The 72089-nt window shown below is 34.9% G+C and overlaps 4 protein-coding genes and 1 non-coding gene across 6 annotated transcripts; 3 read left to right on the forward strand and 2 right to left on the reverse strand.

Annotated features, from left to right (window-relative positions):
* Positions 1-9679: 9679 nt before the first annotated feature.
* LOC145135209 (small nucleolar RNA R71) lies at positions 9680-9786 on the reverse strand. The gene has a single exon (XR_013719671.1). It is a non-coding gene; the product is annotated as a small nucleolar RNA R71 (small nucleolar RNA).
* Positions 9787-22381: 12595 nt separating this feature from the next.
* Positions 22382-24624, forward strand: LOC145133650 (uncharacterized). The gene is made up of 2 exons (XM_079068586.1): positions 22382-22493; positions 23102-24624. The coding sequence occupies exon 2, from the start codon at positions 23128-23130 to the stop codon at positions 24490-24492; it is 1365 nt and encodes a 454-aa protein (XP_078924712.1). The 5' UTR covers positions 22382-22493; positions 23102-23127; the 3' UTR covers positions 24493-24624.
* A 4514-nt stretch (positions 24625-29138) lies between these two features.
* LOC145132114 (peptide methionine sulfoxide reductase) lies at positions 29139-30531 on the reverse strand. Its single transcript, XM_079066767.1, has 2 exons — positions 29919-30531; positions 29139-29585 (listed from the first exon to the last, which is right to left on the reverse strand). Exons 1-2 carry the CDS (start codon positions 30444-30446, stop codon positions 29334-29336), a joined length of 780 nt encoding a protein of 259 aa, XP_078922893.1. The 5' UTR covers positions 30447-30531; the 3' UTR covers positions 29139-29333.
* A 4258-nt stretch (positions 30532-34789) lies between these two features.
* On the forward strand, positions 34790-39252 carry LOC145129839 (RNA polymerase sigma factor sigA-like). Of its 2 annotated transcripts, XM_079064652.1 has the most exons (11): positions 34790-34946; positions 35333-35370; positions 35899-36668; positions 36761-36959; positions 37608-37700; positions 37781-37909; positions 37982-38035; positions 38119-38196; positions 38418-38480; positions 38568-38680; positions 38974-39252. In XM_079064652.1, the coding sequence occupies exons 3-11, from the start codon at positions 36010-36012 to the stop codon at positions 39080-39082; spliced, it is 1497 nt and encodes a 498-aa protein (XP_078920778.1). In that variant the 5' UTR covers positions 34790-34946; positions 35333-35370; positions 35899-36009; the 3' UTR covers positions 39083-39252. The 2 variants fall into 2 exon arrangements, with proteins under 2 accessions (XP_078920778.1, XP_078920777.1); XM_079064651.1 differs by lacking the exon at positions 35333-35370.
* A 3556-nt stretch (positions 39253-42808) lies between these two features.
* Positions 42809-45065, forward strand: LOC145132506 (ras-related protein RABD2a-like). The gene is made up of 8 exons (XM_079067305.1): positions 42809-43040; positions 43581-43653; positions 43740-43787; positions 43887-43934; positions 44018-44089; positions 44172-44327; positions 44411-44514; positions 44752-45065. Exons 1-8 carry the CDS (start codon positions 43027-43029, stop codon positions 44843-44845), a joined length of 609 nt encoding a protein of 202 aa, XP_078923431.1. The 5' UTR covers positions 42809-43026; the 3' UTR covers positions 44846-45065.
* Positions 45066-72089: the final 27024 nt, after the last annotated feature.

Consider the following 72089-nt stretch of genomic DNA (forward strand, 5'->3'; position numbering starts at 1 on the left):
GAACCGAAAAAAATCTTTGCGCTTTGAAAAACATCACATCTTTTGTGACATCCCCAATTTCATGGCCAATTTAAAACTTTTTCTTATACTTATTTAAATTCAGAGTATTCATTAATTTACGGAATTTGTTCCCAAAACATGATAAAATCGTTATCAAGGCATTTCTGAAGAAATGTATTTCATTTATATTTAAAACTGTGGGATGTCATTGTTGAATCTAGATGCCCAAGAATCATTATTGAGTGATATTGCTAATAATATATGATCCTACAGGGTCACACCTTTATCAAGTTCGCACATTTTGTATATTTATTATTAATATGATTATTAATAAATAATATCAATTCTTGTATTTATTTAGGAAATAATTATTGTTTTGTGAAAATAATAATTAAAAAGAGTATAACTAGTTATTATATCATATGGTATGATTTAATAAGTCATGTACAAAGTTTTGGACACTTTGGTTAACCATGATCAAGTTAATGAGTTAACATACCATGGTTAATAAACTAGCTAGATGAAACATCCCAAAAATACTATCCAAAAATTTCATTTTAAATCATTAAGAAAACCATAAGTCATCAATCATCATATAAAAATCATAAGTGAAAATATCTCAAAATCTCATGTCAAAACACTGTATCAAAATCACATGTCCAAATATCAAAGTAAATCATCCTAGGCTAAATGTTGTGGTGTGTGCGATGCAGTCATCCCGAGATCTTTCCCTTACTAGCGGAAGTACCTGAAACCAAAACTGAAAACTGTAAGCATGAAGCTTAGTGAGTCTCCCCAAACTACCACATACCATACACATAATCACATAATAACATACATTGGGCCTTGCCTGCTACATCGGGCCCCGCCCGGCATTGGACCGAAGTCCGGTATACATATAACATATCAACAATCATATAACATAAACACATAACATAACATATAAACATTCCTCGGGCTTGCCCCTGCATCGGACCGAAGCCCGAAACACATAAACATAACATATAAGCTAAACATTCCTCGGGCTTACCCCAGTATCAGATCGAACTCCGGAACACATAAACAAACACATGCAAGAATCACGAAGACATCAAGCATACAAACATTTCTCGAGCTTGCCCCGTCATCGGACCAAAGTCTGGAAACATATAAACTACATCGGGCTAACCCCGACATCTCTAATATACATAAATGGGCCGGTATTGGTGCCTTAGACCCACTCCTAGGAGGAAACTCACCTCGCAAAGCTGACAGCTGAATCTCACAGTGAGGAATCTCTAGTGACTGCTCCAACGACTCCCCGACTATCATAATCATAACAACACTTAGTTAAAATCCATAATCCTTCTTAGGGTAAAATGACCATTTTACCCCTTGATCTAATTTGGGCCATAACCAAGGTCCAATCCCATCTAGTCTCTCCAAACCCTCTAATGGCCCACTAAAAGCCCATTAATGGCCCAATTTTCTAAATTGTGCCCAACTCCTCAAATGGGCCTTCCCTTAAGCCCAAACATATTCTTGGTCCATTATCTGACTTCTGATGGCCCATTAAGTCCCAATAACTGCAAAGTCCAAAGATTGGCCCAAACCTAGGCCCAAATGTCACAAAGCCCAAATCCTGAGAGTACGCTGAGCGTAATCCTCTATACGTTATGTGTACCGCTTGCATTGCTTGTATGCTGCGTGTACTGGTGTGTACGCCCAACGTACTACCCTGTTAAGCCATATTCTTCAAAACTACTTAATCCCTTAAGACATTAGGTCCAAATTATAGATCTGAGTCCCTTAGCATGTCTTAACTTATAAAGTCGACTACTTGGTGGCTTGCAACCTACCAAATGAACCCAAACTTGAAATATAGCAACTAACTTCCATGGAAATGGCTAGATCTCATGCATGGTTACGAATGGACCTTAAAGATTGAAACTTTACTGCTTAAGGGACTCATATGTCACAAAGGGTGGCAACCCTAGACCTAGAAATGAGTTTGAGTCATAAAAATCCATTCTTGGGACTAAAAGATCCTAAAACATCTCCACATTAGATCTAAGCATACATGAGGAAAGTTGAAAGCTTTATACCTCCATTGAGTGCCAAATTGTGAGGTAATATCAGATCATTGAGCTCAAGATACTCAAGTTCTTCTTCAGTAGCTCCTCCTTTCTTCTTCCAAGCTCTAAATCTTCAAAAAAAGCTCCAAAAGGCCACCAAACACACACAAGAATGGAGTATGAGTATCTAGGGTTTCTGAGGTTGAGAGGCTGGTAAGGAGGCTAGGGTTTGAGTCATAATGTTCTATTTATATGGCTTAAACCCTAAAAATTAGGGTTTGGAATCTGCTCACGTACGCTGCGCGTACGTGCATGCGCCTCCCGAATCCAAAGCTCCTCTACACCCCGCGTACGCCAAGCTTACGCCCAACGTACGTCTTCTGGGCAGCCCAACTACACGGCCCACTTGCTAAAGTCCAACTCAATAATCCACTTATCAAATTCATAGCCCAACAACAGATAATAAATATTTAAGGTAAATAATACCTCAAGTGACGGATGTTACACTAGACAATTTTATCTTCTTTTTAAGCATGGCCAAAATTATTATTATAAGAAGAGAGGTTGCTTGTCAACTTTCTTTTTATGTCCAACATGCTTCTAAAAGACTACCAATACTTTATATTATTATAATCTAAATGTATGTCTTGCATGATAGTATATAAGGAAGGCCTTTGCATGAGTTTGTGGCTAGTTATTCAATCTATTTTCTTCTTTTGCATATGATGGTCGAAATTTCTTCTACTCTCATCATCTCTCCTTTTGAACCTGGTTTTTGGTGATTAGAAGCCCTCTTGAGTTATCTCCTTTAGTGCTTATATGAGTTACATATTTAAAGGCTTAAGATACCCAAGAATTCAAGAAGGAACTAACATTCCAAATGCCTTAATCTTGATGGTGGATACTTGTAGAGAAAATCATACTCTTTGATTTTTCTATCTTCATCAACACCCCAAAACCAAGTGAGTTCGAAGGCTCCAAAGGTTGCCATTCTAAAAACTTTATGGGTGTTTTTAATATCATTCTAACCTCTATAAATGGATCCTAGATGGTTTGGTTTTGTTATTAACTAAAAAATAAACTTGTTATTTTTAATGCTTCCGTTGTCCGTTTTTATGAAAAACACACTTATATTTTGTATCAAAACTCATATGTCATCGTCAATATAGATACATAACACTACTAGAAAACAGACCTTTAATGACACGCAAATTACGACACACACCAATGTAGGATACGCAAATGTGGGTGTCGTTTAAAAAATGTCATCCTTTATAAAATTCGAAGGATTCAGGACACACATTTTTGCGTGCCCTAAAATTAAATGTCGTTTTATAACTTTTTAGGTAAGGCGCGTCTTTTTTCGTTAATAGGTAGCAGCGGGAAAAAATCCCAAAAAATTAAAAAACTTGCCTCATGTTCTTCTCTAGCCTAAACTTGCTTTCCATCTTTCATCGGTCTTCACAAAATTGACAAGGGGTATCCACCCCTCATCCACCTCCATCGCCTCCAACCGTCACCGCCTCTTCTAGTCCCTCTCCCCCGCCATGGCATGGATTGTAATTTCATTTCTTTTGGTGGTGCAGGAAACGATCATTAAGTTTCTATTGCAAATGATTATAAACTTTAGGGAGCAAAGTGCCATTAATACTTTTAGAGCCAATATTTACCCCATTTTGAACAGCGGTCGTCACAAAAATTCCGCTACATAATTTTGCAAGAGCAACTACAAGATTTCCCTCGTCACCGACTTCGTTTCTGCAGCGCTGCTGAGAACCCTAATTCACTTGTTGTAAGTTCTCTTCACTAGAAGTTTTCCGAATCTTATCAAGAAACAGTTTGTTGAACGGTTTTATTTGTTAATGTTAGGTCAACTGATGGTCGGCATTTAGCCTTCAGCATTCGGCAAGATCAGGTAATGGCCAACATACAACTGGTGTTTCAAAATGAACCACCATGTTTATAGCTCCTTTGGAAAATAGAAAATAGTTATATCCAGTCTATTATTTGATGAGCCTGATGAGTGAAACAGGAGGAAGAGGATGATGTTGGCAGCAAGCTGAGAGTCTGGGTTGCAATTGTGGAGACATGGAAAGCTAAACCCTTGTTTCAGTCACCGGATGTAACGCCCGTGTTTCAGGGCTAAGCATTTTAGATGATGTAATAGTCTAGGTCAACTTTTGTAACTCTTTTTGATGGAATAAAGATGAAATATTTGAGTATTATGTGAATTATGTGAATTTATATGCTTATTATTTATTTATAAATGTATAATAAATAAATGATAAAATAAGCGTCAAAATTAAAGTGTGAGATAAACCCGATATCTCTACATAAAGTTGTAGTATTCGAAACAAGAATTTCAGAGATATAAAGAACGCCTAAATCCGAGTTATAACGAAGAAGTTATGACCCGTCGAAGTTTCGCGACGGAACCGGCACGGCACCGGGAAGCGTAAATAGTGAATTTACGATAGAACGACTTTTAGCCTTAGCGATCTAAACGAAAGTCGTAGAAAACGTTAAACTGAGAACGTCCATAAAAAGAACGCCCAAATCTGGCTTCGTATGAGGAAGTTATGATTTTTCGAAGTTTTGGCTTAGCAGTGTACAGCCCGAAGTTTGAATATTAGATCGAGCGGTTTTTAGCCGATACAACCTAAACGAGAATCGAAGATGTCGTTAATAGTAGCATAACGATAAAAAGACAGACGAAAACGGACCTCGGATGAAGAAGTTATGAATTTTTAACGGATAAATCTTGTCCCGGTCTGTTAAAAATATAAATTTAAAATAAAGTCAAAATTAGCCGACGGAGTCTAAACGAAAGTTGTATAGTACGTTCCCGCCTACACGTGGATATAAAGAATGTCGAAAACGGAGCTCGTATGCGAAAGTTATTAATTTTTGAAGTCGGGAAGCAAAATTGCGAATATGCGAGAAAGGTGATGACGTGGCCGCATCTGAGCCGTTGCTTGTTGCCCAAGGCCTCGCTTCGGATTTCGACACGTCGCCTCGACACTACGCCCCGCGTCCGAGGCCGAGTACGCCCAGCGTACTTCGGTTCTTATCCTGTTCCGATGTGCGAGACAGCTGGTGCGAGCTGGCACCCTTATCCGAACTACGCCCAGCGTAGTGCTGCTGAACGTGCAGCGTAGTCCGAGGTGTTGAGCGCCTATAAATGGGCTGCGAGATTGCTCGGATTTTCACACCAAAATTCATTCTCTCTCTAACTTCTTTCTCTCTCTAACCCATTCCAACCCCCATAAACCCTAGGGAACCCCCTAGCACCCGAAGGAAGCCCCGAGGCTCCCGGAGTCCCGAGAAAAAGGGTCTTTCGGTTCGGAAACGCTGCTCCAAGCGAAGCCCGGTTTTCTATAAAACCCGCTGTAAGTGAGCTACGCCTACACTATTTTTAATATAGCTTTTATTTAATTATAATAACATTATTAGGACCTTAAAATAATTATTTGAGCTATTATTATGAGTTATATAGAGTGTTGTTTAACACTTATATAATAATAATAATAATAGCTAAACTATTAATTAGTCGCGGTTAACGTTAGACTAAACCCTAGTGGTATTGATACTAGGTTTTGCCAAGGAAAAAAAATTGTTTTGAGATAACGAAGCGTTGTCCGAGTACCGAGTCACCACCCTAACAGGTGAGTGCATAGTCACTTTCATCTTACACATAGATATGAAGTATTTAATATAAATTACGTGCTATGTGTGCATATTGTCTGAATACTTGCTGTCTATGTTGATGAAAGATTTTTATACATGTTTTAAATGATTTAAACTGTATATGTATTTTATATCTACAAAATGTTGGGGGTAAAACATGGGTAGATGTAATAGACGATGTGTGATAAAATGATGAGAGGCCTCGATGTTGTTGTTGTTGATTCTGTCATCTAGCGGAGTATGGATGACAACCACGGACTCTTCTAGACAGTCCAGTGGAACGCTAGCAGGCTCGCAACCTGTAGGTGTTTGTGAACGATGTGTTCACCAGTGTACTCCATCCCCCTCATGGTTGCCTTTAGGACATTTATTGCTGAGGAACCCCCTTAGCAGTAGTGTCCATCCCGATGATGATCCTTAGACTAGGTCCCTTATGATAGGTGTTTAGGGACGTAAAGTGAGGATAACGGGAACGGGTAATCGGGTTATTGTTGGTTGATGAAATTAATAAACTTATTTATTGTGGGTTGAAAGCCCTATGTGCTCACCAGGCTCCTAAGCCTGACCCGCTCAGTTTCTTGTATTACAGGTAGTAATGCACGAGCATAGATATGATGTTTGGGATGAGAGATTACGGATATAGGCCTGTAGATATGAATAAATGTAGTAAGGCTTATATTGTACTGTTTATGCTTTTGATCTGTATCGAACATGAAATCCCGAGGTTTTTAATGAAATACATTTCTACGGAAATGCTTTGATAAATCTTTATCATATTTTATTTTGGGAACAAATTCCGCAACACTTTTATTTAAAATGTTACTCTGATTTTTAAACAAAGCATAAACAAAATCGGTCTTTTCTGGCCGTGAAAATGGGGATGTCACACCGGATGTGTTCCTGAATGCAATCTTTGACAAGTATGGACCATATTTAGATGTATTTTATATATTGTTTGGTAATAGTAAAATGTTTGTTTTGAATTTTGATTGGCAGTTATGTGTGGGTGAATGATTCGACTTTGTTCGTGTGTACGATCCCATCATCTAGAGGAAAGCCACCACATAAACCGTTAGTCCCCTCTGGAGGGCAGATAAGCCTTCCACTCTCTACTAGTATGAATACTTACTTGAAAACCTTGATCAATTGGTACAGTAGTGAGTAGAGAATGAATGATGTTGTAAGTTGTTATATAATAAGTAATTATATTATCTTTTGTTAAAGGGTGGAGACACAAGATGGTGGTGATGCCAAAGTAGAAGTTTCACCTCGTGACATGTAAGTAAAGTCTTGTTAGTCCATTATGCATCATATTCCTCAACATCTGAATCTGATATGATATGTGACACAGAGATACAGGTGAAATGAGAGAATATGGCACAACGACAAAGAGAAGTATTATGAGAGTTTGGTGGCTCTGATGTCCGACCAGAAGGAAGGGGATTTGTAGGTGAATGAGCTGAAGGTCCTGACTTCCAAAGAGTCTAAGACTGAAAAAACACAGTATTACATATAGAGATGGTCGGAGAGGAAAGCATTCCAAATCAAAAGGTTCCCTCAGTTGGCTTCGTTACAAAAGGAGATGGTGAGGTACGAGATAAATGATGGAGTCTAGCTGACTGCAACTTTATACTTGCCACCCGGGTATGACCCCACACGAGACGGGCCTCTGCCTTGTTTGGTGTGATCATATCCGGGAGAGTTTAAAAACAAAGAAGCGGTTGGACAGGTTCGTGGCTCTCCTAATGAGTTTGCAGGCATAGACCTAACATCTAATTTATGTGTTTACCTTTGATTTTTAACTATTTTGAATAACAACTAATCTGTCAAGTTAGAGACGTGGCTGAACAGTGATGAAGATGAAGCTGAGTAGGAAAGGGCAAATCTGTCTACTCGACGAGTAGCCCCTGTTTTGAGTTATCTATAAATAGAAGCAATAAATCCGACTGGAGGAACTTTCTGGCTTTTCTGGAAGATACTTTGCGACTAAGGAAACCCTTGGAGACCTGAAGAACGTGAGAAGAACCCTAATCTCTCATTCTTAGAAGATTCAAGGCAACTTAGGTTTAATTTTCCACTTTATCTTTGAATTGAACAATGTTTGAGTTGATTACTTTCGTTTTTAGTTTTTTGACTACTGTACTCATGAGCTAAATTTACTAGCTTCTGTTTGGGTAAGACAAATTTGAGAATATGGTTTGATTAATGGTAGGATTAACTCTAAATTGGTGATTTTGTTAAATTAAGCTTGTTAAAGATCCTTATGCATTAACCATAACTATTTTCTGTTAATAGGAAGGCAATTAGGCTGCATGAACATCTCTTAATTGTTTACCTCATGTGATTTATGTGAACACTTTATTATGTGCCTAGGATTAGCGAATGTGAAACTAGGATTAACTAGAAAGTGGGTAAATTAATGTGTGAGCTTGTGTGACAAACCAACAACAAGAGGCTAATTGAATTATTAATTTGATTAACCATTACAAGTCTTATTTAACCCGAATAAATAACCTAGAGAATTAATTAATTTAGACAACTGGCCACTGCTTGAATTAGTTTATTTTCTAAGGATTAGCGATAGCGAATGTGAACCTAATCACCTGAATCGGTAGCCAATAAAAGGTTAATCCATTGCACTATTACCATTAAACCAACCATAGGATCAATTGAGTCGAACCTGAACAGAAGTCCCTTTTAGATATTGAATTTAGTTGGTCTTTGCTTGCTTAGTTGTTAGTTAGTTATTTAGTTTAACTGTTAGTAAGTTTCTAGTCTTGTAAAACTAGAGAAAACCCCTCTTTTATCATTTGATATTTTTAGATAATTTTAGTAATTAGTTTAATTGCCGTTTCCTGAGTTCAATACCCTGCTTACTAGATCTATACCACCAATTGACAGGTCCACTGCCTTTTGTGTGATTAATTGACAAATTAGAAGTAGGAATAAAACTAGTTGGTTTAACACACATCAAGTTTTTGGCGCCGTTACCGGGGAACGGTTCTAAATTTAAATTGATTACTATTGTTATCGATCCTTTGTGTGAGATTTCTCTCGCACAAAGTTACTGCTTTTAGTAGATTTAAGATTAGAATTAAATTTCAGTTTTTAGCTTTTAGGAAGTTTGTTTACAATTTTTGCTGTTTTTGCATCGAACTCGCCGAGTCCCTACGACCAGACTCGACGAGTCCATCGCTGAACAGCTATTTTCGTTTTTAGTTCTTTTTTTTATTCCTTTTACGCGTGTATTTCTGTTTATTTGCAGTACGTATATGACCAGAGGGGGAAATAAACCCTTGATTCCACCACTTGAAGACCCAGAAGCTACTTTAAAGAAGAACAAAGGAAAAACCGTTGGAGAATCCGCATCTTCAAAGAACTCACCTTTGAAGAATATCAGATCTGTTTTCAGCAAGAAGAAGAGCAGTAAATCAGGAGGATCCAACATTTCCTTGGCGAACGAAGACCCAATCAAGGAGGACATCGAGTATGAATCCGAACGAGAAGAAATCAAATTTGAAGGAAGCGATTTAGAAGGCGGATTCAACACCACCATGGCTAACATCGATGAAGTTCCCATGGGCGAATGGAAGAAGAAGATGCGTGAAGACACCGGTCCGGGGCTCGTGCAACCCGCAATTCCCGCAAACGCCAATTTTGAACTCAAAGGCCACATACTCGCCCAACTTAAGGAGATTCCATTCTATGGAAAAGATCACGAAGACGCGTACAAGCACCTAGAAGAGGTCAGCGACATAGCCGACTACTTTAATTTTCCTAATGTGGCACGCGATACCGTTTTGCTTCGTATGCTTCCCGTCACGTTCAAAGGTGCTGCAAAGGATTGGCTCAAGTCACCCCCTCCCGGATCCATCACTACATGGGCTAAGATGAAAGAAGAATTTATTGATCAATTTTGCCCTCCCTCAAAGATAGACAAATTAAAGAAAGCTATTGCCAACTTTGAACAACAAGTTGGAGAATCCTTATATGAGGCATGGGAGAGATACAAAGGCTTGCTAAGAAATTGCCCGCATCATGATCTAAATAGTCAACAAGAAGTCTCCATTTTCTATGATGGAGTGAATGTAACCACAAGGCAGCTTCTTGATTCGCAAGGACCTCTCACAAAGAAGCCACCCCCGGAAATCAAGGAGTTAATTGAAGAATTCTCTAAGCATTCTAGAGAATATCATAATCCTAGGAATAAACCAATTAGAGGGGAGGTGAATTTTTCTTCTGAGGACATGGCGGCAATGATGGCAATGTTGAAAAGCATGGATAGGAGGATGGATAAGATGGATCAAATAATCCATGCTATTCGGGTTGGATGTGAGAATTGTAACAGACCTCATCTTACTAGAGATTGTGATTTGGATGAGAATGGAAACAAGAAAGCTCAAGTATTCTATTCAAGCGGAGATAGATTCGATAATGATTGGAGAAAACCGAAGAAAGAATGGTTGCCATATGATGAGTATAAAAAGGCGAAGGAGGAAAAGTTTAGACAACAAGCAAGGGGTTTTTACCAAAAGGAGGAGTCGGTGCAAGAAAGGAGACCAAACTTGGAAGAAATGCTCACTAAATTTGTAGCTGCATCTGAGAAAAGACATAATGACCATGATGCTGCAATACAAGATACAAGAACAATACTAAGGAATCAGCAAGCATCTATTCATAACATTGAGAAACAGCTAGGGCAGCTGGCCCAACAAATCAATCAAAGACAACCGGGTGATCTTCCAAGCAATACCGAAAAGAATCCACGAATGGAGAATTTGAATGCTGTAATAACTAGTTCTGAAAAAAAATTCACTCCTCTGAACCCTACCCAAAAGGCCTCAATAAAGGTGCAAGCAGAAGAAACAGGAAACTCGAATTCAGCAAAACCCGACTCGACTCGCCGAGTTCCAGTCATGGACTCGACGAGTCCAAGGCCTGATGACAAAACTGTTTATTCTTTAAAGCCTTCCAGGGCACCTTTGCCATTTCCGATTCGAGCCATACCTGATGATCAAGTTAAAGAGTATAGGAAGTTTCTGGAGCATGTAAAGGCCCTTCAAGTCAAAATTCCATTTGTTGAAACGATACTTCAAACGCTTAAATATGCAAGCTTGTTGAAGAGTCTCTTTGCCTCTAGAAAAGATATGGCAGAAGTAGCTGAACTAGTGTTGAATGAGCTTCCTGAAAAGAGGGGTGATCCGGGAAGCATCTCCATACCTTGTCAATTTGGGAACATAATTGCTACTCATGCGTTAACCGATTCGGGTGCAAGTATTAATCTAATGCCATATTCTTTCTTAAAGAAGCTAAATTTACTGGAGCCAAAGCCGATTCATATGAAGATCCATCTAGCCGATAAGACAATAATACATCCAAGAGGAGTGTGCGAAGATCTTCTCATCAAAGTCGATAAATTTGTTTTCCCCGTGGACTTTGTAGTGCTTGACATGGAAGAAGACCCTAAAGTTCCAATCATTCTTGGGAGACCATTTTTGAATACCGCTTGTGCATTAGTCGATGTGTGTGAATCCACTCTAACACTAAGGGTGGGGAACGATTCAGTGGTGTTTAAAGCAGAACAAGAGAAAAAGTATGAAAGGACAAAAGACGAAAAAGTTTCCTCAATAGATTTGGATGATGAAGTTTTAGAAAGAGAGCTTGCACTTTTACAAGAAGAAAATCCAAGTCAATTTCTATTACCTTCTGGAGGGAATTTCGATGCTGGAAAATATTTAAAGGAGATAGAAAGGTTGCTAGAGGAAGCTGATTCAAAAGAAACAATAAAAATTATGGAAACCTCACCGACTCGCCGAGTAGCATCGACTGACTCGACGAGTCCAAACGAGAACTTCAAAAATGCTGACGATTTTGTCCTGCTACTTACAAATCCCCTTTCTGGCCTTGACGGACACACTTTTCCTGATCCTTTGGAAAGTCCAATAGAAGAGAGTGAAATTGTTGAAAATTTTTGTGACTTCCAACACGCACAATTGGCTTACCTTGACACGATGATGCAAAAAGAGGAAGCAATTCAGCTTGACAAGAAGGTAAGCTTGGGAGAAAAGGAGAATGCAAAGGCTTGGAATGATGACATGAATAACTCATCCATTGAGTCACACATGGCTAATCAAGAGATCGAGTCAACTACAATCAAAAGAACCAAACCTCGAGCCCAAGTTTCTACTAATTATGAAGTTTTTACATTTGAACTACCGGATTCTTTAGTATGTGACGGAAGTGAGGAAGAATCCTTAAGATCAAGTGATGATGAAGTGGCAACTGTACGGGAAATCGAGATTGACAAAGAAGAAGTACAAAAGATGGGTCCAAAGAACGGGGTGAAGAAGAAGAAGATTGGGAAACATATCAAGTATGCAATTGAAGAAGATGTCACAAGGAAAAGGAAGGAAGAATTGCGAGGGGCATATAAGAGAAAAATATACGCTTACAAGACAAAGTATAAACAACAAAAGATTAAGCGTGAATTCCCGATGAAGGAAAACGAAGAAACGTAGAGCGGGAAGGAGTCCAGCTAACGACTCCTCAAAAAGAAGCACTTCCGGGAGGCAACCTGAGTTTAGAGTTTGCTTTCTTTTTCCTTTATTTTTCATTTTAAGTTTTCTTAGGATCTGCTTTTATCATTCTTCTTCTGAGTTTCTGATGATTTCTTGAGGGCAAGCAATGCTCAAGTGTGGGGTGTGGCATACAATTTAAAAAATTTGATGTTTTTCGCTTTCTGAATAAAAGACTCGTCGAGTCCCGAAACCTGCTCGGCGAGTCCATTTGAGAAATCCCGATTAAACGCGGAATCACGAAACTACTCGGCGAGTAGGTACACCTACTCGGCGAGTCCACATATTTACCAGAAAAAAAATTATTTTTTTCACATTCAGTAAAAGGGGTTTTTAACCCTAATTGAGAAACATTTCAACATTTCACAGCCGCCGCCCATACACGACGAGCGAGTTCCCTCAAGGTTTTCATCTTGATTTCTTCCATTTTCTTCCAAATCCAACCACAAGGTAACCATTTTTCACCTTTAATCTGTTAAAAGTTTCAATATTTGGTGAAGTTAGACCCTTAATTTATGCAAAATCCCAATTTTGACTAAACTTGGATTTTAGGGTTTTGAGTTCTTGTTAAATTAGGACGTTTTAGACAAAATTTCTTACATAGTTATGCTCCTGGAACATACCGAAGCAAACCCCTGAAGAAATTTTCAGATTTGGCCGGTTAATTTCATGTAACAGAGCTGGACTCGCAAAGTTCATCCTGCTCGCCGAGTCGGTTCGTGGACTCGGCGAGTCCATGTTGCAGAAGCCAGGAATTTTTATGTTTTTAATCTTTCTGTGTTTTGTTTTTGGTATGTTTGGTTGTGTTTTGCAGGCAGAATGTCTAGAAGAGGGCAGAGTTCCAGGGGAGGTGACTATGGGGATCTTTCATGGTTAAACTTTCCAAGCATTACCTCAAAATCTTCATTGGCTCATGCGAAAAACAAACTGGAAGCATTGAAACACAAGGAAATATATGTTCCAAATGCAATTGACTGGCGGTGGATTGGTCAAACTGGTTTGGAGGAGGAGTTGACCCCTTATTTGGTCAAGTCTTTCAACAATGAGGGGATGAATATAGTGTGCGATGGCTGGAGCCGACTCTTCAGAATTCAAGAGCCCGTTTATCAAGAGTTGTGCTGGGAATTCTTTGCCACTATTTCCTTCCGAGATGGTAGTGACTATTACAATCCAAACACTATTACTTTCTGTCTTGGAGGGGAGTTGCATCAATGTATCATTGCAGAGCTTGCTTGGAGGATGGGGATATATGATCAAGCTGTGATTATGTCCGAAGATTTTGAAACCTTCCTAGAACAATGTCACAAAGATTTGCCCGAGGGGGTGGTGGCATCGACTTGGTGGAATACTATCGCCAACCGGGTCTATATTCCATCTTCCGCCCAAGAAGGCTTTATCCGTTCACCCATCCATCATCTTATCCACCGTCTCGTTGCTAGCACCATCAACATGAGGAAGGATGATGACAAAGTTCCCACCCTTGACATTTTTTATATGTGGAGTATTATAACTCCCGATGTTTTCTGCAACTTGCCATATTGCTTGGCGAAATATTTAGCAGAAGGGGCAGTCAAAGAACGGATCACCTCAAAGATCAACGGGTGCACGTTTGTCACAAAGCTTGCGAGAACATATGGGATTTTTGAAAAAAGGGAAGCTCGGATGTTGACAATGGTTCCGTCCCCTCCTTTTAGCACCACCTTATATAGGAGGGCGAGGATCATTGATGACTATGGTGGGGGCACATTGGCATCCCCAATGCGGACGAGGTATTGGTACTGGAGGAGCCGGGAAGAAGGGTGAGGCAAAGGAGGGAGCAAGTCCGAGAAGACCCACCGGTCATTCCGGCGGATGATAAGTTGCCTATGGATTGGTACCATGTTGAGGAAAGAAGGTACCAAGATGACCTTGGTAGAAGTATGAATTATCACAATGAGTCATTTGTTTATCTCTTTGAGCAAATGAATATTGCGCCGAGGCCCGGACCCAGATACCCGTATGTGATGAGTTGGGAGGACCGTGTGCAGAGGAGGAACAATCAAGCAAGTGGGAGTGGAGCTGGAGGAGATGATATTGAAGAAGATTGAAAGTTTATGCTTTTAATTTGGATGTTATTTTATTTTGTTGGTTTTGTGTTTTGAACTTTTATGTATTGAGACTTAATTAGGAGTGTGCTTGTTTTCTTTTACTGTGGTTGCCTTGTTTCTTTTCAGGATTGAAGATTAGGATGCAATATAAGAGTCTCATTGGTCAAGGCTAGAGTGAGGGTCGGGTCTAGATGAGAGTATGCACTTTCAAGTTTAGGATCGAGTCAGTTAGGAATAAGGGTGACAAAATGTATCATTTACTGAAGAAATCAAAGAAGAGTCGCTGAATTGTTGTATTCCAGCAGCTTAGCAAAGGAAGAAGGCAGAACATTATTTTTTTCACTCAGCGCTCTACTCGCCGAGTGCACATATTGGACTCGACGAGTCCATCTACAATATCATGATTTTCTGCTTGGAGTCCATTTACTCGCCGAGTTTCCGTTCTACTCGACGAGTCACTCAAGATTCTACTCTCATGATTCGGATTTTGGGCACATTCGCTACAGTTTTTACTCATATTATCATGAAGATTAATTCCTGGAGATTTCTGAGAGCTTTTTCCTTAATAATTGGAACTATTAAGATGAATTGCCACACGATACATGACACCCAAGGCATGGATGAGCTGTTCCCATGTCTAAATTCAATTGAAGATGGAGCTTAAAGAAGATCAACCTCGCCACTACTATCCCAGGGGAGTTTGTTCCAATTCCCTCTTTACTTTATCGTTCTTTTTCATGCATAACATGCAATGGGGACATTGCATAAATTAAGTGTGGGGTAGGGGGTTGGTTACATTAGTTATAATTTTAGTTAAAATTGAAATTTTTGAAAATTGAAAATTTTGAAATTTTTGCATAAAAATTGCTAGGATCTAATTTAGAAAATTTTGGTAAAAAGCAATTAGGAATCATGCTAAGTGTTATGTTTGATGATTGCATGAAGACCCAAATGTTTAGTTGAGCCTATACACGTTATAGTGCATTTGTGGCCCCCTTTGTTTTAGTGAAATCATGGGACAAAAACATAACCTCGCTTAGTTTGAGGGATGCAATAAGTTTAGCATCGTGTACCAGAAATGTATCTAGGAAAAATTTTATCTTTAATCAATAAAGGTTGAAGTTGAGCGCTCTTGCTTAAGCATGTAGGTTTTGAGTGATAAAAAAGTGAGTTCCATGTAAAAAAAAAGAGAGAGAATTACAAGAAAATTTTGAAGAATTTTTGGAGTACAAAGTATGAAGATCAAAGATCAAAAATTATGAAGAAATTCTAAAAAGTTGAAGATACCCAAAAATCAAAGAAAATCAAAAAGGTGGCAAATTTGAAGAATTCAAAGAAATCAAAGTTCAAGTCATCAAAGAGTGAAGAATTCCAAACATAGCTCCATAGTGGTATCGAAAAAATTGTAATTTTTAGATTATGTATGCTTGGGTTGCTCAACCAAAAACACCTTGAGACTAGGAGGCTTTCTGCGGATGGATTCGGAAGGATGTATAAAATGAGCATTGTTCAAAAGAAGTGGGCGAGTGTTTATGATGATTGTGAGTATTTAGGATGAGGGGGGTCGTTTAGGAAAAATTTAGACACAAATGCATGCGTTGCGGTCTTGGCATAATGGCTGGGTTTGATTGGGATTGTCTCATGTGATTCTAGTGTGCAAAATTCAGTTTTGCTTGGGGGCAAGCAAAAGTCAAGTGTGGGGTATTTTGATATTTGCATATTTAGCCATATATTTAGTATAGATTTTTATCAATTATTAGCTAATTATTTGCATATTATGGACAAAAGGTACTTAATAATGTTTAAATTGTATTTTCAGTCCAGAAGTCATGCTCGGGAGCAAAAAGGAGGAAGGAGATGCAATTAGAAGCTGCAGAATGAAGAAAGGAGTACAAACCTGAAGCTACTCGGCGAGTCCAATCGACTACTCGACGAGTTTCCACGAAGATTCGCAAAGCAACACGTAAAGTCCTTACCGTACATGGATTCTTCAAAGGTACTCGGCGAGCCGGTTGTCTACTCGACGAGTAGCCCCTGTTTTGAGTTATTTATAAATAGAAGCAATAAATCCGATTGGAGGAACTTTCTGGCTTTTCTGGAAGATACTTTGCGACTAAGGAAACCCTTGGAGACCTGAAGAACGTGAGAAGAACCCTAATCTATCATTCTTAGAAGATTCAAGGCAACTTAGGTTTAATTTTCCACTTTATCTTTGAATTGAACAATGTTTGAGTTGATTACTTTCGTTTTTAGCTTTTTGACTACTGTACTCATGAGCTAAATTTACTAGCTTCTGTTTGGGTAAGACAAATTTGAGACTATGGTTTGATTAATGGTAGGATTAACTCTAAATTGGTGATTTTGTTAAATTAAGCTTGTTAAAGATCCTTATGCATTAACCATAACTATTTTCTGTTAATAGGAAGGCAATTAGGCTGCATGAACATCTCTTAATTGTTTACCTCATGTGATTTATGTGAACACTTTATTATGTGCCTAGGATTAGCGAATGTGAAACTAGGATTAACTAGAAAGTGGGTAAATTAATGTGTGAGCTTATGTGACAAACCAACAACAAGAGGCTAATTGAATTATTAATTTGATTAACCATTACAAGTCTTATTTAACCCGAATAAATAACCTAGAGAATTCATTAATTTAGACAACTGGCCACTGCTTGAATTAGTTTATTTTCTAAGGATTAGCGATAGCGAATGTGAACCTAATCACCTGAATCGGTAGCCAATAAAAGGTTAATCCATTGCACTATTACCATTAAATCAACCATAGGATCAATTGAGTCGAACCTGAACAGAAGTCCCTTTTAGATATTGAATTTAGTTGGTCTTTGCTTGCTTAGTTGTTAGTTAGTTATTTAGTTTAACTGTTAGTAAGTTTCTAGTCTTGTAAAACTAGAGAAAACCCCTATTTTATCATTTGATATTTTTAGATAATTTTAGTAATTAGTTTAATTGTCGTTTCCTGAGTTCGATACCCTGCTTACTAGATCTATACCACCAATTGACAAGTCCACTGCCTTTTGTGTGATTAATTTACAAATTAGAAGTAGGAATAAAACTAGTTGGTTTAACACACATCATTATTTTTGTTTTTTTTGGCTTAGTTTTTTTAGTTATCTATCTTAACCATGTCTTTAGGGTTTGTTTGTTAAGATTTTTGAATGAAAGAAAAAAAAAGGTAGAATGACCATTTTACCTTTTAGTCAAGGTTAAATAGAAATTTATATAAAGACGAATCTGCCCCTGCTTTAGGCTCATCACATGGACTAAAAATTGCACCTGTATACATAATTTATTTTCTGTTTTATGCCCTTCTAATTGCAGGTCTTGTTGATGTGCATAGTGTCAAGCAAAGTAGCCAGGATGTTGTGAAGGTGGTCAACAAGTTATTGTAGTTTAACTATTATTTGTTGATGAATTTCATCTCTTTCACATTTGATGTCTTACATTTGCCAACTATTGGAACGATTATTTGTATTACATTAATTTTTATGCAATGGATTGTATTTTTTGTATATGATATTTTATTTTCTATTATGGGACATTAAATGCAAATTTAATTTAAAAATTAGTAAATCTATAAATAATATTTTTTTTAAACATTTAAAATTACGATACGTAAAAATGTGTGTCATCTTCATTTATGACATGGCCTTCCTTGACAGGGGATTTAATGATACACATTGTGTGTCGTAAATGCACATTGTAAGGTTACGACACGCAAATGCGTGTCGTCTTCCTTTATGACATGGCCTTCCTTGGCATGCATTTGCGTGTCATCTGTACCCTTTTATGACACGCAATGTGTGTCATTAAAAAGTATATTTCTAGTAGTGTAAGCATAAACAAGTCTTAATAGGCATTACAACATCTTATTATACTATGGCCTAACAACTCCTCAAATCACTCATCAACCTTGTTCCTTCGTACCACTACCTGTGATACAAAGAAACTGAGTGGGTTAGGCTTGGGTCCTGGTGGTCACATAGGGTTTTCAACCCACGATAATTAAGTTCTTTAATTATATATTTCACATCAAATAATTTATCCAATTACTCATTCTCGTTATTCTCACATACTGACCCAAAAATATTGGTCTCAAGGGACCTATCCTAAGGATCATCATCAACAACGGTAAACAATACTGTTTGGGGGATTCCTATAGCAACATACGTCAATAAGGAAACCATGAGGGAGATAAAGTATATCAAATGAACAAATAGTTCATTAACACCTACAAGTTGTGAGTCTGCCAGCCTTTCCACTGGACTGTCTAGAATAGTCTGTGGTCGTCATCTATACTCTGTTATATGACTGGTTCATCAATAGTCAAGTCCTCTCGTCATCATCTCAACCTTTTCATTACCCATCACTACCCAATATATTTTATATATGAAAATACTTATATGATTACATCAAGTAAAAATCATATAATTCAATTAACACAAATATCAAGTAATACATATAATAGTCACACATAGCATTTAATCATCCATATATTTTATATCTATGTGTAAGCTGAAAGTAACTATGCATTCACTTGTAAAAGTGAATGACTGGAAAGTAGGGCAACACTTTGCTTCAACACTTAGCCTTTCCTTTGATGTGACCTAGGTTTAATTATCACTAAGTATTTGTTTATTATTTCTTATGACTAATTATTGTCTAGATTCATCAACAATCCCAAAATATACATCAAGATCTATCAAGTAAGGAACAACCAGGTAAGATTATATCGAAGGTAGGGTCCATTTGGTATACATAGTATACTGTTTGGAAATACCACTTTAAACACCTTACTAAATCTATCCTAGACATCATCCCCATAAGTAGATCAATTGGAATAACAACTTGGAATCACTGATAAATCTTATTAAATTCATAACAACGACTATAAATATAAATATAAGTTACACTGAAAGCAATATCAGTGCAACATAACTTACAAATATTTTCCTGACAAAAGTCCGAAAATTGTACTTGCAGAACTCCGACCTGATAACTACTGATTTCGGACACTCAGGGACCTCAGAGCTAGCCAAAATATCCTAAATACTAAAGAGATTTCTGACCAAAATGGAGAGAAATCGAGAGAGAAAGCAATGGGAGGTATGGGGTATCAAATGGGAAAATGAGGGTATTTATAGGCTGAAAATCACCAAAGCGTGATGTGCCTAGACCATGTGCTCGCCGCGCCCTGGCTCTGGCATCCGCTGAGGTGCTGACACGTGTTCAACTCTACGTGGTGCGACATGGCTGCTTCTAGAAGGTGCGCATCGCGCGTTTTTGCGCGTGACACACTCGGGAAACTTCAAAAATCCGTAACTTCTTCATACGAACTCTGTTTTTTACGTTCTTTATATCCACACGTAGCTATCGACGATATCTACAACTTTCATTTAGACTCCGTCGGCTAATTCTGAATTTGTTTTTATTTATTGTTTTAGAAATCTTGGAGTACTAAACTCCGTTTAAAATTCATATTTTTTTCATACGACATCCATTATCGACTCTCTTTATATTGACGAACTCCAATTAACAAGATATTAGACTCTCTTTTAGATTGTTTTGGCTAAAAATCAACTGATCTAAAATTCGATTTCTGTGTCCACACTGTTGCGCTGAAACTTTAAAAAATCATAACTTCCTCATATGAAGTCAAATTTGGACGTTCTTTATATGCACACTCTCATTTTTACGATCACTATAACTTTCATTTAGATCACTTAGGATAATGAGCAACCTATCTCCGATTCACTATTTACGACACACTCAGCCGTATCGGTTTAAACACGAAACTTCAAATGATCATAACTTCTCCATACGAAGTCAGATTTAAGTGTTCCTTATATCCCCGAAATCCTCATCACAACTACTTCAACTTTCATCAAGTCTATCTATCCTAATTATTATTTTATTTTAATATTTGTTTTAGCCCTATTTATTAAGTTTCCATCAATTATTATATACACATAAATCACATAGATTCAAACAATTTCATTTTATTTATTCATCAAATTATTACAATCCTATCGACAAGTACTACAACTTTCATTTAGACTTCGTTAGTTAATTCTCATTCTATCTCAATTTACAAATTTGTATCGAATTCGTCGCATCTAAAGAGTAGGGACCAAGTTCTGTCTATATCTTTCGCATACGAGCACCGTTTTCAACGTTCTTTATCTGGCTTCGTATCGAAGAGTACTACAATTTTCATTTAGACTCCATCGACTAATTCTCAGTCTATCTTAAATTTACAAATATGTATCGAATTCACCGCGTCTGAAGAGTAGGGACCAAGTTTCGTCCATATCTTTCGCATACGAGCTTCATTCTCGATGTTCTCTATATGGACGGATTCGTATTTTTAGAGACATCAACTTTCGTTTAGATAGTTTTGTCTAACGAGCGACCGATTTATATTTCGTACTCTGTGACACATATTATTGTACCGTGTCATTACGAAAAATTATAACTTCCTCATACGAAGTCAGATTTAGGTGTTCTTGTTATGAATGATCTCGTATTCGCAAGGACTTCGACTTTCCGTTACATTACTTTGGCTAAAAAGCAACCTATCTCCGGTTTAATTTTTATGGCACACATTTTCGTATTGGGTTGAACGTGAAACTTAGATAAATCATAACTTCCTCATACGAAGTCAGATTTGAGCGTTCTTTATACCCACATAATCGTCATCACTACTGCTACGACTTTCGTTAAGACTATAATAATGTTTTGTACATATACTATAAGGTCATAATATTTGTCCATAAAACATGTACGTAATATATAAATATCATTTATATAACTCGTATCACGTACGAAGAATTTTTATTTATTTACGATTATCATATTCGAGGATTTAATTGTTCGTTAAACACAATTTTTTTATAATTTAAAATCTTTAAAATATCTAATTCGAATTCGTGAGCGTTACATTCGATCACTTGCATAGGACTAAACATGCATAGGGTTCAGATAGTCTTAGTACTTGTCAAAAAGACGCACCATGTGTAAATGTGAGTACGACTATAAAGATGTCATGACATGAAAAGTAGCACTATTTTTGAAATATGTTGGTTGTCACCATATGTTAGTGATATAATAGTTGCATGAGTTTGTATAAGTTACAAATTTGACTTAAAAATTGTGTATGAGTTACACAATTGGCTTAAGATTGTGTAGTAAGAATTTAAACGAAATGAATTAATTTATTGTTTATTGAAGTATCAATAAATAATTAGAAATTATCAAATGGTTTCTAGTCCAACAGTAGCTCGGTGTTGATTTTCCTTTTTAAGGTTAAGGGTTCAAGTCCCATTGTGGACATAAGTGAAATTAATGAGAAGTTTAGAAGTAGATTAGATTTGTTATTTAAAAAAAATTAGAGATTAATAAATTGATTTATTATTTAAAATGTTAATAAATATTTTATTATTCAATAAGTGAGATTAATTAATTATACTAGAAAATTATATTAATTATTTATAATTAATGGATAATTTTATAAAATAATTATATAAATTATATAATTAATAGATAATTCTTAAATTCAAATAAGGTATGTTTTAAATTCAAATAAGGAATCTTTTGAATTTCATCTCCTATATAAAGAGGTAGAGGTAGGGTTAAAGAAAATCATAAACCTTTCGAGCCCTAAAAATGGTTAGGGTTTCAAATAGAAGGATTCTTGTTTGCTAAGAGGTAAAATGTTCATGTTCTACTTTGAACCCTAGTCAGTATTTATCAAAATCGAAAGGTAATTTTTTTTCTTGTAAGTTAAGTTTTGTTGTTAAAAATACAAAAACAATGATAATCGGCTTATCATAGTGTTTTGTTAACTTGCTTAAGCCGTTTGTTTTGGTTTTTGATAAATAAAAAATCACACTATATTTAATATATACTATATATATATATTTTTAATTTGGTAGAATAAATACAAAAAGCCGCCGACTTTCAAAACTTGCAACACACACACTCTCCCTCTCCCTCTCCCTCTCCCTTTTCACCCGTATCTCCTCCTCGAAATATAAGCTTTTGCTCTTCTGCTTCCCCCAAACCCTAGTAAGAATTTTGGCTGATTTCCTTAGTTTTTAAGTGATTTGTGTATGTTCGTTTCAAGTATCTTTGTAGTCTTGCCGAATTTTCATGGATTTCTTGTTTAATATTTTGCATTGTTCATGTACCCATTTGATGAATAGTAGAATACACCTTTTAAAAACTTGGGTTTTCATGTTCAGATAGATACTCAACAATGGCTTGTGGTCACAGTTTTGCTCCATTGTTGCGTGCATCGGAATCCGTACTCTGATGGACGCCAGAAAAAACTTAAAGTCCCTTTAATTTTGTGTATAATTCCACTCGTTCTTGCTTAATTAGAGATTTTACTAGCATTTATGATGAGTGTAATTGCGTAAAGCGTATTTAAGATTTAAAATAATTAGTCTATCTATGAGAGCCAGCGGTTACATCTTCGTATAATGATTACCAAACGGCTGTTTTGATTAATTCTGCCCTCTTAATCGTGTTTTAGGTTGTTAGTATATGGACAGTTGCAGACATAGGATTTCTTCTTCTTTGTTTGAAGTTTAAACGCAATCTTTTTCTAAAAATATCAATTACTTATTACAGAATCTTCTTTCCGTTCAATTTTTTTTTTTTTATGAACTTAGCCTCAAACTGAAGCTTCAACCTAAAAATGGCGTTCCCGGAGAAGATACCTCAGCCTGTCATATCCACAAAACGGTCGTTGGGTGATTCTGATGACTGTAAACTTGACGAATTCAGAAAACCTAAAATGGTGATGCGGAAGTATCCCCCTCATAAGATCAGAGGAGCAGAAGCAGTCCGTGATTTCCCTCCTGGTTGTGGAATCTTACAGGATTCTCTTGCGAGTAATGTAGAGAAGAAGCCATTGAAGAAATTAGACAATGTTGAGTCAGATATCGAGAACGTGACCTCCCATGGCAAGGATAAGATGGTGAACTCTAAGCCTTTTGAAGATAATAAACTCAATAGATGCATTAAACCTTTAGGATTAGGGTTCAAGAAACCTTCTTTTGGCACAAGGCCATTTGATAAAGTGAAATTTTTGAATCCCATGGAACAACATCCTGTTTGTGGAATCATACAAGAAAGGAAGCCTTTCAAGAAATTAGACAATGTTGACTCAAAGTCAATGGAATGTTGTCATCCTTTGGAGAGTACCAAACCCAAAGAATCAGGGATCAACAACAAACTTTTTGGCTCAAGGCCAACTGGTAAAGTCAAATATTGGGATCCTAGGATCCCATCTACAAATGACAATAATGCCCCAAAATCAAACACCATCGGATCACAAAATGAACAAATTAGACGTGAGAAGCTCCGTGAGACGATGATCTTGTTTGAAACAATTTACACTCAGTTATTTCAAGATAACGAATCAAAACAAAAGGGAGAAAAGAGAGCTAATTGGATACTACCCATGGAGGCTGCAAAGATACTCAAACAAAAGCTAAAATGGATGAATGCTGACAAGACATTAGGTCAAATCTGTGGTGTCCAACCTGGCGACATGTTCAGATTTAGGCGGCAGCTTCATATAGTAGGTCTTCATTGTCAACCACATTGTGGTATAGATTACACCAACATTAATGGGAAGAATCTTGCTATAAGTATAGTTGATTCTCATCGTTACTCAAACGAAAGTCAATCTTGTGATGTGCTTACTTATTGTGGTGAAGGTGGTGGCGGGGTCGGGTGCTTTGGGTCTAGTCGCCAGGTGGTGCCTGATGATCAAAAACTTGAAAGGGGTAATCTTGCTTTGAAGAATAGTATGATTGAGAAAAATCCTGTTAGGGTGATTAGGAAAGTTTTTGGAGTTGGAAAGAACAATAATTTGTTTGTGTATGATGGATTTTACACGGTGGAGCATTGTACGCAAAAAAGAAGTTCAGAAGGGACGATGGTGTTCAGGTTTCAACTACATAAAATTCCCGGTCAACCTCATTTTCACCAATGGGTCAATGCTATACCAGGTAATTTCGTTTTATACCGTTATACCACCTTTCAAATGCTTTAGTGATTAACTATATATAGTTAGTTATATGTCGTTTTTTGAACTATTGTTAGTATTTTATATTTGTTGTTGAGAGACTCTTAGACGCAATTTTAACCTAATTTCGGCTTAGTGTTTTTCTTCGCTTTCTTTGAATCTATGTACAACTTGGTTGAATTATATTTCCTTTTTAAGCAAGGCTTTTAGGATCTTATTTAAATTATTAAGTTGTAGATACTTATTCACCAGCCGCTAGACAGATCAAGCATGGGTAAATTCACCTTAAATTTTCATCGTGGGCCAAGTTTTCGTCAGAGTTCTTGGGTTTGGTCTTATTGGCATTTTAGGTCAACTAACTAGTATTTATATCTATTTGAATTTGTGTAACCTAAGGGTGAGCATCCGATCCGGTAGACTGGACCCGGACTGGTATCGGTTTTAGGTTGCTAGGTCGGTTATCGGTTCTTGGTCTTACACCATATCGAATCCATTATTTTTACTTATTTCGGTTTTTGGACCGAATTTTAAGAGGCATAATCTTTTTCAAATCTTTTATCCTAATCTATGTGATATTGTTTTCATCGGTTCTCCCCTCCAATTTTGTCTCTAAGACAAGGTATCAAAGCTGAAAGGTTTTCAACTTTTCTGCATATTGTGTAATCTGTTAAGTTTTTTAAAATGTCATAACTCATTCGTTTTAAGTTGGATTGTCATGATATTTTTCTCACATGTAGTTTAGTGTTTGTATTAGAGGTGATCATTTGGACCGAACCGGACCGATTTGATAGAAATTTGTGGACCTTGGACGGGACTAGTTGTGGCTTTATCGGGTCCAAGTCCGAATTTTCTGGTTCTTGTACCCGTTGGATTGGTTCAACTTTAGGTGCATACAATACAACTTGTTGAAGTCCTATCGAAAGTTAGTTTATCTATTACGAGGCTTAAAACAAATACAAAACCAAAAACAACAAAATTATAGTCCAAAAAAATAGTTGAAAAGTTACAGCTTTGATATCCAGGGACTGTAAGTCATTAAATATAAAACAAAAAATGATAAAATTATAGTTTAAAATCATGTGCAAACTCTAAACTACACGCTAGAAAAAAAAAACGGTATGCTAATCCAACTTCAAACGAATAGATATGCATGTTTTAAAATTTTTATAGAATACAAAAGTCTAAAAAAAAGTTCCAGCTTTGATATCCGGGGACTGTAAGTCATTAAATATAAAACAAAAAATGATAAAATTATAGTTTAAAATCATGTGCAAACTTTAAACTACACGTTAGAAAAAAAAATTTGTATGCTAATCCAACTTCAAACGAATAGATATGCATGTTTTACAATTTTTACAGAATACAAAAGTCTAAAAAAATAACCGATAAGCTGAAAATTTCCAGCTTTGATATTCCAACTTCACGGGACTGTAAGTCATTGAATATATATACAAAAACGACAAAATTATAATCTAAAATCATGTACAAACTCTAAACTATATGTTGGAAAAAAACTCGTATGTTAATCTGACTTCAAACGAATGAGATATGTAGAAAAGGTTTGCTAAAGATTTGTTTTTTTTTATAAAATCCGGTCAAAATTGGTTTTTTACCCGGAACCGGTTTTGTATCGGATTCGATTTTGCATGATTACCAAGAACCAACCTTATTCTAAAAAATCAGTCCAGGTCTAGAAGTTCAAATGTTCACCCCTAGTTTGTACATCCTTTGAAGCTGCAATTTCACTTTTTTTGGTTGTATATTCATTGAGTTGAAGTTCCCCGCTTTTCTACATATTGTGCAATATGTGAAGATCTTTAAAATGTCTTTAACTCATTACTTTTAAGTCAGATCGACATGATATCGTTTCCAACATGTAGTTAAACATTTGTACTTCGTTTTAGGTTTTAATTTCACATTTTTTGGTTGCATATTCATTGGGTTACAATCCTCTGAACACGGGATATCAAAGCTGAACACGGGATATCAAAGCTGAAAGGTTTTCAACTTTTCAGCATATTGTGTAATCTGTGAAATTCTTTAAAATGTCATAACTCATACGTTTTAAGTCAGATTGATATGATATCTTTTCCAACATGTAGTGTTAGTGCTTTTACTTCATTTTATGATGTAATTTCACCTTTTTGGTTACATATTCAATGGGTTTTTTTAGTTTTTTTTTTTTGAACGGAAAATCTAACATTTGTCCTAATTTCCTTCTAATTCCACATATGTCCGAGACGTGATTTGAACTCTCGACCTTAAGGAGGGATGAAAACATCTAACACGGTTGGTCTATAAGTCGTTTGGTTACATATTCATTGAGTTATAGTCCCATAAAGACGGGGTATCAATAACTCATCTAAACCATTAAATAGTATTTGTTTCATCGACTTGTACCATACGCATCGCATGTGGTATCGGTCCAAAAACCTAAAAACTAGCATCGACAACGTTATACACCTAATCGGTCTATTGAATTCTCCCAAACCGGTTTCGGTCCGGGCCAATACTGTCTAAATGCTCACCCCTATTGTAACCTAATGTATGAAAAAGTTCATTCGACAAAAGCAATAAAAATTTGTCGCTCGTGTTCTCTTGTGGACGTAGTTGATATGTGGACGTAGTTGATCGTATGAACCACATAAATCGACTCTCTTTGCTTTTATTTTGCATTGTTACTTTGTGTGAAATCATCTATCATTTGATGAAGTCGTTAACTAACATAAATGTATTCCTTACCTTTCAATTCGGGTTTTTGATTCATACACAACTTTTCTCCATACACAACAATTTATGTTTTATATAGTTATACAATACAACATTTTAAAGCACAGATTGTTGTGTATGGAAAAAACTGTTGTGTACGAATCAACTCCAATTTTTTAATAGTTTGAACAATTAGTCTTGGCAACTATATATTGTTGTTTTGTTTACTTAATTTGGAGTTTATGATTTATTAGGTTAAAGAATGTGGAGTAGATTTTTTTTTAATATAAAAACAAAATGGCCATTTAGTCTCTTTCACACTAGTTTAAAAAATAAATGTAAAAGAAAGAAATATCATATATACAACACTTTACTCATACCATCATCATTACCCATGTTACCCATATTATAGAGGGAAAAAACTAACTACTTAAAGTCTTGAACCTTAAAGCAAGCATAAATATCATACATACCAATCTTTTATATTATTTTATTCGGTTAAAATATAAAATTAATGTACCTGTCACAACACACGCACCATCACTACTAGTTAAAACTTAAAGCAAGCATAAAGATGGTTAACTCGTTAGCCTGTCTTACCTTTTGACTTCAACTCTGCTAGTTTTTGTTTTTGAAAAAGAAAAAAAGAAAAACAAAACTATCAGAGGAAATGTTTCAAATCATTGCTCTTTAAAGGAGTTTGTAAAATTTTCAATGATCATGGTATGTTTTTAACCAATTGTACAAGACCAATTTATACAAACAAAAATAAAATGATAAAAAAAAATATTAATAAGTTACATAAATAAGCAAACTGAAAAAACCATAATATAATAAATATAATAGAGATAGAATAAGTTTTTTAATGATTTTTTTTTTCTTCACAAAATGCCCTCTCTAATGTGAACGTGTGTAAAATGCCTCTTTCACGACCCTAGCTTCATGTCAACTCTAAGTGAAGCTTATGGCTTCATCTAGTTCGAGTTTTGGCTTCATCTAGTTCAAAGTTTGGTCTTAACAACCTTGAACATATATGAAATTTCTAATCAGACATGCACATCATCGGTCTTGGAAAAATCACCTCTTTTCAAAGTAGTCTCAGACCGTCTTTCTTTTAGTAACAACCTTTGTCTTTTTCGGCTTGGCCTTGTAATCTTTGCGTATGCCTTTTCGGTTTGGTTTAGATTTTTTTTTTCTTTTTCGTTTTTTCCATTAATAAATGTATGATTTACCAAAAATGATACATGAAATTTTAATAAAAGAAAAAAGAGAAATTGGATAATATGTGATCAACACAAAAATAATAAGTATATAACCTTTAGCTTCCGATCTTTGGTGAACCTAGTTTTGGGTTGGATTCGAAAGAGTTCGGTCTTCTAACTCATTCCAGTCTCGATCTTTTATCGGGAGCAGTCTTTTTGTTCATTTCTATTTTCAATACCCATCCCATCGTTTGGATCAATCCTTTGGTGGGTACAATACCGATAATTACCCAGGCCCCAAAACTTTAAGGGGCAGTATTATTTTTTCATACCTCATATATATACAAATTTTCTTGTTATAAATTGAGAACCCCATAAAAATAAACAAAGTATGTGTTTATTTAGTACCATAACTTAGTCTATCACTTGAAATATCGAGGCATATTTCATGTTATTGTTACATCTATGAATGGAACTTGGTCAAAGTTGAAGGTGACAAGAAAAACTTGAGATTATAACTATCACAATAAACTTTAGAGTGAAAGAATTACTTGAGGTTACTAATCTCACTGCCCACTCGGAACTTGGTCAAAGTTGAAGGTGACGCATCATAACCTTCACTGCCCACTCTGGTATCCTCTACATACGTCCCAAACTACCAAAGTTACATTGGATATGTAACTTGCTACAACCAAAAATTTCGCTCTTTATCTAATTTACATCTCAGAATTTTGTTAATTCAACATCCATAGACCATAATAGTAAACAAAAGTGTAGAATAGTATTGTTTATGTTTATTTTCATCCATGATCCATCACTACACATAAATAACTTGTTCTAGGACACCCAAAATCATTCAAACTTCAAGACACGTATCAACAATCATTGTACATTCATTATAAGCAAGAGGGAGGACTGTGATAATAAAATTTACCATGTTCCAAAAAGACACAGAGATTAGCCATAGCAACGGATAGGGTCATTGCAACCTTTCTCAGTAGATTGCTTAAACCCAAATCGACCTCCCTTTGCAAGATACTGCTGATGATACTCTTCTGCCCTGTAGAACTTCTTTGCAGGCAAGATCTCTGTCACAACTGTTCTGTTCAGTTTCTTCTGGTGTCGTTCCTTTGATTCTATTGCTGCTTTCTCTTGCTCAGGTGTGTAAAAGTATATCCCAGATCTATATTGGGTTCCAACATCATTCCCCTACACAAATCAAATACAAAGATGTTACTGAGATATAAAAAGAATTTCGCCATAGATGCAGAGAAACTGTTGAAGCACTTGAATGTTGTGTTAGTGTGTGCTTATCAATCTTAAAATGAATTCGAAAGGTTCAGATAGGTCAAGAGCATTAGATAGATTTTTCAACAATGTAAATTGGAAAAAGAAAACCGTTTTTGTTCAATTTCATTCAAATCTAGCAATCCAAACCCTAAAATTAAGAAAGTTTAATTAGTCAAAAGATTAAGAAAGTGTAATTCTCAATCTAACTGTATGATTGTTTTAATTTTAAGAACTCGGAAGATAACTACTAACCTGACGATTAAGTGTGGTAGGATCATGCCTCTCCCAGAAACAATCAAGCAAACTGTCGAAACTACAGGATTTGGGGTCATACTGAACGCGAACAACCTCCGAATGATTAGTAGTACCGGAGCAAATATCATTATAAGTCGGATTATGGAGAAACCCCTGTGTATAACCGACTTCCGTCTTCGAAACACCTGGAACCCTCTGGAACGCTAACTCGACGCCCCAAAAACAACCCGCACCGAATTGAGCGAACTGTTGACCGGGTGCCGGAAGGTCATCGTCGGGTCCCTGAGCAATCGAGGACTGATCCATGGACGCATCGGCGGGCGTGCGTGTACCGAACCCTAGCCTGCCTAGCCAGCTCATGATTTTGGGGGTAGAGGAGGAGTGGCGAAGGGGGAAGAGAGGTTTTGTGGAGGTTACCGGGAACGAAGAGGGCTTAGAGAGAGAAAGGTGGGAGGAAATGGAGAGGAGAGGTAGAGGGAGAGAGGCCGGCGTGGTGGTGACGGTGGTTGCTCTGAGGAGGAGCATTTCTAGTGATGTGGTGACGTGTTTCTTTAAAAGCTTATCTTTCTCTATACACGACTTTCACAAAGGCAAAACTACAACGACTACCATTTCTATTTCTACTTTATTTATTTATTTATTTTACGATTTTATTTTATTTAATAAAATCAAATAAAAATTACTCAAACGTGGAAGGAATTTCTCATTTCTCCTTAATTCAAATCCATAAATTATGTATCATGTTTTAACTTTTAATCATTTAAACGAATACAGTTAAGATTTTTGCTATGCCATGTTTGTCACATGTATAATTACTATCAATGATGAGTGTATAAGAAAAAAACATTTAAAAGTCTATAATATATCAACAATCATTTAAATTATATTTTGAAACATACATTTCTAGCTTTAAACCATTTGTCAACGATCAACAAGTTTAGTATGTAAAAGCTCGGTGGAATAAAGAATAATATTATATGGATAAATGTGAGGATAGAGGAACGAGTGAACAAAAAAGCTAATACGTGTACGTTTTATCTTGCATGTAATTTCCGGGTATTTTGGACCCGAATACGCGGCAACAGTTGCCTCACCAACCCCTTGCAGTTACTTCCAATTGACATACGTTGGAAATTGTAAAGGAAAATCGCAACGTGGTTTGGTTATTTTGTCCTCTAGTTGATTTTGAAGACATTTTGTAAAGAATAAAATGGATTAAGCATATTTTTTTTATATATATAAATAAAATTTATTAATATTACGATAAGATTCTACACATATAGACCACCGTCCTAACCAAATGATTTCTAGCGTAACGGTATTAGGTGATACACTCCTTCCTTGAAGTCGAAGGTTCAAGTCCCGTCGTGAACATAGATGAAATTAAATGTTAATTTAAGAGTATGTTATATATTTATATTTGCTGGTTAAGAATGCAAATATAATTAGCAACGGAACACTGACAAAGCCACTTGATTACAATGGATTAGTGATGGATTTCCGTAGAATTTTCTTGATACATAAAAAAAAGTCCAGACCCCTTGACGACACGAGTCATGTACGGTTACACACCTCGTACCTCTTATAGACCGAACTCGCAAATGGGCCAATCCCATCTCTTCTGATTTTAACTTCTAACCACTAAACAACTCATCAAATGAACTAATGAAGCCTCATAGCTTTATTCAAAGCTTATCCGGTTTGTAAGCTCAATATGATGACTCTCTACAAAGCTATATTAATTTCTGCCTACATGGAGGTTGGGACAGAGACCAGGCCTCTTTGTCTTCCAACACTACCATTTATAAGTTTATACCATCATTCTTTTTTATGTTTTTTTTTCAAAAGAGTCATTCTTTTGTATGTTCTGAGTTAAAAAAATGAATTTGACAAAATATGTTTGCTTCTCATGTTTGTATATCATTCTTTGAGTTAGATTGCTATGATTTTTGCATGTCACGTAGAAGTCGCAAAAGATTAAACAACATATCAGATGTTACGCTTTGGTGACTTCACGTCCTGTGCTATGTGACAAAATATATTTAGTTTGATTTGATTTGGTCTATCTTATTTATTTTTTTAAGGGTTGATTAGTGGTTAGAAGTTAAAATCAAAAAGTTAGTTAATTCGTCTACGTCCGTGTGTGCACCCGGAACCTCCAATCTAAGAGGCTTCCACCTCTACCAAGTGGACTAATCCTACATTGGCCGGTCTATCTTAATTGCACGTTTGATTCTAAGTTATAAGCTATAGGGTTTATTGAACATAAAGATTTACGGGATGATATATGAAGAATATGATGGCAAGTTGGGCTGAATCCAAAAAAATGTCTAACCACATGGACAGAGATTGTAATTTATCATTAATAATATGAGTGAAATTAAAAATAATATATATAAGGTCCATGTCAGCTACATTTTGGGTGTATCTGGCAGAACTAGCTGATAGCCGGAAGCTGAAAGCTAGAAAATATAGCTTTTATTTATGTAGAAGTGTTTAACAAAAGTAATTGTTAGCTTTTAAATGGACAAAATTGCAAAAATGATCCTTTTGGTTGTAAAAAATATGTGATTTAGTCCAAAAATGTTTGTTGGTATATCAGTGGTCCAATTTGAGATGCTGGTTTTGATCCCTATCAACTTAAAAGGACTATTATAGCAGCTCCTTTTCTTGCCCATATCTAAACCCAGTGATGCAAGGGGTGCTCAAACCCACAAATTAAACCCAAACATTATGCCCAAAACAAACCCAAAAAAGTAAACTCAGAAATCATTGATGAAATCAAATCAAACCCCAACTCCATCTCCAACTATAAGCAATCGACTCAAGACTTGATCTCCATTATTTTCTTCTTTAATTTATGTTACAAGTAAACCATAAGAACCCGATCTATTTTCTCTCGCTCTCTACTCCACTATCGACTTTTATTTTGGCTCCTAAAACCAGATAGGAAACGATTTTCGGTTTCGATTTTAATGGAAATTTTGATATGTGGACTTCAATTTTCGGATTTAAGTTCGTCAGAAAGCACTTTTGCAGTGAAACGACTCAACCATCAACAACTCCATCGATCTAAGGTGGAGGTCAATGCATGCAGAGAAGGAAACATGCGAAGATGGAGATTTGGGACGTCTTCCATCTTGAAAGCGTAGGAGATGGAGATGTAGGCACCATAAAAATGTCCATCGAAAAAGGATGCTTCGATGAAGTTGGCGCCGGTGAAGCCAGGGTTCTAGCTGAAGATATGGTGGTAGTGGGTGTGGATTTGATTTTGTTTTTGGTGGTGGTGGTTTCAATTGGGAAGATGACGTCCAGAATGTGTGTGAGAGAGGGTTGGGTTTAATTTATTTTTATTTTTTTAATTGTAAGAATAATAAAATATATAAAAGAAATTAAAAAATAATTAGTGAAGGGGCATATTAGTTATTTTAGCTTGGTTGGGTGTGGACCAAAAACACAAAAAAATACCAATTATAGGGGCCATTTTTGCAAAATCAGTTAAAAACTAGACAAAATTGCAAAAATGGTCCCCGTTTTTAGGAAACACGTCCAAATCTCTCAAAATTTGTAGAAATAGTCATTTTCAGCTAGTTTGTTACTTAATTGGTCATTTCGAAAAATGAAATGACCGTAATACCCTTGATATATTTATTTTTCATTTTTCTTTCATTTTTATAAGTTATTATTATTATTAAATATAGAAAAAGGTTCACATCTCTATCTCTCTCTCCCTCCCTCTCTCTCTCTCAAGAAAACACAATTAATAACACATACACGCTCCATATTTTTTTAGGTTTTTTTTACAAAATAAACACCCACACTCATGGATCCGAAATCGTTTTCGGGCCAAAAAACTCAGAAATCAAATATGAAATCATTAGTTCTTCAAATCATTTCTAAAAGAAAAACACCCTAGAAATCGAGAGTGGGAGGTAGCTGACGAATGATAGGGTTTGATTGCAGTGGAAGTAGTGATGATGAGGATGAGGTTACAATCAGATCTAAGCAGACCTATGAGAGAGAGAGAGAGATGGAGAAGTGGCGACAGGGTCGGTAGTGACAGAGTGCAGATCGGCAACGATGGAGGTCCTACACCGGTGAGTGGCAACGATCCGACTATGGTGGTTGTAGAACAATGCCATGTCTGTCTTTGTTCTTGTTGCTTCATGATTTCATCTTCTCTCATCACATTATCAATATAAATTGTTGTTCTAAGTTTCATTTTGGATATCGATTTGAGAATGATAAAATTCACAATGAAAGATGCTCAAAAGGGCCATTTATCCAAATTTGTCAAGGTTTAGACCAAAACCCGAAAAACGCAAACCATGGGGGCTATTTTTGTAGTTTGGTTAAAAATTAAAAGTTAAAAGATCCAAAAAAAACTAAGAAGTAACTTTTGAATTCCAAGTATTCTGTTTAAAACAAAAATTAAAAGATTCTAATGTCAAACGATTTTTTTTTTTTGAGTTTTTTTTTAAAAATTAAAAGTTAAAAACTCCAAAAGTCTCGGTGCCAAACACACTTATAATCCTTTGTAACGTCTATAAGTTTTTATCTGTGAATTAGTTTCATGTCAATTTATCAAATAATTGGAGCTGAATACCTGAGTGGGGAGATTTCATTAGCAAAACATTATGATAAAACTGAAAAAAAAAATGGACACTGTGGATTGGTTACCTATAAACAACATTAACCCATAAACATGACACACAAAGGGCATTTTTGTAATAAACTCTTAAATATAATTCTTTTTTTCTGAATATTTAATTTTAAATGATTAAAAAAATCAACATTTCATTATGGCGGTCAGTTTTCGGAATAAAATGAAAATATCTTTTTCTTAAGAAAAAAAAAGACTTGTTTTAAAGAATGAGAAATTAGAAGTCGATAGTAACACACCTCTCTCTATTCAGGTTCACTCACTTTGATACTGGCTATATTCACCACACGTTCCCCTCTCTCCCGGGAACATCGGAGAACACTGCAATCGAGCATCTCATTTCTTGACCTGTGCAAGTTAAGGTAATTCTAGACAACTTCATGTTATGTTTTCTGCTAATCCTTTATGTAAAACTTTGTTTTATTGATGTGATTTTTTTTCTGTGAATTACGAATTGTTTATCAGTTGATTCATTGATTGATTGTTGTAGCTCTTTCAGTATATTGCGATCATAATTTACAATACAGTTACTGGATATCCGATCGCATTCTGATGAAGCTTTCGTTTCCTACGTTATGTGTTCGTTCGGAAAGCATTTTTGCTGTTGCTGGTGATTATGTTCCTTTGACTGAAAGAGGATCAACGACGATTTAACTTGTTATTTTGCTTTCAATGTTGTTTTCGCGATAGTCTCACCTACATTATTTATGATACTCTGAAAATAACTATCGTTGTTCATTCATGGTAGGGTTGGAGGAGTTGTGATAGTTTAATCATCGATTCAACGTATGATATTGTTTTTTTTTCCACCGCAATCTTGTGTAAATTACCAATAATAGTTTGAATTTAAGTAGGATTTGAACAGTGATTGTTAGTTTTATGCCAAGTTTGGGAGGCATATAAATTTATTTCTCAAAATTTGACTTGGAGCAAATTTACCTTGATTTGAAGTTTTAGAAGATAGTATGGTAACTTCAAACCTTGGATACAGGCATTCAAACATTACAGTAAGCTATTGTTTAGGAGAATATAATTGGAGCTCATGTAGCTCAAACTTTGAACTGACTTTATAAATCCTGTAAGCATCACAATTGATGCCTCTTATGAAGATTTTGATATAACTTACCTTTCCATTAGTTCTTTGATTCGTAATTAGTGAATTTGGACCTTTTAAGTGGAAAAACCTTTACACCTGTATCTGTATTGATGAACAACCATGAACCAATCACCAATGTACATGCTATGTTCTGAAACCTTTCTATTTTGTTAGTTGCTTTAATTATAGTTCTCTCATCTTTTTTTTTTCCTTTCCAGGAATTTTAGGGTAGCAATCCACACGATACAAGTGCTATTCCAACAATTTTGTTGTTTAGTGATTGTCTGTCAACGTATGTGATGCTATTTCCTGCAAGCAAAGAAAGCTAAATGATGGCTACAACTGCAGTAATTGGACTAAGGGCAGGTGAAAGGCTATTAGGTTCATCTTCTTACTACTCTGATGTTAATGAAAAGCTGTCATGCAGCACTGATCTTGGGTTCATATCTGTCCCAAATAAGAACATGATTACTGCAAAAAGGTCATCCAATTATGGCCATGGTTTCATATCCAATCGTCATAATCAAGACACACATTACATCAGAGCTCTAAAAGAACATGTTGATATTGCTTCTGATCCTTCCAGTATACACCCATGGGTTCAGGGATCTGAGCACTTGAAAGAGGAAGATTCTTGTCAAGACTTTTCAGTTGAAGCCTTACTCTTATTCCAAAAATCTTTGTTAGAAAAGCAATGGAATCTTTCAAACGAGGGGGCATTGACTACAGTTAACCCAACAGATAAAAGCAGCAGAAAGATGTATGTCAGTGGTTCAGGGAAATCTGCACGTAGGCGTAGAATAGATGCTCAAAAGAAAACACCAAATAAAAGATGTATCAGATTTGTAATCAGTCCAGATCTGCTCCAAAATCGTGCAATAGGCAATGTTAAAGGGATAACAAGTGATTCTTTGCTCACTCATGCTGAGGTGGTGGTTTTATCTAAAAAGATAAAAATCGGTCAACATTTAGAAGAGCAGAAGTCAAGGTAACTAAATTTCCTAGCATTCTTTCTTTTTTTAAATACTATCAAATGGCCTTCAAATAGTTTTGATGAGCTTGTTTGTTATGGATTTTCAGATTGAAGGAAAGATTGGGATCTGAACCCTCAGAGGATCAACTTGCAGCATCAATGAAGATCCCACGAGCTGAGCTGCAAGTCAAACAGATTGAATGCAAATTGGCAAGAGAGAAGCTGGCCATGAGCAATGTCCGTTTAGTAATGTCAGTTGCACAAAAGTATGCACACATGGGAGTTGAAATCGGTGACCTAATTCAGGTAGCTGTTATCTTCATCAATGTCAACTTAAAGAGGCAATGTACTTTCTATTTTGTTTTTCTTATAGCATTGTACTTTCAAAGTATTTCTTATAAGGGAATTGTAGTTTAAAAAATTTACCCATTATAGCAATGGATGACCGGATGACTTGAATTATAATGACATGTCACAAGTTTATAGGGTCTATATGCTATATAGGATGTCCACGTGTAATTACTATTCACCTGACAAAAGCTACTAAATTGTTTCTATAAAGAAATGTTCACCTTAGATTTTTTTTACTAATAGCATCAAATTTTTTATATTTACACAAGTTTACAAAAGTTAAATATGAACTAAACATGATCACAGATGATCACTAAACTTCTTTTTCCCTGTCAGCTCTAAATTACATATGGACATCCTATGTGGACAATGACATGTCATAAAAACCTATTAACTTGTGTCATGTTATCATAATTCAAATCATCATATTACCTGTTGCTATAATGGGTAAACTTTTTGAAGTACAATGCTTTAGTTTGAAAGTACAATGTTGTAATAAGGAAAAATAAAAGTACAATGATAAGGAAAAAATTTAAAGTACATTTTGCTAATTCTTGCATTTATTCCAAACTTTAATTCATAACTCCACAATTTTATCTGTAGGGAGGTCTAATTGGACTGCTCCGTGGGATAGAAAAATATGATTCATCAAGGGGGTTCAAGATTTCTACTTATGTTTATTGGTGGATACGACAGGTGAGGTCACTAAATCCACTTTAAATATAGTTACTTCAGTTACTATATATGGTAAATTTTTTAATTGTCTTTAATTTCAGGGTGTTTCCAAAGCATTAATCGAAAATTCTAGGACACTAAGATTGCCTATCCATATGCATGAAAGATTGAGTGCAATACGAAATGCTAAGGCTAAGCTTGAGGAAAAAGGAATAACACCATCAATAGAAGTAAGTTAAAAGTAATGTTACACTTGTTGTATTAATCTTAAGGTTTAGCTAATGAGTTTCTTTTTGATATAGAAAATTGCAGAAACCCTGAAAATGTCAACAAAGAAAGTATTGAATGCCACTGAGGTACTTGAAGTATTCAATGAACTTGTTTTTTATTGAGCTTTGTTTATTTTTCATTATGTTAATATTTAGACCCTTTCTTGTAGGCAAAATGCAAAGTGTTCTCACTTGATAGGCCAGCATTCCCTTCTATAAATGGTAATCCAGGGGATACCTTCCAGAGTGTAAGTATTGTTATAGCTCTCGTTCTTTAAGGACAAAATCCAAAAAAAAAATCTTGCAGTTTTTCCATTTTATCTATTTTTCCACTTAACTATTTTATTTTTTAAACTGTCAAAAAAGTAAAAAGGCTTAATCACTATGGCTAAATCGATGAAATGATGATAGTACATTGCCCTTTTTTGTATTTTTTTTCATTTTGAGACTTGTTTTGTTACTGTTGCAGTACATGGCAGATGACCACCCAGGGAACGACCCTTGGCATGGAGTAGATCATGGCGCTCTCAAGGTACTTCCCAAATTCACTCTCAAATCAATGCAAATGACCAAAATACCCTTACATATTGTTGTATTTGATATATTTATCATTTTACAGGATGAAGTGAACAAGTTGATGACCACAACTCTAAGGGAAAGGGAGAGAGAGATCATTCGTTTGTACTATGGTCTCGATAACGAGTTCCTTACTTGGGAAGATATTAGTAGAAGGTGCAATGCAGTCTGTTTTTTATTACAAAGATGAGGAGGGCATTTGTGTCTTTTTTTCACACATGAGAGATGTGGTCTAGTCAGTAGTCCCTGTCCCTGTCCCTCCTTATACTACCTTTTTGGGTGGGACAAAAAATTGTTATCTTTTCTGTCTCATTGACATCCGTCTCAGTCACTTCAACATGTAAATTTTGTCCCATTGATGTGGTATTCCACAAGTTATGTTATGTCATGTCTTGTTATGCATAACAAACAAGTCCTTATTCCTTAATTTATATAATATTGTGTTGCAGGATGGGGTTGTCGAGAGAAAGAGTTAGGCAGGTGGGGCTTGTTGCACTAGAGAAACTAAAACATGCTGCACGGAAGACAAATCTGGAGGCTATGCTAGTGGAACAGTGAAAAAAGCTGTATCAATTGCCTGTATATACAAATCATCCATACATACATATATACATATACATATAATATATACGGTGTATGTAATAGTGTAAATCCTTGATATTTTACGATAATACTTTTATACCGTGTGAAAATAATGATTTTTTTTAGTGAAACTGTATTTAAATTTACACGTTTCTTACTTTTATACCGTGTGAGAGTGACACTTTTTAATTTTTCCAAAACTTGGGAAATCATACTATGGTGGTAAAGATTTTTTATTATGTCTTTATTGATGTATTTTTACAACTTATGATACAATATCCAATTTATTAGCCAATTGCCATATTTAGGTTACGCTAGAATAGTCTTTTTATTGAGTTTGTTTGAAAGGAGAATGAAGCATTTCCTTATAAGGGGTGTAGATACCTTTCTTGTCATAACGCGTTTAAAGTCGTGATGGCAGTAGATCCCATAAGAACTCTGTAGTTAAGCGTGCCCGGACGAGAGCAATTTAGGGATGGATGACCCATTGGGAAGTTTTCGTGCCGGGGGCCCAAAGTGGACAATATTGTGATACGTGTCAGAGGGGATGTTACAAATGGTATCATAGCTAGGGCACGGGTCGATGTGTTCGACATGGACATTGAACCCTATACTGGGGGGTGAAGGTCGGTGGCTACCTGCACTTGATCCCACATCGGCTGAGAATGAGAACTAAGCATTCATTATAAGGGGTGTGGATACCTTCCTTATTACAACACGTTTTAAAGCTGTAAGGGCAACAATCTCATATTAACTCTACAGTTAAACGTGCCCGTACGAGAGCAATTCACGGATGGGTGACCCCTGAGAAGTTTTCGTGCCGGGATCCCAAAGAAGACAATATTGTGATACGTGTTAGACGGGGATATTACACTCACCCTCAAAACCATAATGCTACAACGATAAACATTGAGAGTGTCTCACAAAAAAATGTGAGCCTAACTATGCCTTAGTATAAATATCCACAATCTACATAGATGATTGGGCATAAGATAAAATGATTGTTCCAAGTGAATATGATGAGTAATGAAATGACAATACATGTCAATATGCTTGGTTCTCACGTAAAAAACTGAATTTTATGTAATCTACATCACACTACAATTGTTACAATGTAATATAGTAGGACATGATATCTCAATAACCATAACCACGAGTAACTAACATTAAAAAAAAAAGGATATCACAAGTAAGGTTCCATCGGTGATTGGTTGGTCTATGACCATATAAGGTTCCACCGATGATTGGTCATTGTCATATCATCGATGTTATGTATATATTATACCTAGATATATTATACCGGTGACAAATGATATATATATATATATATATATATATATATATATATATATATATATATATATATATATATATATATATATATATATATATATATATATATATCTTAGGTTTTTGAGCTTATATTTATGTAAATATGTGTTTTTATGGTTGAATGTTTATTTTTGAATTGTGTTTTATGTGTTTTGTTTCCTTATTTAAGTGTTTGATTTAGAATAATCAAAATACATAGTTAGATATATAGATATACCGATTATATAATAAATAACTAGTCACCATTATTTTTGAATTGTTATTCGCGAAATTCATAAAAATATTTTGATTTCTCCTTATCAATCCATGCATGTTATTTGTCCATCTCCTTTTGAACCACACATAAAATCGATAAACTAGCTTCCATTTTTACATTCGTCATCCAAAGTTTGGTGTCTTTTTATTACATTTTTGGTTGTTTGTATCCACATCTTCTTTGCGATTCTGGACAATCGTGTTAATAGAAGCATGCATCTTCTAATATTAGTTGTCATCGGAAGAGCTGTTAGAAATTTGGGGTTTGAGAGATTGTTTGGAATTCTGATAATCGAGAAAAACACTTTCAAATTAAAGTATTTCGGTGGTACTTCCGAAATCAACAATTAAATAAGACTCATAAAATGAGATGCAAGAAAAGAGAATGTTATTGATACAAATTTCGTATGTAACATAATTATGACCAAAAAACTGGTTTTATATCTATGTCAAATGGTTGGACCCCAGCCAGGGGCTCTGCCCCTTGGACCCTGCCAAGGGCTGTCGCCCCTCGTGCCCGTTACCAGGGGCGCTGCCCCCGAACCTCTGTTCGTTCAAGAGTTTCTCCCATAAATGACAGTCTACTTTGAATCTTGAACAAACTTAAACAAGTGTGCATTACGCACCACCATTACGTGTTTAATGTTTATTAAGATTATTTTTGGTCAACAATTTAATTCATTACACTTAAATAATATTAATAAAACAAATCACCAACAAGAGTTAGAATTTGCAAGTTGGTTAACTATATAGACAACTTTGCACCCGTTAGAAGACATTTTAATGTAAACATTTTTGTGTTGGGTTGGAGAAAGTGTTTGATGGAAGATGGTCTGTTAAGTTATTGTTTTAACAACTTTAATAAAGAGGTTGTTAGGTGGGAGTACGATTAGTATTAGGTGGTGACAAGTAGAGCTGCCAAAAATCAATCCAGTCCACCAATCCAATCCGAACCCAACCCAAAATTAACAGGTTGGGTTGAGATTTTAAACCTATTTAGGTTAAATGGGTCAAGCCGTCTAACTCATTTAATTAAATAGGTTGGGTTGGGTAAAAGTTATCAACCCGTTTTCAACCCACCAACCCATTCAACTTTAATATATATTTAATTTATTATTTATTTAAATATTACCATGTACTAATCTAAGTATTAATTTATTATTACAATGTTGTATTGTTATTTTTTTTAAATGCAATCTTAATTCTTTATCTTTTTTCTTTGTGCCGACAACACTATTTACTCTTCAAAATCAATTCGAAATTACATATCTTTAATGTTTTTTGAACAATTTCTTTGTATTTGTGAATCAGGATTGTGTTTTTATTATACTTTGAAAGTTTATTTAAGTTTGGAACTAATTTAATTGGTGTAATCTTTAGTTATTTTATTACTTTTTTATTTTAAATAGGATAACCTAAGTTTAACCTATTTATTTAATAGGTTGGGTTGGAAATTAAATAAACGGGTCAACCCGGTGACAACTCATTTATCTGAAAGGTTGGATTGGGTTGAAAATATACACTCATTTAAATAAAAAGATTGAGTTGGGTTGAAATATTAAACCAAATACACTTCGAAATTACATATCTTTAATGTTTTTTGAATAATTTCTTTGCATTTGTGAATAAGGATTGTGTTTTTATTATACTTTGAAAGTTTATTTTAGTTTGGAACTAATTTAAACGGATCAACCCGGTGACAACCAATTTATCTGAAAGGTTGGATTGGGTTGAAAATATTCACCTATTTAAATAAAAAGATTGAGTTGGGTTGAAATATTCAACCCAATTAATAAATGGGTTGAACCCAAATCCAACCCAGATCGACCCATTGTCAACTCTAATGACAAGTATAAGAAATGTTTTATTTGAAAAATGGTTTAAATATAGGAAAATAAAAGGTTTTATTTGAAATAAACAAAGAAACATTACGATTTAATAGAAGCTAAACAGAAATTCAAAATGTGGCTTGAAATCCGAAACAATAATCTATAACATAGCATCTTAAGAAAGATGATCATTTTAAAAACTATCGTTTATTAAGGCCATTATTTTATGATTATCTATAGTAAAATTAATATTAATTATTTCTTAAGAATACAAGGAGGTATCGTAAATTTCTATGCTTATTTACATTCTTCTTCTGTCGGTTCTTCCCCCTCTTTGTTTCGTATGATCCCCGCCATCCTATGTGATTCTACTTCTTCTTCTACAAGCATCAATCACAATTCTCTGTAATTTCACGGCGGAGATCCAATTTCAACGTTACACTAGCGGCCGTCGGAAGGTAGGGCCGGTCGAACCTTTTTACAGACGGCTCAATCTTATCCACCATGAATACCGAGTAGTAAGTCCATCTCTCTCGGTCTCTTTCAAATCTCATTACATTGTTTTTTTTATTTATGAATTTAAACTTTTCATTAGTCCATTCAATTTTTTGTCTTCGTGAAATCATTCTTTGGATCTGCTTCGATTCTTATTTTTAGCAACGGTGATAATTTTCTTAGGGATTAATTTGTCATTGTTGTGGATTTGGATGATCAAAGTAGATCTCTCTCTCAATTTTTCGTGTGATCGATGTCTTATGGATATATTGAACGACTTAATGTGTAAGAGTAGTATGTGTAGATAATTCGTCTCTGTTCCGGGATCGGAGTTAACGCCAATGCATTCTAATGTACTATGATTAATCGATTAATGGTGAATTATGAAATGAAGTTTTAGTGCGGATTGAGAATGATAATCAATGATTCTGTAATCTGGTTTTGATCAACAGCTATATATCTTCTTATTTCAAACACTTATTTCATGAGTTAAGTTGCAACATGAGCATACCTGAATAAGTTCCAATATTTACTATACATAACACATGTTATATGCCTTGCAGCGATTATTTGTTCAAGCTTTTGCTGATTGGAGATTCAGGAGTTGGCAAATCATGTCTTCTGCTCAGATTTGCTGTAAGAAAATCATGTCATTTATGATTAGTTCATTTCTTTATCAACACCTTGTTTTTTATTTTCTAATCTTGATCTCTTTTGTACAGGATGACTCATATCTTGACAGTTATATCAGCACAATCGGTGTTGACTTTGTAAGAGTTTTAGTTTATATCATAATGTCATATCAATTAAAACATACACCATTTTGTTATGGTTATAATCAAGTTTTAATTTCTTTGTTATCTTTATAGAAAATCCGCACTGTGGATCAAGATGGAAAGACCATTAAGCTTCAAATTGTGAGCATTTTCTACAAATATATAAATTTAATCTTCTAATTGCTTCATAAACCAAAATCATATTATCTATCTGGCACATGCAGTGGGACACTGCTGGACAGGAAAGGTTTAGGACCATTACTAGCAGCTACTATCGTGGGGCCCACGGCATTATCGTATGTTTCTTTAAACAAAAAATTAAGATATCCTGCATCTTTTACCACTTTTTAATGTATCTTGTATTTGGATTTTTTGCAGATAGTCTATGATGTTACTGACCTAGAAAGTTTCAACAATGTGAAACAATGGTTGAGTGAAATTGATCGCTATGCAAGTGAAAATGTAAACAAACTTCTAGTTGGTAACAAATGTGATCTTGCTGAAAGTAGGGCTGTTTCATTTGATACTGCAAAGGTACACATTTTTATTTCTTTGTCCCCCTTCTATATTTGTGGTTGTGTGTGTGCATGATTTTTTTGTCCCTCTTTGATTATTAGGAATTTGCGGATGGAATTGGCATTCCATTTATGGAAACTAGTGCCAAAGATGCCACCAATGTGGAGCAAGCTTTCATGGCTATGTCTGCTGATATCAAGAACAGGTATTCTCCCACATTTCATGGTTATTCTCACTATAATGAATTATAAGTTCAAATTTCTGTGAACTTATTAGTCATTCAGTTCATGGTGTTATTCTCACTACTTTGCTTATTCCATTCCATTCATTAGTCATTCAGTTCCATCCAACCAAACACACCCAAAAAGTTATCCTAATATCTGTGACAAATATGTGTTAAATTATTTTTATAAATAAAGATTTTATGTGGGTCAAACTTCAGGATGGCAAGTCAACCTTCAACAAACAAGAGGCCACCTACTGTGCAGATCAAAGGGCAACCAATTAGCCAAAAGAGTGGCTGCTGCTCATCTTAGGTTATTCATTCATCACCAATTCATTTCCAGGTTTTTGCAAGTCTTTATGATTATTATTATTATTATTATTATTATTATTTTGGTTGTAAACTGTAAGGATTGTTTACTGCTAGTGTTCATTTGCCTGCAGTTACAATCTGTTTGCAACCATAAATCCATTTCTGTTTGAATTTTGGCAGACTTATAAATAGTATTTTTTGAATAAGATACCAATTGGGTAGTCTCTGTTTTATTTTATAATTTCCTTGTGATAATGGTTTATTGTCCCTTGGTTACATGTATTTTCTTTTTGACTTATAATCTTAATGGGTTAAACATTTAATCGTGACAACTATGCATGGTTGTTTGTTTTTACTTTATCTGGACATAGTCACTTAATGGATTAAACCCAAAAGACATGGCTTGATGTATTAAGACACTAACACTTAACCTATTTGCCCTGTTTGTTTTTCTTCCCAACTCCCCTCATATTATTGAAATTGATAAATATTGTGAAATTTGTTTTTCTAGGAATGTAAGGTTAAAATAGTCATTTAGTCACATTCGAACTATTTATTCAGTATAGAAAAGAAATATATGCTATATAAACAATATTTTATCCAGACGTCCTTGCTCATTAAATGACGTTACTCATATGGGATTTAATGAGGGAAAACCAACAACTTCGTGGTTTGATTTAGATTTTTATAGTCGAGTTTGGCATGCCATAAGGATGTTTGGAAATTTTCTAATAAGCTAATTTCACAAAATTTAAGTATTTTAAATAACTCTGTAAATGCTTCGAGAATTATTTGAATAACAAAGTTCATTATTTAACCATATTAAAAATTAGTAATATGACATAGATTTGTAATTATTTTTTAACATGATGAGTTAATGCGATAAGATCATAAAATAATACTGTAATTTTTAGTCCATCTATCTGTATCGGTTTCTTCTGTATATAAATCATCTATAATATGGGAGTCACATATCATTTTGGTGCATGTTGTCACCATGTTAATAACCTAATTAAAAAGCTAAACATATATCCACAACATGACTGCATTTCACATAGCTTATTTATGAGACCTACTTATTATACTATTAACTTTGAGCTTATATTAATAAGACCACCATAATCATTGAAAAGGCTCTTATTGTAAATTTATAAGTTTTGAATGGAAAACTCCCACTATAGAGAACAAACTTTTCTTTATAGTTTTTTGGAAATGAATTTTTAAAATCCATGATATGGTGTAAAGTTTCAGTTTACATATATTTAATCATGTATCTAAACAAAAGTTATGCCAAAAACGAGTTCACTCTGAATGGATAGCAGGCCTGAAGCTTGCTTGGTCCAAGTGACTTATCAGGGAATTTTCATATTTACTTGTTTTAGCCACAATATTTTAAATGGAAATAAGCTTATTTTTTCCAAGAAGTTCCAGAAGTATATGCTCTCGAGGTGCGATTTGTGTCTGTGTGTGTGTAAATGATGATTAGAAGGTGAATTCAAGTGTTCTTAGCAAGGACCAACACTTCAAAGCTTGGATTAAAGGTATGAATGCATAAGGCATGTATTGTTTGGTACAAATCAAGTAATTATGGTTTATCCATGAATTTCAAATGTTAGTAATGAACTTGCACGTGGAATTAAAGGCGAATTAGGAATAATTAAGTGGTATTAACATTGTTTCTAGCAACAAGTACATATATTGAACTTAAACTATGGGTTTTCATGGTGGTTAGGTCAAGAACCACGTAAATAAGCCTCAAAGTGTTATGTATTGGTAATTTGATGTAAGAACATCTATGTTGATGGTATATTATAAATAGTTTGTCATGAGAATTGGAAGGTCACTACGACTATACTACGGATGATTCTCATAGATAGAATGTTAACTTTAAGAAGTAAAAAATTAAACTATTAGGCTAGTTGTGGTTATTTACATCTTGAGATGCTAGGAATTGAAATGGTTAGCACATGGAGTGTTAAGAATTCAGTTGATTGGGAATTGGACATTACTTAGATTGGGAATTGGACATTACTTAATGTGTATTTAGATAAGAAAATGAAGTGAATGATTGGTAATTGAATGGTAAAATTCTATCATTTAACTTTACGGGACAAATTGTGAAGCATCTAATTAATGTAAATGATGGTGTATAGAAGTTGAAAAAGCATGTTTACTTAAGTATTCAACTTACATAAAAAAATATAATAATGTACTAACCTTACAAATGAGGACTGACATACAACAATTTTTCTCCATACACAACAATTTGTGCTTTAATCTTGTATTGTACAATTTCATAAAACATAAATTTTTGTGTATGGAGAAAAATTGTTGTGTACGAATCACTTCCCAAAACAAAAAGTGTTATAATAACATAGACAGTTAAAGAAGTCGGCATAAAAGGGAATTAGGGTGCTAGTATTAGCATTCATAGACTATAATGATAATGAATGCATGTATTCATATATATGGACATATTTCGAGCTCGAGGTTAGACAAATAATCTCTTTTTATAATAATAAAGCATATGATAAAAGTATGAATGGAATTGTTATGAAATGTCCCCATTATTGAAAGCTTTATGTTATTACACCATTATGCATTGCATTTCACGATGTGTGATTGAAATTGTAACGTCCGGGTTTCGAGGCTAAGCATTTTTAGACGATGTAATAGTCTATGTCAACTATTGTAACTCTTTTGATGTAATAAAGATGAAATATTTTAGTATTTTGTGAATTATGTGAATTTATGTGCTTATTATTTAATTATAAATGTATAATTAATAAAGAATAAAAATAAGCGTCAAAATTAAAGTATGAGATAAGCCCGATATCTTTACATAAAGTCGTAGTGGTCGAAACAAGGATTCCGGAGATATAAAGAACGCCGAAAATCCGAGTTATAACGAAGAAGTTATGACCCGTCGAAGTTTCATGATGAAACCGACACGATACAGGGAAGCGTAAATAGTGAATTTACGATAGAGCGATTTTTAGCCTTAGCGATCTAAACGGAAGTCGTAGAAAACGTTAAACCGAGAGCGTCCATAAAAAGAACGCCCAAATCTGACTTCGTATGAGGAAGTTATGATTTTTCAAAGTTTCGGCTTAACAGTGTACAACCCGAAGTTCGAATATTAGATCGAACGGTTTTTAGCCGACACAACCTAAACGAGAATCAAAGATCTCGTTAATAGTAGCACAACGATAAAAAGACAGACGAAAACGGACGTCGGATGAGGAAGTTATGAATTTTTAACGGACCAATCCTGTCCCGGCCTGTTAAAAATATAACTTTTAAAATAAAGTCAAAATTAGCCGACGGAGTCTAAACGAAAGTTGTAGAGTGCGTTCCCGCCTACGTGTGGATATAAAGAACGTCGAAAACGGAGCTCGTATGTGAAAGATACGAATTTTTAAAGTTTAGACTCGAATTTGCGAAATTTGTTGCTCGATTGATGACGTGGCATAATCTGGACCGTCGCTTGCTGATCACGGCTCGCTTCGGATGAAGGACACGTCGCCTTCGTTACGCCCCGCGTCCGAAATTGAGTACGCCCGGCGTACTGATCTGATCCACTTCCGAGAGTAAGCGCGTGCGAGCCAGCTGGATCCGAGCTGGTGATCTTATCCGAAGCCTACGCCCCACGTAGACGGCTAGACGCCCAGTGTAACCGAGAGGCTTCGCGACTATAAATACCTGCGAGGGTCTCCGGGTTTTTCACACCATTTTCTTTCCCTCTCTAAATAACTTTCTCTCTATAAATAACTTTCTCTCTCTAAGGGTTTTAACCCTCCCCTAAGCCTAGGTGATCCCCTAGCACCCTAAGGAAGCCCCGAGGCTCCTGGAGTCCCGAGAAAAAGGGTCTTTCGGTTTCGGAAACGCTGCTCCGAGCAAAGCCCGGTTTTCTTTAAAATCCGCTGTAAGTGAGCTATGACTACGCAATTTTTAATATAACTTTTAAATAATTATAGTAATGTTATTAGGTCCTTAAAATAATTCTTTGGGCTATTATTATGAGTTATATTGAGTGTTATTTAACGCTTATATAATAATAATAATAGTCAGACTATTAATTAGTCGCGGTTAACGTTAAAACTAAACCCTAGTGGTATTAATACTAGGTTTTGACCAAGGAAAAATTGTTTTGAGATAACGAAGTGCTGTTCGAGTACCGAGTCACCACCTAATCAGGTGAGTGCATAGTTACTTTCATCTTACACATAGATATGAAGTATTTTATATAAATTACGTGCTATGTGTGCATATTATCTGAATACTTGCTGTCTATGTTGGATGAATGATTTTTATACACGTTTTTCATGATTTAAACTGTATATGTATTTTATATCTACAAAAATGTTGGGGTAATACATGGGTAGATGTAATAAGATGATGTGTGATAAAATGATGAGAGGCCTCGATGTTGTTGGTGATCCAGTCATCTAGCGGAGTATAGATGACGACCACAGACTCTTCTAGACAGTCCAGTGGAACGCTAGCAGGCTCGCAACCTGTAGGTGTTTGTGAACGATGTGTTCACCGGTGTACTCCATCCCCCTCATGGTTGCCTTTAGGACATTTATTGCTAAGGAACCCCCTTAACAGTAGTGTCCATCCCGATGATGATCCTTAGGCTAGGTCCCTTATGATAGGTGTTTAGGGACGTAAAGTGAGGATAACGGGAACGGGTAATCGGGTTATTGTTGATTGATGAAATTAATAAACTTATTTATTGTGGGTTGAAAACCCTATGTGCTCACCAGGCTCCCAAGCCTGACCCACTCAGTTTCATGTATTACAGGTAGTGGCGCTCGAGCATAGATGTGATGTTTTGGATGAGGGATTACGGATATAGGCCTGTAGATATGAAATAATGTAGTAAGGCTTATATTGTACTGTTTATGCTTTTGATCTGTATCGAACATGACATCCCGAGTCTTTTAATGAAATACATTTCTTTGGAAATGCTTTTGATAAATCTTTATCATATTTTGTTTTGGGACAAATTCCGCAACACTTTTATTTAAAATGTTACTCTGATTTTCAAACAAGCATAAACAAAATCGGTGTTTTCTGGCCGTGAAAATGAGGATGTCACAGAAATGATAAACGATAAAAGAAAGTATAGACACTTGATGTCCCAAAGAATGGGATCCGGAAGACTATCGAGGTGGTACCTCTATTCACGATGTAGATGTTTATGATTAGGATGCCATGATAGGTTGATATGTTCTTTTTATCTCGACTCGGACATGAGGTGTCATTTTTGTGAGAAAGCCTAATATATAAAAAGCAAGATCGATACATAATGATAAGAATAAAGGAAAAGTTGAAATGAAAGATTTGATAAGGCCTGACATAAGGATATAAACTCCCCGAACTTACATTGGTGTGTAGATCATGCAGTGCATACATTGAATATAGGAATGACATGATTTAACGTAACGATCTATGAATTATTTGTTGAAAATAGTGTCTAAGGTCATTGATTAGTTGGTAATATTTCTAAATAATAATAGAGTCCTTTTAGGTTGGCCTCATGATACAAATAACATTAAGGAAATGGAGAAAATAAGCTGTTAATTTATTAAAAACCTAATAAATTAATTAAAAATTATTTTGTCAATTAGTTAATTTTTTTTAATTAATTAAAGGGCTTGAATATTAATTAATCAAAGATATTAATTGTAATATTCCAGAAGCTCCTGGAGAGTTGATATGGACGATTTATGCATGTCATTGGATAATGATATGGCGTGTTAATCCTTAGAGTTTGAAACCCTAAAGGATTTATATGTTGCCTATAAATAGAGGGCTTGGAATTAAACCCTAGATGACTTTTGGAGCCTTTAATTTTCGTTCTACCTTCTATCTTTCTTCCCCATATAAGAAAATCATAACCCCTCTCTAGGGTTATGGAATTTTTGAATAAACCCTAATAGGGTTTTCCTTGTTTTGCTTTTGGATTCCTTGGTCTGACTACATTAGAGGAGTTTTACTTTGGGCTCTTTATCCATTATAAGGTTGTGGATCACATGATCTAAGGATCAAGAGGTTAGTAGTTCTTTCTTGTAGTTTGATTTTAAAGTGCGTTGCTTAAACTAGTAAAACTTAGATTCTAGGATGCATGTACACTTAGGTAAATTTTTTGATTATTTTTCTACCTTTAGATAGTGTAGTTGATGTAATAATCCCCAATAGTGGTATCAGAGCCAATATGTTTTAATTTTTGGCATATATGTTGTAAAATTGAAAACTGAAAAGATACCTGCTTAGTCGCAGGCACGACGTGCCTGACGTTTAGGTTCCAAATTTTTTCTATTTTTCGAAGATTTGTAGATTAACTCTTGATTAAATATTGTTTTAATTGTTTAAATATGAATATTCAAATAAGGAAGTTAGTTTAGAATTTTATTTAATTAGAATTTAAATTTGAATATTAAATTAATTAAATCTGAATATTTTTTAAACCTGAATTAAAACTTGAATATTTATCTTGAATATTATTTAATTGTAGAATTTAAATTAGAATATTTGAAGGATTAATTAAATTTTAAATATTGTTTAATAAAGGTTTAAACTAGAATACTTAAAAGGATTTAAATAAGACTTTAAATAGTATTTAAATTAGAGAATTAAATTTGAATATTTGAAAGAAAAGAACAGAAATTTAAAAGGTTTAAATTTAGTATATGGTATAATTTACTATACGTATTACGATTATACCAAATGTGTCCTCATATGTTAATTAAAAACATTATCGTCGAATAAAGATAAGGAACACCCACTCTAATACTGGTTTAAGGAGGTCTCTATGATTCCTAATGAGGCCAGTTTTTAAAATGTTTCGCAATCACCTCCCTCCCTCACCGCCTTTTGTATTTTGAGAGTGGAATTACCGAAAGAGTTCGATCAGATTTTTTTTCAAGATTAAAAGTATTAATCAAGTAATATAACAAAATTTCCATTATATATATATATATATATATATATATATATATATATATATATATATATTCCGGTGATGAAGCGTGTGTGGTTAACATACACATCATTGTGGGAATATAAGTTGGAAATGATGTGTCTCTCGTGGAGTTATTCTGTTGATGGAGCGTGTGGTTAACCAACACATCAATGTGAGAATAATTCTATATTGAGGGTCACACAGTTTTGCATGGTTGATTCACTGTCTATTCAATGATCCGCGACATCCCAGTCACTGAATCGTGATGAGCAAAATCGAGATTAAACGTTCCATTGAATGTTCAATGAATCTCAAATGATCTAGGAGTTTCATAAGAGATTGAAACTGGTCAATTGCATTACCTACCTAAATAACTTCGTTGTGTGTTTAAGACATCCCTTTACACATTTCAAAGCTAAATATGGATCATAGCCTTAATCGATAATTCATTTAGGGATAATAATTATATTAAGGATTAATAAATCAAACTAGAATGGGATTGATTTTGAATGATGTCCATAATATATAAAATAATCCACTAAAATCTACTGCTATAAAACATTGACAAAGATTAGATGGTAGGACGATCAATCTAGTTAAAATTCAAAGCTTGAGAATTGTTCTCATGAACGAATAGAGAAATCATGCCTATGAGAAAGCTCATCATGAAGACCCCCCCACCAATCCATTCGAAAACTATATAAACAGTTATAAAACATATTTTGAAGAGAAATGGAATTTCGTTTAATTAGAAGTTGGTTATGGTCAATTGGCTGACATATACATATAACGAGTTCATTATGATTTTGATATGAAGAATCTTGAAATGCCCATATAGGAGTTGTGTGACATGATTGAGTGTCCTTTGGAACTAACATGGCTAGTAATAGAAACTCCAAATTCAAAGATTCCTACATCCATTATCATGGATAGAAATGACAAAAAGCAAGGAATTAAGCCAGTTGTCCATAGATGTAAGGAGATTAGTGATAATACACCTAATCTAGGTCCAAACTCCAAGGACAATATGAAGGATTGTTCTGACACATGTTATGATAGGCTAATTGTTTCCAAAATAAGAAAAGGTATTAAAAAGCATTCATGCCCAATATACATCTGTGAGAGATTAGAACATTGAAAAGAAAGTTTGATCAAGGATACTAAGCTCATGCTACTATCCTTCTAATTAAAAGGCTACTCATTTTAAAAATATTTAGTCTACAATCAGATATGCGTATTCATAATACCATTAGGACATTACTTTCGATCCTTGAGTATTATACTAAGGATAAAGTATTGACATTCGCAAGAGTGTGCAGTGACTAAAAGTAGTAAGGGGACTAAAACATAAAGAAGAAAGTTTGATCATGAATACCGAGCCCTTGCTACTATTCATAGGATCAAAAGACAATCTTTCTCCCAAATGTTTAAGTCTATGGTTTATGATTGGGATTGTTTATACATTTTCCATATGATTATTTTGACTTGATTAAATGTAGAACATTTTATATGTTTTCTATTTAAAAGGAAAGTCATGAAATCTATGAATATGGTATGTCACACCCCAAAACCGGAACGACGGAAACGTTCTGGGGTGGAGGACGTCATGTCAAGTATCACAACATATGCAATATAGTAATCAAAGTACAACAACCATTGCATTAATAGTAATAATTTTACATAGGTTACATTTAGCAACAACATCAAAAGTAAATACAGAGAATGACATATAATGCAGCTCGGTACAAGGCTGTCTTCACAAAAGCTTCCGGAGTGTACCTGTCTACGGATGACCTGATAATACAAGTTATTTTGAAAGCGAGTATCAGCATTTTTAAATGCTGGTGAGTTCATAAGTATTTAATGATATTGGTATAAATACATGTTTTTCTTCAAAATAATCTCATAAAAGATGGTGGTTTAGCATCTACAAAGTGTTAGAATTCTTTCCAGAAAAACCTATATTTCTAATAAAAGTAGTCTTCTACCAAGACACGATTGTTTTATGTTTAAGCAAATGAGTTTCTCTATTAAAAGCAGTCTTCTACCAAGACCCAACTGTTCTATGTTTAAAGAGTATTTTCCCTTAAAGGTACTATCATTATCAAGATATAGTTTTTACTTTAAAGAAATTGTGAGAAAAATCACAAGTAAAAGTAATAGGGAAAATAATATTTTACTTCAGCAGTAACACTGCTGGCTAAAAGTAAATAAAACCTAGACTCCAGGCGAGATGCCTCGCAAAGCCTAAAAGTAAATAAGACATAGACTCCAGGACGGTATTAAATGGACAATACGCCTAGCAAAGTCTAAAAGTAAATAAGACATAGACTCCAGGACGGTATTAAATGGACAATACGCCTAGCAAAGTCTAAAAGTAAATAAGACATAGACTCTAGGACGGTATTAAATGGACAATACGCCTAGCAAAGTCTAAAAGTAAATAAAAGGGGGAATGTGAACTCGTATGTAACCATGCTGATTGACGATCGAATACCTGATGACCCTCCAGGTCACACGTAGTGTGGTGACATTATGTCACCCCTGGGACTATTCGGCTCAAACTGTAGCTAGCAGTCGGGATGTGGGAGTGTCTGTCCCGTATAGATCTATACACATGATGTCCGCTCTTCCTCTAGGAGACTCTGGTTACAAGGTGATAGCGCTAGGAAGCGTCGTATCGGGAAGTAGTGCGTCACATTCTATTTATATTATTAAAGTAATGGTATAGACTCACGAATGAACTGACTCCTGTGTAATTCTTCGTACTAGAAAGAGTAAATAGAATCTCCTAACTATTCCTATAATAGTTACTAGTATTTTAGGTATATGAATAATGGAAGGATGCCTTTGCTACCCAAAGGAAATGAACTGGCTGATAGAACTTTTATGACCATATATGTATACATGATATATAACTAATATTTAAATGACCTTCGGACGGATAACCGATACCCTAAAGCCACATCCAAACAAGGAAAAGGAGTTAGAGCGAGCTAGCCTTCCTAAGTCCTTTAAACATTACTTATATAACTATACATATACAGGCATGCATTTGTCAATATAAAAGCATAAAAGAAATTTTGGTAAAACCTTTGGAAAAGCTTTAATAATCTAAAGAGAGATATTCACACTTTAAAAGAGATTTGAAAACAAGATTTGAAAACCTTTAGCTGGATAAAGCAGTTTAACATGCAAAAATCTATTTGTTATACAGTTATTAATCACATGTGATTGATATAATAACTCTATAGTTCAACTTGTATTCCTCCCCTTAAAATCATTTAAAATCATTTAAAAGGTTGATTCAAGGGTATGAACTCACCTGACGTGGGTGATTCGGATGAACGGATGGTATAGGATGCTAAGTGTCAAGTGAGGACTTGACCACACACGCGAATCCTATTTAACATGTAATGATACATTTAAGTATCTAATTAGTCATTTAATAACTAATTATGCAAGTAAGGATATCCTAATGCATGAAAACACTTTGACACAAGTGCTAGGAGTACCAAGGGTTGCATATAAAGAGAGTATGGCCTCACATTGGAGTTAATCCTCAAATGGTGGCCCTTAGGGGTGCTTACGGTTTCTGGATCACTTCCCCCATGATTTTACGGCCGTAAACTCATGGAAGTGGTGCCATTGGGTGTTCTAAGGTCTTATACTACTCAAAGAAGTAAGCTAGACTCGAATCAAAGGCATAGGAAGTGACTAGGGCTCCAAATGGACCCTTGGTGGAGTTTGCGGTCGTAAACACATGAGTTTACGGCCGTAAACTCATGTTTTCCCACTCATTCCATGTTTTGGTGTTTCTAGGTTAAGCATGCAAGGTTCTAGTCACTTATACAAGCCATAGGGGGTGTTAGGGGCACCATATGACCCCTTTATAGAGTTTACGGCCAAAGGACCATTTCCTTAAGGGTTTACGGCCGTAAAATCTATGAGTACATGGTTTCTTTGATGTTTAAGGTCCCTAGTTCAATGGTGGTTGGTTCTAGGCTAAGTTCTGGGCATAAGGAAGGAAGAAAGGGCAACTTTGCACCCTTAAAGGGAGTTTACGGCCCAAGAACATGCCTTGGCCGTAAACTCTCATTCTTCCATGGATTCTTGTTGTTTCTAAGCCCTAAACATGTTAAACCTAGTATACAACGAGTTAGAACAAGAGTACTTACGATCTAGGAGCTTGAATGGTCGATTTTGGCCAAGAACACTAGTGTGTGTTCTTGGTGTTCTTGGTGAAACTTGAAGATCTATGAAAACATGAATTTCATGGATGAAAACATGTAAGATCACTAGTTCAAGTAGGATATCAACTAGTTAGGACGAGAAACTTACGAGTTTTGGAGATTGGGGACGAAGAACGGGATGATAGTTAAGAGGATTTCAACCAAAGGAAAGGGAGGAATGAACAAAATGGCCAACCTTTCACCATTTAAGGTGGAGTTTACGGCCCACATGGAGTTTACGGCCGTAAACTCCCATGTGGTGGCCGTGAACTCCAGGTAGATGTGTTTCCGGCCCGTTCGTTGTACTATAGCTTCGGCAGATAAACCCCGACACTTATCCCTTAAGTGTACAAGGCCCAGAACGCTCTAACAGACTCTAAATTGTGCTACATGATAGCAGGAATAAGTCTGACACTAATTTGGGTTGACTGGCTGAGCTTTCAGAGCAAGAGAAATTTTTTGGGTTGTCACATGGTATAGGAACAATAGTTCAAACTTAAATTTGAATATTTGAATGTGGTATACTAATGTGGAATCATCTTCTTGGAATTAAGAATTACATTACTAAAGATCCAGTTGGATAGGATTTTGGAGTTCATTTGACAGGTCTTATGATAAATGCAAGCTATATTTGTCAAGATAGATGAATTTATAAAATAATTGGTCTAACCAATTGTGCGTTCAAATTTGACCACAAACCTTACTAATTCAAATACATCAAAAAGTTTGGATGAAATTTACTTGTGAAATCATAGTCTTGTTGATATGAACGATAATTACATTACTAAAGATCCAGTTGGACAGGGTTTTGGAAATCATTCGACCTCAAGTCTTATGATTAATGTGAATCTTGTTTGTTAATATTGATGAGATTTGCATCACTTGGTGATGTAAATATTTGTTGCAATTAATTTAGACTATATAAGCCATTCATATTAACCACAATACATGACCAACTTCATATGAAAATAAGTTTGGAAGCTTTTAGGTGTCTAGGGCTCTTATGAATCGAAATTAAGAATGAACTGGGAAAGAGGATGAGATACTCAGATCCTATAAGGATTATGAGCATTTTAGTCAAAACTATGTCGATCATCTAAGGAATTATGAAAAGGTTTCATAAGATGCCCCAACCAGAACACTACTACAAGGAGTATAGTTGGATAGAGGAACAAATCATTATTTGATTTGGCACATGATAAGTCGTACTATGATTACCAATAGTTTATGGATTGTATCATGAACAAGTGTTACATGAGTCCTTAGTCTTGAACCAACGAGAAGTGCTTACAAAATACTCTCTTAGATGTGAAGTAAGGGTTCATCCCTAACTGGAACATTTGCAAGTCTATCATTATGAGGCTTACGTTCCTCATGAAGCGCTCGAGAACCTAAGACTTATAATGAGAGATGTGTTATCTCATTGGACATACCAACAAGACTTTTGGGTAATTATTTTACAAACCTTTTGAGAACAAATGTTTGTCGCAAGAATGTAACCTCCCAAAAATACTAGATAAAATTTTGTTTTTAAATCAACCAAAACATTTATTCATTACTTTCACAATAGTGATAGTTGTTGGATTAATGTCTAAGTCCATAACTATAATTGGTAAGACTTGACCCGACCCGGCATGGTCCATTTGGGTTGCATGGCATCATGCATTTGGATAGACTATAATGAGAGAAATAACACTTAAGGTTGGTTAATATATTATAAGTTCTAATATATTAATAAGGTTATTTAATTAGTATTGATCAAGAATTAATTTGGAATTAATTAAGTGATCAAAAGGAGACTAATTAAATATATGGGTTGATTGTGTAAATCATTCATTCTTATATATGTGGGCTTGTGATCCAAGATTCCTTATGTTGGACTAAGTCCATGGGGTGACCCATGGATACTCCATGGAGGTTAAAATCCATGGAGCATAAGGAATGGGTAAAGTTATGAGTTACATGGTGTAACCCTAATAGCCACCATATAAAAGAATCTCATGGCTCAAGAAATCGTGCACTAATGTGTGAGTGTGAGGGCTAGACGATTTCAAGGAGTGTTCAAGTTTCTCTCAAGTTATTCCAAGTGTATTTGGTGTTGTGTGAACCATTTGAGGTGTCACACTTGGGGCACTAGGCACTCAAGCTTCATGAAGACATTCTACATCAAAGAGGTATGTATTCTATCTTGTTATATTTATTATTTTGTATGCTAGATTAGGATAATACCTTGGATGTTCATAATTGTATGTATAATAGAGAAAACATAGATCCAAGGTACTTAGGGTTGCATGTACACTTAGAAGTGTTAGAATGCTCATAACCCAACAGTGGTATTAGAGCCTAGGCTTGTTTTCTTGTTATACTTGCAAAAGTAGCTGAAAAAATCGAGTTGGATGCATATATTCGATTGTTTTGGCTGGAATTGGACTAGGAACATTACCCTAAGAAGTTTTTGGACTTATAAACTTGTTTTTGATGTGGTAATGTTCATGCTAATCCAATTTCTAAGATAATTGTCATAATTTCAAGATTTGTATTAGTTTGTATGTTCATGCTAATTTCTTGAAGATTGATGATTTGAATTATCTTGTTCTTATGAGGTTCTTAGATTAATAGAAAAGTTGTGTGAAATAGTTGTTTTCAATCCATTTTAATCTAAGAGTTGATTCCAAAGTGTGTTTTTGTAACTTGTCCTCAAGTTATATGAAAAGTCACATTTAAGAATCATAAAACTCATAAAAGTTGGCAAAGGTTACAAAATGAAGAGTCTAGTTCTAATTAAATGGTTTTATGACTCCATAACTTGTCCTCAAGTTATGGAGGTTCAAGAGTCTCTTCATTAAATTAAAAAAAAATGTAACCTTAATTAGTTCCATAAGTTACAATAAAAAAAATTATTTTTTTTATTAATTAGTTTAAAGTAGTTTTAATTAAAACTACTTTAAACTCATAAGTTATGGAATTAATTAGTTTTGAATAGTTTCAAAACTTGCCCTCAAGTTTTGGAATTTGAAAAGTTTTCACTTATGAATACTTTAATTCCAAGTTAGCCCTTAGAATTTTAAAAGTTAAAATTCAACCCTTATACTTTATAATATTATAAGTTAATAATATTTATATATATGTATAAGAGTAAAGTTAGTCTTACCGTTAGTAGGCCTCATTCACGAAACCGGTCTATAAGGGGGGTATAAGGTTACTGCCTATAAAATGGCAGTTTAATGGGTGTCCACTCTCACCCACCGCTTCCTTGACTGGTGGAGGGTCGTTAGCCGAACGGGTAGGACAAGGACTATAATTCTCCTTTCATTAAAAGTATTAATGATAAATACTAAGTAACTAAACTCTTATTAATACCCAATCTTAGTTACTTAGGAAAATGTGAATTTGGTGCTAACCCATGAAATTACACTTTGCACTTTGCTTAAGTCGTTAGTGGAGCGTGTGTGGTTAACCGGCACATTAACCTGGACTTAACTAGGTAGGCAAAGGGTAACTTAATATTTATCATAGTATCGGTGGAGCGTGTGTGGTTAACCGGCACACTGATTAAGGGGTAAATATTAAGGGTACCAAGTATATTTGCATGGTTATTCACACCTTGTTTTGTGATCCTCGGCATACCAGTCACAAAACCTGAAGGGTACACTCGAGATTGAAACATGCCTTTGAACAGTTCAATGAATCTCAAAGATCTAGGACTTTCAAATCCAATTAAAACCTAATAAATTATTTCGTTTTTCATGGTGGAAATTGGTGAATCGTCATTCACCTACCTTCAAATATTTTATAGCTTGGATTACGACATCCCTCTTCTAAGTTATAAAATAGTTTGTTGGGTCCTAGCCTTAATATTTCATATTGGGTGTCATATTAAGGACTTTAAATCAACTATCTTGAATATCTCCCAAAAAGATGTCTGGTCTAGACATTTATGATCTTCCCAAATCTCTTGAAACAAGCTTTCCTAAATGAAGATGATGTCCCATGGATATCATACTTCTTTCACCTCCTCCAATTATTCTCCCTAACCCACAAGTTCCTAAAAAGGTTAAGGTCACTCAAGCCCTATTGGCAAGGCAAGGTCTAGGTGTGATCACATCTTGGAGATGTAGTCACATATTGACAAGCCGGGAGAGTTGGGTGTCAAAGTCTTGAGAAAGTTCGTGGCTCAACTACTTTCTAAGTCACATAGTGAGTTCTTTTGGGAATCCTATGAAACAGACTAAGACAAGACCCTTAATGATCTTATCTATTTGCTAAGATCAACTTCCTAAAACGCTATGGACATTGACAATGATGACATTGGATATCCTGTAAAGCTCTCTCTTCCCAATGGAAAGGGATCGGCCATAGTCAACTAGGTTGACCCAATGGTAAAGAGAGAGGCGAAGTCTGAGATAGTCCCATTATCAAGGGTCCATAGGTAACTATTGCCAAAGGAAGGGGCATTGGTTACGAAGCTGCCAAATTTACCTAAGGATGTTAAAGTCAATAAGTTTGGCTCTACTTCAGGTAAAGTCCATTGTCTAACTCTATTAAGTACATGCTGATTCTGATCGCGAAGATGAATTTCAATCGCATGGTTCGGTGATCAGAATTTTGGGCTATTACTTAAGAGTTATGATATTTATATTGCTTAGGAATAGATAACAACAAGGTTTTCATATGGATTGTAAGGATAAGTTTTTCCGCAAAGTTTTAAAATAAAAGAAAAAGGTTTTGATTTTATTTATTTTAAGTATCCTTACAATGGCATTTGTGAAAAGTTGTTGCTTATAAGATTCCATTGATAGCAATATTGGAAAAATGGATTTGATTCTTTCGGTTGTGGTAGTGTCTAATATTACCAAATAAGGAAAGATTCTCATCACCCAAGGTTCAATTGGACCGAAATTTGGAATCATGCAAGTTGTATAGTATGATGAATGAGAACTTTCAGCTTGGAAAATTAAGACTAATTCCTTATGTGAATAAGGAAAGGACTAAGGGATCGAGTACACATTCTTGTGCACTGGTCAAGTCCACCACAAAAGATCAAGAAGACTATTCGTCATGATTTACTTAAGTTCAGTAAATATGATTATATTTATAAGTTTAAGTATAAGTCTGTAGCATTGGAGAAGTTTCAATGTGAGACAGAACGAATAAGAAGAATCAAAGTATGGCAGAAAGATAAAAGTTTCTCAAATCTGAAAAGATGGGAGAGTACTTTAGTATCATGTTTATGATCATCTTAATGATTAAGATACCATATCACAATTGGTCCTCTAAAGTCATCTTAGTGCATTCTTATGACTAAGAAGAGGAGTCATGAATTGTTGAAATGGTTAAATCAAAAAGATGAGTCATACTTCGTTCCAAAACAATTCTTAGAGTCATACTCCAAGATTGTAACTTGAGTGACATATCTTAAAGAGGGTTTGTTAACACTAGTCAAATGTAAGAGTAAAAGGTTATCTACTCTTGTACATTTGAAATTGGTAAGTTGTGATGTTTTGGATAAAACAGAGACCAACTTAGGCCAATTGTGTAAAGTGTTAGTCTTGATAAAGAATCCGCACTATCTCTTGAATATTTGACAAGGGAGTCTTATATGTCAAGAGGACAGTGGGAGTCTTAAAGCTCTTGAAAGTTTCAAGACTTAATCAAGAATAAAACCTAAAGTCCTTCACTAGCACACGACTTGAGGTTTATAACCTATCATGTTGAAATTTTTGTGCCTATTCAAGTTGGCTTTGCATAGGAGTTATGAGAGTTCTCAATTGGTTGCACAACTACTTGGAAGCAATGGCAGGCACCTGAGCTGCCAAATGACAAGAATTTAAGATTGCACAAGTTTAATCAATATGAGTTTGGATTTGTCACTAACCTTGTCTTGTGATTATGGTTTTGACAAATTCACATGGATAAGAACACATACACTATTAAATCTAAGTGTCATAAGGTTTCTCTCCGATTCATGAAAATGATGGTAAGGAAACACTTTCACTAAGTAGATTTTAGCTAGATAGCAATTGTGATATTTGCATTCTCAAAGTCGTTAGTGGAGCGTGTGTGGTTTACCGGCACACTAACATGGACTTGTGAGAAGTGGCAAAGGTCTAAACAATTGAGACTATGATTACGGCATCCCTTTTCATAGTTCTAAAACTGTTTAGACACACATGTGAGCTATCTAAGAGAGGTGTATGATTTTGATAAAGTTTTATCAAAACAATCTAGTATCAGAAATCTGAACTTTGGTAAGAAAGTCAACTGATTTCTGAGTACATGTCAAAGCTAGTGGGAGCATAAGTGTTATGCTAATAATCATCATGTTAGTGGGAGCATGATAATTATGATAAAGGTTGCAAGTTAGCAATGTTAATTATAGAAAACAAAAGTTTCAATTCGCGGGGTTGCAGGGGTTGAAAAAGTTGTTTTGCTATAATTAAGGGAGAGGAAATTATACTTCATTTCAATTCTAAAAGCTTAAATTGAGATTTTAATCGTATTTAATCAAGGATATATATATATATATATATATATATATATATATATATATATATATATATATATATATATATATATATATATATGAATTTCATGTTGGAATGGCTCAACATAAGGAAATTCTATATATGGGTCCATTATTTGCGTTCTAAAATTCGATTATGATTACGACATCCCTTTTCATAATCTGAATTTTGAGAACTTGGCAAATTGAAATGGAAATATTATAGCAAAAGACTGGTTTAGTCTTTATGTGAGACATCATGAATCGTGTCTCATATGCTTCAGATATAGGATCGATTACATGTGCTATATTCATCCTTTCTAAAATTTTCCAAATGCCTGGGGCATTATGAAGGGAAAAGGTCTAGAATTGGATATGACTAAAATGATTAAGCAATTGTCGAGGACAATCTAAGGTTTACCAAAGATTGGTTGCTCAAGGACAGTTGGAAGTATAATGTTAATTCTGGAAGGACCATATTGACATAATCTGTAAGGAGGCAACTCTTGTTCAGAAGTGATAGTCAAAATGGAATATGGAAATGTTTCAAAGTTAGAAATTATTCAATCTGTGTAAGATTAGGAAACTTAATGAAAGAAGGATGTTTCCAAGGAGCTGATCTCCTTTGGAATGCTCTGTAATGATTGTTGTCAAGTCTTTCTGACTTTGTGCATAATCATTAAGAGGATCAATGCATATAAGTTTAGAATCTAACAGATTTCAGTAAATGACATGAATTTGGAATTCTTGCATTTGCAGTAAGGATTTGGGACTGTGAAAAGAGGATCATTGGAGTGATGTTCAATTGAACTATTTTACAAAGTAAAGATCATAGACAAACATAGTATGCATACTTGGTGTATGGCATGACTAGTGTTTAGAAAACATAGTGTACATGCTTGGAGCATGGGACAACTATTGTTTTAAATTCAAGTATAAAGTTGATAAAACCGAAACAATGAATAATGAGTAATCAGTATGGTGATAAATAAAAGTGTTTATTTATATTCATAGGGTTTGATACCATATTTGATTCATTTATTCTTGTGTTTCACTTTGCATGTTTTGACTTCCAGAATAACTAAGTCGCTCTTCCTGAATGATTAAGTTATTCAAACCATCCACAGTCGGTCATATGTTGGAAGTAGATATGAATCAAGACTGTCATGGGTTGGTTTGTAGAGGTCCAAGTTGGTGGACAAAGTGGTGCTACAACACTCATGAGTGCTCATAAGTTCTGAGTATTGGATTCAACCCGCGCTCATTTGAATCACTTCATGGATTTTATCACGAGTGATCATGAGACGATAATATCTTATATTCTTCAAACCTAGAGATATGAGTTGTTACTATGAGTTGGTTATACATTGATTGCACGAAAACGCATTGGTAACTCGATGTTATAAAACGTGCCTTTGTGTATGATTCAACAAGTAGTAGAACAATCCATATGAGTCGAAGTTTATCCATTCCTTTTACCTTCGGGATAAAAGCGATATCTGTGGGCCCCTCGATGATTTAAAGATGATACATGTGAGTGCTTGGCCAAGCCAGGACTGATTTGATTTGTTCAATCAGTCAGTCATCATGAATCGGAAATCGGGAAACAACAAATGGACAGAGAGAATGATTGATAATCCATGTCTCAGTCCATATGATATCTAGAATGGAGGAATATATGATCTTTTATCTAATGGACAAGTCATTGACAAAGGTCAGAGTTCATCGACAAGGTCAGAGTTCGACAGAAGCTTTTGAGAGCTACGATTGCTGATCGGTTCCTGAAGTCATACGCATTAATAGTTTTAGACTTATCCAAGTGGGAGACTGTTGGATTAATGTCTAAGTCCATAACTATAATTGGTAAGACTTGACCCGACCCGGCATGGTCCATTTGGGTTGCATGGCATCCTGCATTTGGATAGACTATAATGAGAGAAATAACACTTAAGGTTGGTTAATATATTATAAGTTCTAATATATTAATAAGGTTATTTAATTAGTATTGATCAAGAATTAATTTGGAATTAATTAAGTGATCAAAAGGAGACTAATTAAATATATGGGTTGATTGTGTAAATCATTCATTCTTATATATGTGGGCTTGTGATCCAAGATTCCTTATGTTGGACTAAGTCCATGGGGTGACCCATGGATACTCCATGGAGGTTAAAATCCATGGAGCATAAGGAATGGGTAAAGTTATGAGTTACATGGTGTAACCCTAATAGCCACCATATAAAAGAATCCCATGGCTCAAGAAATCGTGCACTAATGTGTGAGTGTGAGGGCTAGACGATTTCAAGGAGTGTTCAAGTTTCTCTCAAGTTATTCCAAGTGTATTTGGTGTTGTGTGAACCATTTGAGGTGTCACACTTGGGGCACTAGGCACTCAAGCTTCATGAAGACATTCTACATCAAAGAGGTATGTATTCTATCTTGTTATATTTATTATTTTGTATGCTAGATTAGGATAATACCTTGGATGTTCATAATTGTATGTATAATAGAGAAAACATAGATCCAAGGTATTTAGGGTTGCATGTACACTTAGGAGTGTTAGAATGCTCATAGCCCAACAATAGTATCAAAAGTATTTCCAATAACATCAGAGTAGTAAAAAAATCATAAATATGAAATCTCATGTGGATGCAATGCAATCATGTCAGACTCTTCCCCTTGGAACCAGAAGTACCTAGAATATTTCAACCATAAAACTGTAAGCACAAAACTTAGTGAGTTTCCCAAAATACGACATACTATACATAACATAACAGATTTATTCCAACTCGAGAAGATGTTATGGGATGAATCATAGTCTTACACCTTTCCATGGGCCAAATCATGGACTTTACTTTCACAAGTGCTATGGGCCATATTCTGGTCTTCCATACAGGTGCCAGGGGCCAAACCCTAGTCTTACATGCAAATGTCAGGGGCCAAACTCTGGTCTTTCATACAAATGCCAAGGGTCAAACCTGGTATTTCATGCAAGTATGACAAAGACAACTAGCATCCTACATAGTATAGTGAGAAGACTCACCTCACGACGTAGTCAACCGTTAATCAACTCACACAACCAAGAAATGGGTACTACACACCACCTACCGAATCACACAAGGTAAACCCTTAGTCTACCTTCTAAAACTAGCATTTTTACCAAAGTCAACCATGGTCAAAAGTTAACGGTCAAAGTCAATGTAATTTGACCTCCACATCATGGTCACCCTTTGGCCACGGCGGCCAGGCCAGCCACCACGTCATGGAAACTAGGCAAAAACAACTTAATGGATTAAGCTCTCATCCAGTTAATCCAAGAGCTCCAAAGCTCATATCTGATTCCCCTTAAGGTCTATATGGATAAAGTTTCCAACTTTATCCATTAATACAACCCAATAAGTCAATATCTCTAATCCGAAGCTGTTAATGGTTGCACCAAATGCATGGAAAATACCCTAGGTCATGCATGACCACTTTCCAACCAACACCATGGTCTAGAAGCAAGATAATGCACTTAAATGCTCTGGAGTTCACCCAAACTCCAAGGACAAGAAGATTGGGACTAAAAAGCTCATAAAGTGACCTGGCACAAGGTCTAAAGATACAATGAACAAGGTTGAGAGTTTATACCTCCACAAGGTCATAAATGAGATAAAGATGTTAGATCCAAGCCAAAGCTAAGCTCGCAAATCACAATATAGACTCCTTATTCTTCAAAGCTTCACAAAAATGGCTTCACATTCTTAAAATTCACACAAAGAGGCTAAGGTTTGGGTGGAGGTCGTTCTCAGAGGGCGGAGGCTTCCAAATGAGGCAACCCTAAAGTTAGTGCCTTTAAATAGGTCACTAATCCCAGAATCTAGGGTTTTGAACCCTAGCCATCGCCACATCATGGACAAGAGCTTTTCATGTCGTGGATGTTCACGAATACGTGTTTTCCGGAACCATGATGCGATGTTGTGGTCATTCCATCACCACATCGTGGCCTAGACAAAATCCCAAACTTAATAAATGAAATTAAATTCAGTAGAACCATACCAGGAAAACGAGTATTACATCGAAGGGTATTCCTTCTTAAGAGGGATCTGATATCCAAAAGAGCTAGTAGGAACCACACTGATCTTGATAAAATTTAAGAGTCAACCAACGAAGAACCTATAGTTGTCCTAACTTTCAATTTGAGTTTGAAAAAGGTTGTTATGGAAACTAACATACCCCTAACTATTCTTAATAAGACTTGATAGAGGACTTTTAGACCTAGTTACATAGAATCTATATTACTGAGGAATATGAGTCGCTGGTAGATGACAATCAGAGTGTGCCAACTATTGGAAGTCATGGCAGACCCTAAAAGTTTGCACGATAGAAGAATGACTTGGAGAGCGAGATTCAATCCATGTAAATTTGAAAATTAGCTGATCAAGTGCTTAGACTTAATCATTAAGCGTAAATGGATCTTTAAAAGGTAACAAATATGGATGTGAACGGACACATTGTCAAACCAAGACAGGTTGTGTAAGCTTATGAAGTTTATTTATGAACCAAGCATCTCGCGAATAATGGAATCCTTGTTTTAATGATAGAATTCAAGGATTTTTGAATTCCGAGAAACGAAGGCGGATCATACATATGTCAAAGCCCGTGGGGGTAATTGGAATCCTTGTTTCAATGAAAGAATTCAAAAAGTTTGAATCTCGAGAAACGAAGATGAGCCATATGAATGCTAGTAGGATTACTACTGTCACCTTTGTAATATATTTGGATAATATACAATTCACAGAAAACGATGTTCCAACTTAGAAAGTGTAACAACTTGACTTAGCTTGGGAATTATTTTGCCTTGAATCACATGGGAGAAACAACACACGTACTGGATGTTAGGATCTATGGAGTAAGATCTAACTGATTCATTGGATTAAGCTAAAACATGAACCTCAAGGAAAATCGAAATAAAGAACTCCAAAAGAGTTCATGCATATTAAGTATGGCATGAAATTGAGCAATACTAATGTCCTAGTTCTGCTATTGAGCTAGAAGGAATGAGTCATATCCCACATGCTTCTGCTTATGGTATCGATCATGTATGCCATGACTTGTAGTAGATCTAATGACTAGTATGACTCGAGCATGGCATGTCAAATCAAATCAATTTAGCAAGAATCGACGGATAAAAAACAAGAATATTCCTTAGTGTCCTAGAAGGACAAAGGAGATGATCTTAGTATGGAAAAGATCAATGTAAAGGTTACATTAATGTTAAGTTCCACACTATAAAAACGATTTTGTTCGCAGTCAGAATTTGTGTTTTTACTAAATGATCGATGAAGTATTAGCTTGAAAGAGTATCAAGTAATACACTATAGTGGATTTAATAATTAACTTAGAGTATATTGCAACTAGTTTACAATGCAATGGAAGCAATATGGCTAAGGAAATTCATTAGTGACATCATTGTTGAAGTTCAATCATTGATGGTCCTTATGAAGGTTCTTGTGACTGTAAGGGTGTACTTACCTCGAGTATTGATATCAAGTTGATCAAACTCACATGACACATACTCAGTAAGTATCATTATATTTGATAATTGTTTAAATGTAAAGACATCATAGTCAATATAATAACATCGAAAAAAATCTTGTCGATCCATTCACTGAGCCAATTTCATCGACCAAGTCTATTAATCAAATAAGTTCTTGAGATATTAGTTTTGCATATGAATTGGCTTAAATACTTGCGTTTGTTTGATTTATCTTAGAAACATATTACAATATGAACTATAACTGTTTTGATGTTTATTTCCTAGAGACTTAAAAAATAGCATTTGTTGCTATCAAAGTTGGGTTATTCATTAACGTATTTCTCTTTTGCATGTTTTGAACTCACTTTCGGAATAATTTATTATGTTCAAAACTCCACAATCGGTCGTACACTCCGGAGTGAGTATTAGAATTTACAACCGCCATAAGTGTTAGTTGATTGGACCATATGAGATTTAACATTGCGATAACATTGCATGAGTACTTGAAATGTCGATTTTAAGTATTGGAACAGCCCGTGCTTAGAGATATTACTTCATGGATCTAGTCACGAGTAATTCTAAGACAATAATATCTTTTATTTTTCAAACCGAAATGCATATGGGGTTTTGCTTATGAAATTTGTTGTGCATTGGTGTACTCCAACGTTATCTGTAACTGGTAGTCATAAAGGGTATGTCCATGTATGATTAAACTAGTAGACAAAAACTATGTAGTCAAAATTTATATGTTCCTTCTGCCTCAAGAGGAGAAAGCGATATCCTTAGGCCCCCTGATGATTTAGTACTGATATCTGATGTGCTTGGCTAGGTCTTGACTAAATTTTGTTTGATTTAGACGTTAGATGTGATTGTCATAAATCCTTATTGGGAAATAAAATTTTAAACTCTGAGATTGACCAATTATCCATGTCTCATGTTCACACGGATATGTAGAACAAATGAATAATTGATCACTTATCTGCAGGATAAACTTAATTAAGATCAAGTGTTTGGCAGTTGCATTGGATGACTAACTCTTTGTTAGTTACTAGGTTATAACCCGTGTACTACACGGGATCTGCAAAGTAAAATAACCTTTTAATAGGCATAATAATAATTAATAATTGATTTGCAAACATTTAATTTTTGAAAAGTAAGATATTTTGTCGGTTATACAAAACACACTCATCTGAATATTCCTATTTGATTTATATACCAAGTAAAAATTTGCATTCTTCAATCCAACCATCTTTTATATCCTTCAATCCAACATATATCTTTGAAAAATAGGCTTTAAAATTAGAATATGCATTCTCCTCATTATAACTCCTTCCTTTTATCAATGTTAACTCATACTCCCTTCAATCTAATATAATGTATATTCAATGAGGTTGAGAGTTGAAGTTTCATTCGACACTTAAATAGATTCAATAGTATATGAGAGAAAGAGAGATAGTGTGTGTGTTTGTGTGTGTGTCTTGTCCTAAATATTGCTATCTTGAAGTAAAACTAAAAGTATATTTGATATTTTTGTTTAAAAATAAAAATATACTGTTTTTTTTCACTTGTTTGGAACTTTTTTTTTTCTAATTTTGTATAGCACTAATAGAGTAAAACTTTCATTTATCTATTATAAATACTGTTAAAATCTTCATTTGTTTTTTCTTATCTCAAATGTTTGATGATGATTGTTTGATATTGTAACGTGAAATAAAGCTCTAGAAAACACAATAACGGAGGACGTTCGGGAGTTTCTAATTGTTAAAATACAAAATATTTGAATTTTTGGCAATTACTTTGGAGTTGCCTTAGGGAGTTTATGATTTTGTTGGATGACCATTTTTTATTACTTTAACTTAGTGTTATAGATAGATTGTACCTCTTAACATAGGAATTATTTTTGAAAATACGAACAAAATAATTTATATGTAATATGGATATATATAGTTCATAAGTTGTTATTAATAAGATAATAATATATTTTTCAAGTATATGGTTTTGAATACTATAAGGTCTCATTGCTTTTTTTTTCAGAAAAAAACATAACTATAAACTATTACTTGCAAACAAATATTATGCTAAATATTTATCATCTTTTTAGATCAACCTAGTAAAATTGAGCTGCAACTTCTGGCTTACTCATGAATAACAGAGAATAATTCTACACTCACCAAGGTTACACTTGCCAATAAAAAAAAATATAAGATTCACCAATTATGAAATTATGACAAAATAGAGTAAAAGGAAAATACCAAAGCAAGATGCTATAAAAGAGTGTGCTAAAACATCATAAAAACCCAAAGTAGGATTCTATAAAAACCAATAAAAAGAAAAGAATGTTGATTTTCTATAGAAAGCTATAAAAGAAGAGAATGTTAATTTTTTTTCCCGTCAAATATAAGATGTTATTTTTGGCATCAAAAGTAGCATGCTATTTTTGTCTTAAAACTAAAGTAGAATGCTATTTTTGTCTGAAAAATCAGAATAACATGCTATTTTTGCCTTAAGAATGAAAGTGATGTGCTATTTTTGTATTACAAATGAAAGTAGAATGTTTGTATAAATACCTCAAGATCAGGAGGTTCATTGCCATTTTCAATAATCTTTTTCTGCTCAACTTTGTGAAACCTAAAGTATAAGCACAAAAGTCACTCCATAATGTCAACATGTGGCGAACAACGATAATAAACCGATGCTATAGATAGCGAAAGTGAAACCCCAAGGAGGACTTGTCTCCTATAGTCCTATAATTAACATTATATGATTTTTCAATCAATTACTGCATCTTATTCCTTCCAAAGAAGTCAAATACAAATGCATAACTGACAGCCAGAGGAAGAATTACATAAAAACTTAAACTTACACCAAACGTAGTTAGGATTGGAAATTTTCATTTGTGGCTCCGGTTCATCCTCATGACACTTCAACAGAGGATTTTTGTTATTTTTCATTTCTTGATTTAAACTCAAGATGTAATAATCAACATGTTAGATATAATATAAACAAAAAGGAGAGCACAATATATTGTAAAAATGAAATAAGCATCAAACCTGAAAACATAAAATGTTAACCTTAAAAAGATCAATCTGCAACACTAATCTTGTATGAAACAGAAAAATCAAAAATAAACTCCAATTACGGGAAGGAGGAAGCTTAGTTGGGAACATCGACTTCTAGAGAGATAGAAAGAGGTAGAGAAAAGAGTCTTGCTATGAAGCTTCGTGTATCAGTCATGTAGAAAAAACAGGAACATCAAGAACAATCAAAATCGGAACCCATAAAAATTGAAATCTCACCGATGCTTACCAGAGAAACCTTAGTGTATTGAGATTTGGGAAGGGATGGAAAACGGTGGAACATATGTTCCTTATCTTTCAACTTTCTTAAGAAATTCATTGTTTACCATAATTTCTCCTTTTTTAAAGGTGTTTTTTATTTACCTCCTATTTAAATTTGGGGTTCCTAATTTGTTGTGATTTCATTGATGAATTTATTACTAAACTTTATTTCTTGTTTACAAAAATAGTGGAATATAAAGAGAAAGTAGAAAATATATATTATTGTGAAGATATTTAACCCTGGTTTATTGCCTGATTTACCGGGACATTTTAGTCTAACATTGAATTAAACTTGAGCGGGAAAATGAAATACAAATGCATAAGAAAATTACACGTGGCAAAGTCTTGATTTATAAGGGTGACACATGGCATAAAAGACACTCTTTTATTAGAATAGATTTGAGAAGTATTAAGACCTTAAAAGTTAATGACTTGTTCAAGTGGGAGACTGTTGGAAATAGTGTCCAATATCATTAACTAGTAGGTAATATTTATAAATAATAACAAGGTTCTTTTGGGTTGGCCTCATGACATAAATAACATTAAGGAAATGGAGAAAATAAGTTGTTAATTTATTAAGGAATTAATAAATTAATTAGAAATTATTTTGACAATTAATTAAATTGTTTTAACTAATTAAAAGGCGTGCATACTAATTAATTCAAGAGATTAATTCGAATATTCC

Source organism: Lactuca virosa, chromosome 8 (assembly GCF_052849685.1).
Source record: "Lactuca virosa cultivar CGN04683 chromosome 8, Lactuca_virosa_CGN04683_v6, whole genome shotgun sequence".
NCBI lineage: Eukaryota > Viridiplantae > Streptophyta > Magnoliopsida > Asterales > Asteraceae > Lactuca > Lactuca virosa.

What these genes read in the sequence shown, in the direction of transcription:
- LOC145133650 (XM_079068586.1), top strand. Translation starts at nt 23,128, where the DNA reads ATGGCGTTCCCGGAGAAGATACCTCAGCCTGTCATATCCACAAAACGG.
- LOC145132114 (XM_079066767.1), bottom strand. Translation starts at nt 30,446, where the DNA reads ATGCTCCTCCTCAGAGCAACCACCGTCACCACCACGCCGGCCTCTCTC. An exon ending in CTACCACACTTAATCGTCAG is followed by an intron (nt 29,586 to 29,918) that starts GTTAGTAGTTAT and finishes TGATTTGTGTAG; the next exon opens with GGGAATGATGTTGGAACCCA.
- LOC145129839 (XM_079064652.1), top strand. Translation starts at nt 36,010, where the DNA reads ATGATGGCTACAACTGCAGTAATTGGACTAAGGGCAGGTGAAAGGCTA. An exon ending in TAGATCATGGCGCTCTCAAG is followed by an intron (nt 38,481 to 38,567) that starts GTACTTCCCAAA and finishes ATCATTTTACAG; the next exon opens with GATGAAGTGAACAAGTTGAT. An exon ending in TGGGAAGATATTAGTAGAAG is followed by an intron (nt 38,681 to 38,973) that starts GTGCAATGCAGT and finishes ATTGTGTTGCAG; the next exon opens with GATGGGGTTGTCGAGAGAAA.
- LOC145132506 (XM_079067305.1), top strand. An exon ending in AGACCATTAAGCTTCAAATT is followed by an intron (nt 43,935 to 44,017) that starts GTGAGCATTTTC and finishes TGGCACATGCAG; the next exon opens with TGGGACACTGCTGGACAGGA. An exon ending in TCTGCTGATATCAAGAACAG is followed by an intron (nt 44,515 to 44,751) that starts GTATTCTCCCAC and finishes GTCAAACTTCAG; the next exon opens with GATGGCAAGTCAACCTTCAA.